This window comes from Aotus nancymaae, unplaced genomic scaffold, assembly GCF_030222135.1.
Source record: "Aotus nancymaae isolate 86718 unplaced genomic scaffold, 86718_ANA_hifiasm-v0.15.2.pri h1tg000006l, whole genome shotgun sequence".
NCBI lineage: Eukaryota > Metazoa > Chordata > Mammalia > Primates > Aotidae > Aotus > Aotus nancymaae.
In genome coordinates, this window is record NW_026988417.1 from 63,135,928 (window position 1) to 63,208,016 (window position 72,089).

A 72,089-nucleotide genomic window follows, 5' to 3' on the forward strand; every position below is an offset into this window, starting at 1 on the left:
ATTTGTTTGTGTCCTCTCTTGTTTCCTTCAGCAGTGGTTGTATACCTTCAATATACAAAAGAAAATTTATTTAAAGTAAAATATTTGATGAGCTCTCATGCTGAAAAATCTGCATAAGTGTGCTAAAAACTAGTCAGTACTGTCATGACATTCATGATTCCCTGATTCAAGTTTGTTCTCAATCTTCCTTATAATCTTTCTTTTACCATCATCAGCAATTTCTCTTATTTCACTTTCCAGCTATTTCAAAACGTTTGCACTATCCTAAAACTTCTGACAAATGTTTCCACTAAAACCACACACAAAAAAAAAAAAACAGATCGTGATGCTCACAATGGTTTATTGACAATTGTCTTTAAGCATTAAAATAACAGCTATATGTACTCACCGTTGTCTTCATGTTCAGAATCACTGCTGCTCCTTTGGCCTTCATGTGAAAACTTATCAATACATGCTATGTAGTTAAAAAATAGTTACAAAAAAAAAACCTGTACATTCATCAAGTCATTAATGATTGCCTTTAATGCATTGATCAAATCTGTATTTGACATTGTTTTTCAGTCTAGTCTAACAGCTTCTTCCTTAGCCCTAATGTGAGCAATGTTATCAAGTTGATATGCAAACAAAGGAAGCTCCCCACCATAGGGACTCCATGGTAGATCCACTCATAGGTGCTGTTGGCTACACTATGAATTATAAAAGCTTTGATTTTGGATGACCTAGGATTGGATAAATGTTTGAATAATTATTTATCATAAGTCTTAGAAATAAAATGAGCAATACACAATATGAGGCAATTAAGCAAGCACTGTTTTCTATATAACACATTACTATTACAGTAAAACTGCAATAAAATTGCTTTCAGATCTCAGAGGAAGAAGCACCAAGTCCTCTGGGGCAATAAGTGAAGGCTACACATTGAAGCAGTGGTATGTGGCTTGAGAGTTGAAGAATGAATACAAGGTTGTCAAGTGGACAAATAGAAAGAGCACAATATGGATAAAGAAAACTGCATATCCTTCACTCCAGCCCCCACAAAGCAGGATGCATGCTAGAACATATTCTATTAGATAAATGGTGAAGTCACTGAGTGTGATTGGGCATGGTGTCCAGGGAATCAGGGAGTGGGTTGGTGGTGGTGTTTGAATAGAGGAAGAACAGGCCATACCTCATAATGAAATGTATTACCATTTCATGATAAAGGCTGAGGTTTTATTCCTATAGAAAATGTAGTCACTGGTAATAAAATAAGAACCGTTAATTTTTAGTTGCATTTAAAATATTTATATATTAGGAGAAAGGGAAAGTGAACATTCTAATTAGGAGACAGACAACCCAGAAAATTATTGAAAAATTATATGTGCAATATAACTGCACTTGAAATAAAGATCGTTTGTTTCTGGCCATAAATAACATGACTCTGTATATAAAATGCCAACTGATATAGTTTATCATACTTTTCCCCAAGACTGGAACATAAATGTAAAGCTGTGAGATTTTGAGTTATTAAATAATAAATGGTGAATCAGTTTGTTTTCTGTTGAACCATTTTCATCCTGATTGGCTGATACTCATTTATACAGCTGAGTATTGATATTAATGTATCTGATTTCCTGTCATCAAATTTCAATAGAACCATACAGATAAGGGACCCTAACGATAATAACACATGGACACATAGAAGGCCACAACACACACTGGGGCCTTTCAGAGGGTGGAAGTTGGGAGGTGAAGAGGATCAGATAAAATAACTAATGGGTGCTAGGCTTAATACCTGGGTGATGAAATAATCTGTACAACAAACCCCCATGACACAAGTTTACCTGTGTAAACAAGCTATCACTTGTACTCCTGACTTAAAATGAAAGTTAGAAAAAGAAAGTACCTTGACATATGACCCAAATTCAAGTTATAACATATTTGTTAGAATTCTAAAAAGATAAAGAGAGCACCTACTTAAATGCCTTCCATATAACAGGTAAGGATAGGAGGACAAGACAGGTTAAGTAACAGAACTACTGAAGACTGAAGTAAATATAAATAAATAAGTTAAATAAATAAATAAATATACAGTTGGTGTAAAGAATTGCATTTTTTAAAGTAATGACATTACTTTTAATGTCAAAAATTGCAATTACTTTTGCACCAACCTATATATTTTTTGGATTTATTTTTACATTATATTAGGTTAAATACAATCATGATGTTTCATGCATAGTGACTTAGACAAATGAGATAATAAATGACAAATTCAAACCTTTAAGTAATTGTTAGGCAGTCATAATTCTAATGTAAAAAAGAATAATAATTTACAAAAGATCTACACCGTTTTTATTAATGTATTTACTATACTCAATTTCATCTACCAAATTTAATATTAAGCTTTTAATTTTTAAATAAATTAAATTGGAGTAAATTTACTTATATTCACTTGTTTTTTAAGTTAGAATCTGACATCTGATGATTTACAAAAAAGCAAATCTATGCAATCATTTATGTATGAGAACTTAATTAATTCTTCTAGAAATTACATATAACTTCTTTCTGATTAGAAATTATTATTTCTTCCATAAAAAATTCAATTGAGATTTTTACATATATCCAGAATGTTATCACATTTACTAGCATTGTAAATTCTGTAAACATGTAAAACATGTGAAACAGTGATTGACAGTTCATAAATAATGAGGCTGTTGACAAAGTTCCAAAATAGTGATGATGCTAAATTTTGTTCAACTTACTGTTAACTTTTTGGTGAAATACTACAAGTGTTGACAGCAGTGATAATTATGGTCATCTATAGCTAAGCCATTTGGTATATGCCTAATACCAAAATGGAGTACTAATTTTAGAATCACCAAACAATCTTCATAAACTAGAAATAATGAACACATATATTTGCTACATAAGCATTAAGGGTAACTTCACAGGAAGGCTAAATAGGATATAAAACTAAAGAATATCTCATAAATACTGAAATATCAAAGTAGTATTATATATATTAGAAAGTTAGTTATTAATATATTTTATAGGGTAGCTGGACTTCTTTCTCTACCTGCCTTTCTTCTGCTTGACTCTTCCTTTTCTTCTCCTTCTGTTTCTCCTCCTCCTTCTTCTTCTTCTTTTTCCTCCTCCTCCTTTGTCTTCTTTCTCCTTTTCCTTCTCCTCCTTCTCCTCCTTCTCGTCCTTCTCCTCCCCCTCCTCCACCTCCTTGTTCTCCTCCTTCTTTTCTTCTTCCTCTTCCTCCTCCTCCTCTTCCTTCTTCTTCCTCTTCTTCTTTCTCCTCTTCTTTCTCTTTTATTTTCTTAAGAGATAGGGTCTCACATTGTCGCTCAGGCTGAAGTACAATGGTGAAATCACAAAACTGGAAATAAAGTAATTATACAGCTGAATCACCATTTCTTAGATGTCATGGTTCAAGATACTTTTGTGTGTAAAAAATTTGTACACATATGAATCACATATTATATATTTATCAATTTAAAGTGTACAACTCAATGGTTAGGTGAAATGCTTATGTCTGGAGTCTCATTACTTTGTGAAAGCCAAGAAGTTGGGTCACTTAAGCCTAAGAGATTGATATCAACATGGATAACACAGAGAATCCTTGTCTCTAAAAAAAAAAACAAGAACAAAAAGAAAAATTAGCTGGCTGCGGTGGTTTGCACCTGCAGTCCCAGCTACTTGAAAGGCTGAGGTGGGAAGATGCCATGAGCCCAGGAGGTTGAGGCTGCATTGAGTAGAGATTGCAATACTGGACTCCAGCCTGGGTGACAAGTGAAACCCTGTCTTCAAAAAAATTTTTTTTTAATATACAATATGATAATTCATCATATATTTACAGAATTTTGCAACAACTAGAACAATATTGACCGTATTTTATCACCCACCAAAAAAAACACTATACCCTTAGCAATTCCTTATCCTTCATTTTAGGCAAACACTAACATACTTTCTATTTCTATCAATTTGCCTATTAAGGGCATCACATATTGATCTTTGTTGTTTGGCATCTATATTTAGTATAATGCTTTAAAAAGTTTAATTAATGGTATAGCATGTATCAGGACTTTTTTAGTTTTATTGCCAAATAATATTCTACAGTATTGATATATCATACATTATTTATTCATTCATCAGTGATGGACTGTAGTTTTTCTTCCAATTTTGGTTAAGATATTGTTTATCAACATTCATGTATTAATTTTGTATAGTCCTATTGCCATTTCTCTTGGGTATATTACTAGAGGTGGAGTTGCTGGATTATATTGTAATTCTATGTTAAACTTTTGATAAGCTGGCAAATTGTTTCAAAGGGCCTGAATAATTTTTTATTCACCCAAGCAAAGTATGAAGATTCCAATTTTTCTACATCCTCGCCAACACTTTTTATTATTTGTCTTTTTGATAATAGTCATGTTAGTGAGGGTGAAGTGGTATCTCACTGTGGTTTTTACTGACATTTTTATATAATAATGTTGAACCTAATGATGCAGAGCATTTTTTCATTTGTTTTTATTGGAAATTTGCATTTGTTCATTTGTCCTTATGAACATTTACATATTACTTAGAGAAATATCTGCTCAGATCTTTTGTACATTTTTGGATTGGGTTATTTGTTATCATCGAGCTGTAGGATTTCTTTTTATAAATTTCTTATACAAGTTACTTACCATGTATGTAATTTGCAACTATATAATCCAAAGTCTGGTTTCTCTTCTGACATTAGTGATTGTGTTCTTTGATGTGCAAAAATTTTAATTTCAATGAAGTTCAATTCATTAACTTTAATTTGGTTGCTTCCGTTTTTGGTGTCATATGTAAAAACCTTGCCAAATTCAGGATTAGAAATATATACACATATTTTTCCTGCTGAGTTTTAAAGTTCCTGCTCTTACATTTAGGTTTTTTATCTATTTTGAGACCATTTTTGTATATGACTTGAGGTGAGGGGTTTGATTTTATTCTTTTGAATATCGATAATGTTTGCCCACTGGCATTTGTTAAAGAGACTGTTTTTTCTCCATTGTATAGTTTTGTCATTCTTGTCAAGTATCAGTTGACTCTATTATGGCTATATTTCTAGAGTTTACAAACTATTCATATTGAGCATATGCCTAGCTATATGCCTGTACCTAATGCATGCTAGGCTTAATACCAAGGCGATGAGCTGATAAGTGCAGTAAACCACGATGGCATACATTTACCTATGCAACAAACATGCAAATGTATCCTGGAACTTAAAATAATGTAAAATTTAAAAAAGAAAGAATTAAAGAAAGAAGAATTTCAAAAATTTTACTAAGGCAACAAATGTAATTTCTTCTCAATTTCAAATATTGAAATTAACACTTTAGAAATGTCATTAAATTTATAAAGGGTAAAGAAAGCAAAATTTTTAATATATTTATTAAATTAACATAAAACTGAATCAAGTATAAGTATTTGCCTTCAACAAGTGGTTTGCATTGATAAATATTTATTATGCCATATCCTTGGTCAAGCTCTCACGTAACAATTAATTGATAAATTTAAATTTGTAGAAGATAAAGACAAGAATAATACAATTATCTCAAAATTCAAGTAAGCATGGTTTTTATTTTCTGGCATAAAATTAAACTTTGATTACAAATAGTGATTATATATTATGAACATTAGTAATTTTTAAGCATAATGAATTGATGTTTAATGTAATCATTTGTGCTGTTAACTAAAAATTTTATAAAATTACTGGTTATTTTCTATATTTCTCATTGTTGTATCCTCTAAATATGATCTGTTCACCTTTAACATATAACATAGAACTTTCTCCTTGAAATAAAAAATGTCGATTGGTTTATTTACTAAAGACAGTACCCAAATCTTCCACAGCAGGTTATATAAGAATATACGTTGAAGAAAGGCAGGCGAGTCATACGATGATTATATAGATATACTCAGTGAAAATTATGTAGACATTAATAGGATGCACATCACAGTTAAAGTCATTCTCTAACTCCTGCAACATTGGGCAAGCAGAAAAGTTTATTTTTTATTAAAAAAGGAAATCATTACCTTTCTCATAACACACTATTCTCCTACGGTGGCTCCCTGATTTGTTTGGTATATGGAAACTTGTGAATTTGACTCTTTCTTATACCTATCAAATTCCATCTACACTGTATGCATTACCCAGAATTCAGCATATTGTTAGTCATCAATTAAGGTTAACTATAAAATAATTTGATACTGTGAATATAACGTATTTAGAATTAGGTAGTATTCTTGTGTCAGAAAAGTGAAAGGAAAAGGGTACAGTCAGCTGGAAAAGACTAAGGAAAAATAGAAGACTATAACTCACAAGTTAATAATGATCATGTTGAAATCTAGGCTTTATCATATCAGTAGGCTTAAGGCAGGTAGAGGAATAGAAAATTTGGAAACATGATGGGAGATGTGTTTTTGTTAAGCTCCTTTTGGCTGGAATTAATAATATTGTACCATTCAGGATTTTGCCAAACTTAAAAACATATATTTCCTCTTCTTCTTGATCTATTCTCTTTTTTCCTTCTTTCCTATCTTACCAAATTTTTGAAAGAAAAAAAAACAACATTGTATGACCAAAAATATAGCCATTGTCACACAGACCAGCAAGAACCCAATAACATCAAAAGAGTGGTACTGGAACCAGGTGAGGTTGTGAGCAGCTGGCCGCAGGTGCTTGGCTCCTTTGTGACGCATGACAAACTCGATCCAGAAGACTGCGCGATCCAGGGGCTTTACAGGTTGATCATGGTGAATTTTTGATAACCTCATAGCATTCTCTTTATAGCTAGAAGACAAATAAATAGGCAGAAATTAGATAATTTTTGTTTTTATTTTCATTGAAGATAAATATGTGATACATATTTTCTATACAAGTTGAAGTCCATAGTTATCTTAAGAAATAATATAATTCTTGCATGAACTTTTCTAGTTGCACAAGATTTTAGGAGTTACAAAAGGGAGAATGTGGATGAAATATATTCTCAACACAAGATGGTCAAATGTAGACATGAAAAAAATAGAGCAAGTCAGTTGTAAATATATTTGTCTAGCATAATTTTTCTAAAAATAATTTTGATACTGTGTGAACTATACTGTCCAGTACAGTTTCAAGACTAAGATGGTATATAATCTAATGTTGTGGGATAAAAATCATTTTAGACATACATAAACATATCCTCTAATGTCTGGCTGGTTCATATGACAGACAAAGGAAATTGACATTAGCGAGTTATTTTACAGTTCTGAGATGTTGGCACTGTGATAATTACTCCTTGGCACACATTTGTATGTTTGTGATAAAAAGAACAGTGTCTCTCTGTAACATGAAGACTGAACAAAAACCTCTGGTGATTTAAGAAGTGGCATATGAACTTTGAGTTTTTGAGGTAAATTAAAACATTTCCCTAGAATTAGAGCTCTTAATCAACTTGCCATCACAATAGCAATAGGTAGGTAGGGCCAAGATAGTAATTCCACATGGATCATCCTACATTTGAGGCATGCCTACATTTGAGGCAAATAAATAAATTTGTACATGTGAATCAAAAAATATAATAAGAAAAAGGTATGTTTTCCTGTAAATGATGTAGGACAAGGACCATGCTCATAAATTCATTATTTAATGTTTTATTTTACACTAAGGTTTTATGACTGACATGATAAAATATTCTGAATAATTCAAATTTACTATGGTATATTCAAATATAATTCTTAATGTTTATTAATGCCTTTAATGAATAACAGAATGGAGTACAAATACATCCATATATGTGCGCTACACTATACTCTGTGTTCCCAGAGGCAGTATTGGGTTCAGGGTTAAAGTGAAGGTATTTTAAGTTAAATAAATTTTAGGCATTTATTTAGAAATTTCTAACACTATTTATAGTTCTGTTTTTTGCATCAATAGTATTGTCAATGAAATGAGTCAACATCTAAAATATTTGAAGATATTTATTTGGAGCAAAATATGAGTGAACATGGCCCATGACACAGCCCTCAGGAGGTCCTGAGTACATGTGCCCACAGTGGCTGGGGTGCAGCTTGGTTTTACACATTTTAGGAAGGCATAAGACATTAATTAAATACATTTAAGAAATACATTGGTTTGGTCCAGAAAGGTGGGACAACTTGAAGTGGGAGTACATTCAGGTTATATGTAAATTTAAAGATTTTCTGGTTGACAATGGGTTGAATTTGTCTAAAGACCTAGGATCAAATGGAAGGCATGCCTGGGATCAAGGACTGTAGAGATCTAAGTCCTTATTTGCAGAGGAAGTTCAGGTAGTAGGCTTCAGAGAGAACAGGCTGTGAAATGTTTCTTATCAGACTTAAAGTCTGTATTGATGCCAATGCTAGTGAGGTATAATGAGGCATGTTTGACCCTCACTTCTCATTATCGCCTGAAACAGTCTCTCAGATTAAATCTTCAAAGAACCCTGAGTTAGAAGGAATTCCATTCAGATGGTTGGATGGGGAGCTTAGAATTTTATTTTTGGTTTACAGTTTTCAAGTCAATAATAAAATTTAATGATCACTTTAATCGTTAGAGTTAAAGAGAATCACAGACCTTACCTACTCTGATAATTAACAAAATAAACCAAATTGTCAGCCACTAACAACTTTGCAATAGTCTAATTGACTAGACATCAAAGTCAAAGAAAACAGCATAATGAGCCTTGCTGAAGCTTCTAAGCCACCAATTAGCTCCTGAATTATGATTTCTAGAATTATGACTTATACAATATGTATGTATTAATAAAAGTCAATTAATTGGAATGTGGATAGGAAGCAAAAGTCAGTAACAAGGCCTCAGTTTTGGTATGAATCTAAACAAAGTGTCTCTCCTTTTTGAAATGATACACTGGCCTCTGTGTCTAAAACACCTGGCAAAGGGCACTGAATAGATGTTTTTAAGCAGGTTAGTTCCATTTAGAAAAAGCACTAAAGAAGCTCATTACATAATGGTAAAGGGATCAATGCAACAAGAAGAGCTAACTATCCTAAATATATATGCAACCAATACAGGAACTCCAAAATACGTAAAGCAAATGCTTAATGACCTACAAAGAGACTTAGACTCACACACAATAATAGTGGGAAACTTAAACACTCCACTATCAATATTAAACAGATCAACAAGACAGAAAATTAACAAGAATATCCAGGACTTGAACTCAGCTCTGGACCAAGTGGACCTAATAGACATCTACAGAACTCTCCACCACAAAGCCACAGAATATACATTCTTCTCAGCACCACATCACATTTACTCTAAAATTGACCACATCATTGGAAGTAAATCACTCCTCTGCAAATGCAAAAGAATGGAAATCATAACAACCAGTCTCTCAGACCACAGTGCAATCAAATTAGAACTTAGGAGTAAAAAACTCACTCAAGACCTCACAACTACATGGAAACTGAACAACCTGCTTCTGAATGACTACTGGATAAATAATGAAATGAAAGCAGAAATAAAGATGTTCTTCAAAACCAAAGAGAACGAAGACACAATGTACCAGAATCTGTGGGACACATTTAAAGCAGTGTCTAGAGGGAACTTTATAGCACTAAATGTCCACATGAGAAACTAGGAAAGATAAAAAATTGACAACCTAATGTTACAATTAAAAGAACTAGAAGAGCAAGTTCAAACAAATTTGAAAGCTAGCAGAAGACAAGAAATAATTAAGATCAGAACAGAACCGAAGGAGATAGAGACTTAAAAATCCCTTCAAAAAAATCAATAAATCTAGGAACTGTTTTTTTGAAAAGATCAACAAAATAGATAGACCACTAGCCAGACTAATAAAAAGGAAAAGAGAGAAGAATCAAATAGATGTAATAAAAAATGATAAAGGGGATATCACCACCGATTCCACAGAAATACAAACTACCATCAGAGATTACTACAAACAACTCTATGCACATAAACCAGTAAATCTAGAATAAATGAATAAATTCCTGGACACTTACACCCTCCCAAGACTAAACCAGGAAGAAACTGAATCCCTGAATACATCAATAACAAGATCTGAAGTTGAGGCAGCAATTTATAGCCTACCAACTAAAACAAAAGTCCATGACCAGTTGGGTTCACAGCCAATTCTACCAGATATACAAAGAGGAGCTGGTATCATTGCTTCTGAAACTATTTCAAACAATATAAAAAGAGAGAATCTCCCCTAACTCATTTTGTGAGACCAACATCATCCTGATACCAAAACCTGGCAGAGACACAACTGAAAAGGAAAATTTCAGACCAATATCGATGATGAACATTGATGCAAAAATCTTCAATAAAATACTGGCAAACCAATGGCAACAGACTATCAAAAAGCTTATCCATCATGATCAAGTTGGCTTCATCCCAGGGAAGCCAGGCTGGTTCAACACACACAAATCTATAAATGTAATCCATTACATAAACAGAACCAAAGACAAAAACCACACGATTATGTCAATAGATGCAGAGAAGGCCTTCAACAAAATTCAACAGTCTTTTATGCTAAAAAAAAACTCTCAATAAACTAGGTATTGATGGTACATATCTCAAATTAATGAAAGCTATTTATGACAAACCCACAGCCAATATCATACTGAATGGGCAAAAACTGGAAGCATTCCCTTTGAAAACTGGCATTAGACAAAGGTGCCCTCTTTCACCATTCCTATTCAACATAGTATTGGAAGTTCTAGCCAGAGCAATCAGGCAACAAAAAGAAATAAAAGATATTCAATAAAGAAAGGAGGAAGTCAAACTATCTCTATTTCCAGATGACATGATTGTATATTTAGAAGACCCCATTGTTTCAGCCCCAAATCTCCTTAAGCTGATAAGTAGCTTCAGCAAAGTCTCAGGATATAAAATCAATGTGCAAAAATCACAAGCATGACTATACAACAATAACAGACAAACAGAGAGCCAAATCATGAACAAACTCCCATTCAAAATTGCTACAAGGAGAATAAAATACCTAGGAATACAACCAACAAGGGATGTGAAGGACCTCTTCAAAGAGAACTACAAACCACTGCTCAAGGAAATAAGAAAGGACACAAACAGATGAAAAACCTTTCCAGGCTTGTGTTTAGGAAGATATAATACTGTGAAAATGGCCATACTGCCCAAAATAATTTATAGATTCTGTGCTATCCCCATCCAGCTACCATTGACCTTCTTCACAGAACTGGAAAAAACCACCTTAAACTTCATATAGAACCAAAAAAGAGCACATATAGCCAAACCAACCTAAGCAAATAAATAAATAAATGAATAAATAAAATAAAATAAAAAATAAAAAGCTGGAGGCACCATGCTACCTGACTTCAAACCATACTACAAAACTACAGTAATCAAAACAGCATAATACTGATACCAAAACAGAGATATAGACGATTGGAACAGGACAGAGGCACCAGAAGTAACACCACACATCTACAACCATCTGATCTTTGACAAACCAGACAAAAACAAGCAATGGGGAAAGGATTCCCTGTTTAATAAATGGTGTTGAGGTAACTGGCTAGCCATGTGCAGCAAGCTGAAACTGGACCCATTCCTTACACCTTATATAAAAATTAACTCCAGATGAATTAAAGATTTAAACATAAAATCTAACACCATAAAAACGCTAGAAGAAAACCTAGGCAATACCATACAGGACATAGCAATAGGCAAGGACATCATGACTAAAACACCAAAAGCAATGGCAACAAAGGCTAAAATTGACAAGTGGGATCTAATTAAACTAAAGAGCTTCTGCACAGCAAAAGAAACTATCATTAGAGTGAACTGGCAACCAACAGAATGGGAAAAAATTTTTGCAATCTACCCATCTGACAAAGGCCTAATCACCACAATCTACAAAGGAATTAAACAAATTTACAAGAAAAAAACAAACAATCCCATCAAAAAGTGGTTGAAGGATATGAACAGACATTTTTCAAAAGAAGATATTTATGCAGCCAACAAACACATGAAAAAAACCTCATCATCACTGATCATTGGAGAAATGCAATCAAAGCCACATTAAGATAACATCTCATGCCAGTTAGAATGGTGATCATTTAAAAACCTGGATACAACAGTTGCTGGAGAGGATGTGGAGAAATAGGAACACTTTTACACTGTTGATGGGAGTGTAAATTGGTACAACCATTGTGGAAGACAGTGTGGTGATTCCTCAAGGATCTAGAACTAGAAATACCATTTGGCCCATCAATCCCATTACTGGGTACATACCCAAAGGATTATAAATCATTCTATTATAAAGACACATGCACACATATGTTCATTGTGGCACTGTTTACAATAGCAAAGACTTGGAACCAGCCCAAATGCCCATCAATGCTAGACTGGATAAAGAAAATGTGGCACATATACACCATGGAATACTATGCAGCCATAAAAATGGATGAGTTCATGTCTTTTGCAGGGACGTGGATGAAGCTAGAAACCATTATTCTCAGCAGACTGACACAAGAACAGAAAACCAAACACTGCATGTTCTCACTCATAAGTGGGTGTTGAACAATAAGAACACATGGACGCAGGGAGGGGAACATCACACACCAGGGCCTGTTGCGGGGGTGGGAGAGCTAGAGGAGGTTTAGCAGGGGGTGTGAGCACTGGGGAGGGATAGCATTAGGATAAATACCTAATGCAAATGAAGGGGGATGAACGCAGCAAACCACCATGGCATGTGTATACCTAAGTAACAATCCTGCATGATCTGCACATGTATCCCAGAACTTAAAGTATTATTTTTTTAAAAAAAAGCACTAAATTCTATCTGAGTTAATTTTCTCCTCTACTTCCTGAATCTCAGCCTTCAGGAAAAGTGAATGGACTATCACATCTATCCTTCAAGCTTTGTGCATAAAAACAATTGAGTCCAATACAGCATAGAAACAAGTTTAAGGCACCTATAGAAATTCAGAGCAAACACCAAGACCAAGATACAAAAACAACCTGATAACCACTGACATATTGAAAAATAAATGAGAAACTAAGAATGCAACCAGGCATGATATATAGTCCAAAGAAGAGGAGATTCAAAGTATGGTAATAGTGGGAGAGTAATTAATATTATATCAAAATTGAATTATAAAGCAAGAGGCCATGATAAGGAAATAGGTGAGCTGATGAAATAAGTTGTTAAAAATGACAGCTCAAAGAATTAACAAAGAAATTAGAAACAGCAAGCAATGCCCGTGGTAAAAATAATACATTTGCTAATTTGTGAACTATTTGAGACAATCTCAATGAACTAAGAATAGTAAAAATTGATTCGAACAATTAGACAGAAAATAGTAGAGGAAAACATAACAGAATATTTTATCAGAGGGAAGACTAAACTGGTGCTCCTGAAGTAAAGATTAAAAATGGAAATAAAAGACATTCTAAGAAAAAATACACAGAAAATTAATTTATGAACAGAAAAACTGGATAATTTTTTCCCTAGATTAACAGCGTTGTAAGGACACAGTATAATTGAAGGAAAATAGGTAAAATAATTTGGAAGAATACACCATAATTGAGTTTCTGAATTTTAAAAAGTAAAAATTTCTTTTTCCAAGCTGAAAAGAAAACAGAAAGATAAAATGGTCAGACAGGATTCAGAAATCCTATAACATCATTTAAATTAGAAGGTCATGAATAACATTTCCACAGGTCTGAAGAAAAAAAAGAGAGAGCTAAGTATATTATATTCAGACAAAACTGATTCTTATAACAAAGCAATAAGCAAATATTGCTAAACATAATTTCAGAGAATTCAATATCCAAGTCTTTTTTTTTTAAACATAAAGATAAGTTTTTTATTTTATAAAAGTATATAGGAAAATCAAATTTAATTATTGTTTATAAGAAGTGCATTCCATTAATAGATCAGATATATTTGGAATTTTAATAAAAGTGAAAAATTATAATTCACAAATTATGTACTTAGAATATAAAGTTTTTCTTTTTTTATTGCATTTTAAGTTTTGGGGTACATTTGAAAAACATGCAAGGTTGTTGCATAGGTGCACACGTGGCAGTGTGATTTGCTGCCTTCCTCCCCTTCACCTATATCTGGCATTTCTCCCCATGCTATCCCTCCCCAACTCCCCACCCCCCGCTGTCCCCCCCACTCCCCCACAACAGACCCCAGTGTATAGTGCTCCCCTCCCTGTGTCCATGTGTTCCCATTGTTCAATACCCATCTATGAGTGAGAACATGCGATGTTTGATTTTTGTGTTCTTGGGTCAGTTTGCTGAGAATGATGGTTTCCAGGTTCATCCATATCCTTACAAAGGATGGGAACTCATCGTTTTTGATGGCTGCATAATATTCTATGGTGTATATGTGCCACATTTTTCCTGTCCAGTCTATCATCGATGGGCATTTGGGTTGGTTCCAGGTCTTTGCTATTGTAAACTGTGTTGCAATGAACATTCGTGTGCATGTGTCCTTAAAGTAGAACGATTTATAATCCTTTGGATATATACCCAGTAATGGGATTGCTGGGTCAAATGGGATTTCTATTTCTAGGTCCTTGAGGAATCGCCACACTGTCTTCCACAATGGTTGAACTAATTTACACTCCCAACAGTGTAAAAGTGTTCCTATTTCTCCACATCCTCTCCAGCATCTGTCTCCAGATTTTTTAATGATCGCCATTCTAACTGGTGTGAGATGGTATCTCAATGTAGTTTTGATTTGCATTTCTCTCATGACCAGTGATGATGAGCATTTTTCCATATGCTTGTTGACCTCATGTATGTCTTCTTTTGTAAAGTATCTGTTCATATCCTTTGCCCATTTTTGAATGGGCTTGTTTGTTTTTTTCTTGTAAATCTGTTTTAGTTTGTTGTAAATTCTGGATATCAGCCCTTTGTCAGATTGGTAAACTGCAAAAATTTTTTCCCATTCTGTTGGTTGCCAATTCACTCTATTGACTGTTTCTTTTGCCGTGCAGAAGCTGTGGAGTTTGATTAGGTCCCATTTGTCTATTTTGGCTTTTGTTGCCAATGCTTTCGGTGTTTTGGTCATAAAGTCCTTGCCTACGCCTATGTCCTGAATGGTTTTGCCTAGGTTTCCTTCTAGGGTTTTTATGGTGTTAGGTCTTATGTTTAAGTCTTTAATCCATCTGGAGTCAATTTTAGTGTAAGGTGTCAGGAAGGGGTCGAGTTTCTGCTTTCTGCATATGGGGCTAGCCAGTTTTCCCAACACCACTTATTGAACAGGGAATCCTTTCCCCATTGCTTGTTTTTATCAGGTTTGTCAACGATCGGATGGTTGTGCCAAGTCTTTATTGAAAGAAAATTCCATGTGAGATAATCAGTCAAGAAATAAATCCTAAATATTTGGAACAAATTATCTCTAATTCAATGGTGAACACTGAGTCCTTTAAAATGTAGGAAAAAACCTAAATAAATATGAGAAAAATAAATGACATAAATATTGGTAAAGTAAAATTAAAATATGTCATAAAAATTTGGAATAAGATAACTTTCAAAGCAGGAGTTCAACTATAAGTGGCTAAAATTAAAACACATAATCAAAAATAAAGAATGAAAATTACATATACATATATCATATTATTTCGTACCTTTGGTGAGGTCTTTCAGAGAAAAATATAAGACATAAGTGTGTGTGTGTGTGTGTGTGTGTACATAAGCTTGTGTGTATATATATGTACAAGAAAAATAAGATGCAAGTATATGTATATATATGTACACACATATATATATACACATATACATACACACATATACTAAGCTATACATATACATATATATAAATTATATACTGGTATAGAATGGTATATACTCAGTGTTATTAATAGTTATTTCTAAATGATTTTTACTGGGCATATTATCATTTCAATTTTGTACTTACTGATTAGTTTATAATATGTAAATGCTTATTAATTAGTTTATAAGATTAAGCAAATTATCCAGACCAAAAAAATGAGAATTTATATAATCATAGCATTCTTTGTTGTGAAAAAATATTAAAAGACTATTTGAAGTCTTAGGTTTTTCTTTTTTTTACGATTTCAGCAAATCACTTCAGCAGTTTGGCAAATGAAATGGATTTTCTATTGGTCAGGTTACAGTTGTTATTTAAAAATAATTACAAAAGTATGAAAGAATGAATATTTTCTGGTACTATATATAACATAATTAATGTGAGATAAATCTTTAAGAGCCTTAGTACTTACGAAGGTTCATTAATGACTGTTCTCAAAGCACTAAGCAAATCCACACTTGTCATTGTGTTTAGGTTCACTTCCACAGCTGCTCCTTTGGCCTTCATGTGAGCAATGTTATCAGGCTGATCAGCAAACATGGGAACTCCCACCATAGGGACTCCATGGTAAATAGCTTCATAGATCCCATTAGTTCCACCATGAGTGATAAAAGCTTTGGTTTTGGGATGACCTAATTTGACGGTGGAGTGAAAAGTGGGTGTGTAATTATAACACATTAGCAGAATTTTAGAGACAGAAGGGGTCAAAAAGCTCCAATATAACACATTAAAGAAGGATCTGTCTTCTACTAAAGCAGAGAAAATAGGGCATTGCTATCTCAGAAAATTGTGATCCCAGGAAAAGCAGTAATTAACAGTCCTTGTGCTTTCTGGAAATATATTACTAAGAAGATATCTGAACTGAAAATGAAACTTGAAGTGCGATGAATCTTAACTGAAAATGTCTTTTTGTGAACCAGAGGAAGCATGAATCTATAAAAATTAATAACCAATTATTTAATGATATCTGCTTTAAAATTGGGTGTAATACAATTTTAAATTATTAAAAACTTATTAAATTTATTTGCTACTAAAAAGTTACTTGTCTATTGTCCCACTGTACAGCTTTTCTATCCCCACAGTCTTACCAAGAAGATCATTCTGGGGTATCCAATCATAGAGTTGAGTATTGCTTCCTAATGTAGCTGGTTTCTTTCCTTTGTATCTCCATAAAACCTGTGGAAAATTGTGCTTTAATTTTGCAAGGAAAAACATAATGAGGACATTTTAAGCTGGTAGAATATTTAGAAATCATTTAGCTAGCTACTTGGAAGATTGGAATTACATAAGCAGTAGTTTACAAATGTTGAGATATATAGTAGGACTATTTATATCTACCTTTTTGTAAAGTCTTGTATTAATAGTCTATTAAGTATAGTATTATTGTTTTGATATTTATCACTTCAAAGCTTTTGGAAGTGATATTTTAAGTGAAGAAATAGGACATAAACAGGACCAGTTTAACCAATCACAACATAGAGATGAAAAATCATGAAGAATGTTATGTGCTTTAACCAATACATAAATATAAAGAGTCCTAGGATGTTTCATGAACAGGAGTATAAAAATAATACAAATGCAGAAATGTAGAGATAAAAATTAAGGTTAATCGAATCACATAAATCAGAAAATGTATGTTGTCGGACTATAATATTTGAATTTTAATTGTTTTTAGCTAGAGAATATTCAACCTAGAAAGACTAAGTGAATCTAGGCTTCTACTAAACCAACTGCACTTTGATAGCATTGTAATAAAACCTAGGCACTTAAATTATATTTTTAGCATAATTTCTCCCTGCTTTGTGTATACACTCTCTCTTTTCCTGGGCTATGGAGCTAACATATTTTAGAACTTTTGAAAATAGTCAGTGGAGAACAAAAAAAAGATTCAAATAGGAAAAGGTCAGTGGAGGCTTAAAGTTTTCATTTCTATTCCATTAAAACTAAATGACTTCATAAAAGTATCTGTTTCAAAAATAATGCTGAGGCTCAATAGGCAAATGATTGGTAATATACACAGTTTTAATGTTCTACACAATTTTATTCACAACTGTTACTAGTGATAGTGTATGAGTTTCAACTTTCATATGGAAAGAGCGTTACTAGCCACACTCTCTCCCATTAGTAAAAAACTGGGTACCAGGATCCGAGGCTGTACTGACCTTCTGTGGAATCTGGGCAAGGGCTGAGGCAATAAGATTGGCCTTTTCTTCTGTAAGGTTTTTGACCATTGATCCCAGAGAAAACACCACAACGCCATCTTTACCTGAACTCTGGATAAATTCTTCCATTTCCTGCATACATAACATATTTTCTATTACAAAGATGTGTCATCATAGGAAAAAATAAGTTTACTTACCCATTAAAGTAGGTAAAATTAGGAGAGGTGTTAGAGAAATTGTTAGACTGATCTGTCTTCTGACATGTAGAAAGATCTAGTATCTATTTTATTATTATTTTTTTCCGAACAGAGTCTCACTCTTGTCACCCAGGCTGGAGCGCAGTGGCATGTATCTCTGCTCACTGCAGCCTCGCTTCTCCAGTTCAAGTGATTCTCACACCTCAGTCTCCTCAGTAGCTGGGATTATAGGCGCATGCCACCATGCCCAGCTAAGTTTTGTATTTTTTGTAGAGATGGGGTTTCACCATGTTGGCCAGGCTGGTCTCATATTCTGGGCCTTCAGTGATCCACCTGCCTCGGTCTCCCAAAGTCCTGGAATCACAGGCATGAGCCACTGTGACCAGTCAGGTCTATTCTCCTTAAGAGAAAACATGTTTCTGAAATGTGTAACTTAAATGTATAATCAATGGTTACAAGTCCAATCATAGAACCAAAACCATTACAGAAATGAACACTAAATAAGGGACACCTCTTCTCATGGTAACTGAAATTGTTACTCCCAAGGCTTAATTTAACCAACCAATAGGGTTGTTTGCAAACTCATAGGAACAGTTTTTGGAAGGAAGCCCAATAAAGAATCCTGAGTTAGGCTTTAAAATTTATTAGCATGCCAGTTATATCTAACAGATTATTAATAAATTTACTGGTTCCTGTTAAGCATTCAAGATCATTTTCTAAAGTTTATGCCTTCCCTTATTTGAGAAGAAATTTGTTTAAAATGTCATTTAATAGTAATGTATTTTAGAATACAATAAAGTGTATCTCCAACTATAATCACAATGATGCCTATGAGACAGTGCATCTCTGTCTTTCTGATGTATAAACTGCCATAGATGTGATGTTAGCTATCTGCCCTTAATTTGAGCCTTAAAGAAAAAGCGAAATATGAATTTCTCTGCCAGTAAAATTTCCTAGCTCATTACTGGGTCATTACATTTGCTAGTTTATGACTAGCAAAATTATTAGGGGAGGGTGGTATCTTAAGTGAAAGTAGACTTCTACTTTTGGCTTAATGTCAGTAGTGTATTTCTGAGGTCCCAGGAATTGATGCTTTGCCATTTTGATTCATCTTCCAAACAGATATTGATTCATTAAAATAACACACAAACATACACACACACACACACAAACATACACACTTACCATACTAAAATGGATTTTTCATATGACAGTCTCTTGTTGCTTTTGTATTCTGTGTACCCAATGATTGGCATTTCATCAGCAATATAATCCAAGATTGGTATTTATATTTCCCAAAGTCTGTATCATTATTTAAGTTGATTGAATATGTAATGGAGAAATGTTTGCTATTGTAAAATATGGCTAATTTGTCTTTGTGAAATTGTGAGAGTGTGTGTGTGTGTTTGTGTAAAAAGTGGGTTTGGGAGGAAAAATATGATAATGTGGAATGGGTTGTTATCCAGTGATCTATGGGCATGCCATATATATTTCTTTCTTTATTTATATATTGATACATTATATCCTATAAGGAACATTCACTAGAGCTTGCCTGCAGCCTAACTTGACAGGTAAGAAAATCTTGAAATAAAATTTTCAGAATCCTGAAATAAAATTTTAAACTTAAATATGTATTTTACCATAAACAGAAATTTAGTACTGTTCTGGGAAACTGCAACTTTCTGAAAAGATTGTGTTTGTTTGTGTGTGTATCAAATAAATGATAACCTGTTTCCTCATTCCCTATTGATAGTTAAATACATTGTTCCTACCATGTTTACCTATATTCTATTTTGCTTCTCAACACTTTTTCTGTATAACATTTCTGATATTCTACATTTCCTCTCTGAACACTTCGTGTTATGGCATACAATATCTTTTTCATGTCATAAAAACCTGACACCGTATTTATAAAGAACAATACAATATTTGAGTGTCTCAGTTTTATAATATCTACTTTATGCTGATGAATCTGAATTTACTTTCAATGTGTTCTGCTGGGATTTACACTTTGTACTACCTAAATGATTTCTAGAAATTAATGAAAATCTTTTTGGTTCCTTAAAGTAAATAGGTCAAAAACTAAAATCACCATTGTCAATGCAAAAGAGTTTTTTCATCAATTGTTTCCTAACAGTAGAGGTCACAACTATCCATTAAATTCTCAAGATTAAAACCTAAGAGCTCTGTCTCATTTCATTGTCTTCCTTCAATAATGATCTCTTTTTGTTATTAAATAACTTAAATTTATTGTTATTTTTTATTTATTTTTTAAATTTTATTTATTATACTTTATGTTCTGGGGTACATGTGCGGATCGTGCAGACTTCTTACTCACCAAATTCTATGGAATTCACTCAAGAGTTTTCATGAAAACATCTTTATCTCTTAAGAAATCGGTAAATGTCCCTGTTCAAAATGCTATGTGGCTTGTTAAGAAGACTATGGCAGTCTCCCTAGTAATTTCTGTGATCTGGTTTTCTGTCCCTCCAGGTCCAGTATCAAGATATAGAGATACTGATATCTGTAAGACACAACTAGAATGATTTTACTCTTCAGTTCAAATTGTCGATATAAATTCCAAAACACCTAATACCACCTGTAGGAGAAATCTATCATGAGGAAAATAGACGTGGAGTAGCAAACTGAAATGTCCAGCAGCATTTCTTTGTTATTGAGGCTATAAACTTTAAAAGAAAATTAGGTATTTTATTATAAGGAGCATAAAATCCTCCACTGTTGTGAACCTACCTTAGGTAAAGGTTTGGCAGGTTTGCAGTGCAATCCTCCAACAAACTCAAAATTAGGTAAGTATGGACGAGGAAATTCAAAATCCCAATATGTTCGGATTAACCAAATTTCAGCTTTCCCCATAGTCTCACATAATGTCGTGGGTTTTCCTGGAGAAAATGAAAAAAATTGAATGGAGGAAATTAGCATATATGTTTGCTGAGGAAAAAAAGTATCAGTAATTTCCTGATAAGCTATTACGGAAAAAATCAATTAGGTCTTCTAGAATACATCATATCTATATATTAAGAGGAAGGAGAAATTAAACAGGAAGGATGGAAGGAGAGAAGGAAGGAAGGGAGGGAGGGAGGGAGGGAAGGAAGAGAGGAAAGCAAGGAAAAGGGAGAAAAAAGGAACAAAGAGAGAAGAAGAGAGAGAGGGTGAGAAGGAGAAAGGGAAGAAAAGAGGGAGTAGAATGGAACCTGGGAAAGAAATGAAGGAGAGAAGAATTTTAGTTAGTGAAAAAGAAGTAATGTGTAAGTGTCATTTCACAATAATAAATCAATCAAAATTAAACTACAGCTAACATTCATTTTCTTTGTGCAATTGAATGGCAGATAACTTCAAGACAGCCGATCTGGAAGCATTGTTAGCTTGCCTCTCCCACTTGAAAAGACAATATAGTGAGTAGAGATTCATACTGTGAATTTTTTTACAAGAAGCAACACAGGAACTTTACAGAAAGAACAAAAGCAACTATAAACCCTTCGAAAAAAGTGGTGGGGAGCAACCTATCCTGTGAACCAGGTGAAAAACTCTTGAGTTCCCAGAGTGTGGGTGGGGATAAACTGCCGCTGGGATATATACTCCTACTGGGAAACCTGGAAATCCAGACCATGGGGAAATGCCTTAACCCTACCCAGTGCTGGTGCTGCTTTAAACAGTGGGAAATAGATGAGAAAGAGCAGCATCTGGACGTGGTTTGTGTGCACTCCCAGACTCAGCAAGGACAGAGAAAAGTCACTCCTAATCCTATGCCACAAGGGTCCTTGCAGAAGTCTGCCAGCTAACTCAGGTGTGGTCACAGGTTGAGAGAAGTTCCCAATAAATAAACTGAGAATAAAAATAAAATCTTGAGTGGGGACAAACCCCCTTTGTCCAGAACTGAGGAATGAATATGAGGTGTGCTATAGCCACAGACACAGGAGATGAACGTCCCAGCTTCAGAGGAGCATGGCCTGAAAGCCACAGTTTCCATCTCAGTGGGTGTGTTAGGCCTTTCTCTCATTCCTATGAAGAAATACTTGAAACTGAGTAACTTATTTTAAATAAGAGGTTTAATTGGCTCATGGTCCCACAGGCTATACAGGAAGCATAGTGTCTTCTGCTTCTGAAGAGGCCTCAGAAAGCTTCTAATCACGGCAGAAGGCAAGGGGGCAGCAGATTGTTTTGCATGATGGGAGCTGCAGCAAGAGAGAGAGTGAGGGGAAAGATACTATATACTTAAAAGAAAATCAGATCTCAAGGCCAGGTGCAGTGGCTCACACCTGCCATCCCAGCACTTTGGGAGGCTGGGGCAGGTGGATCACAAGATCAGGAAATGGAGACCATCCTGGCCAACATGGTGAAACCGTGTCTCTACTAAAATACAAAAAAATTAGCTGGGTGTGGCGGCATGCACCTGTAGTCCCAGCTACTTCAGGAGGCTGAGTCAGGGGAATTGCTTGAACCCAGGAGGTGGAGGTTGCAGTGAGCCGAGATCATACCACTGCACTCCAGCCTGGCTACAGAGCAAGACTCTGTCTCACAAAACAAAACAAAACAAAACACCCAGATCTCATGATAACTCACTCACTATCACAAGAACAGTACCAAGGGAGGATGGTGCTAAATCATTCATAAATACTCTACCCCATGATCCAATCCTCTCCAACCAGGCCCCACTTCTAACATTGGGGATTACAATTTGACATAAGATTTGGGCAGGGACACAGATCCAAACCATATCAGTGGGGAAGGCTTCTGACCTGGGGCAGTTTTGAGTTTTAAGAGGAGTGTACCTGGAATCCAGTTACCTGCTGCTAGTGGAACAATGCAAATGTGAGACCTGCCTCGCCAAGTGTGTGGGAGGAGGTGAGGTTTATTTCCTGCTGCTACATATACTCCCCATGTAGATTCTTCTGTGCAGCAGAGGCAGCTGTACTTCTCCCTGGAACATTACTACAGCAGCCAGAGAGCTTCTCTCTGACACTCATTGTGACCACTGCTTGCATCTACATAGGGAGAGCTAGAACACAGACTTGGCTGACCCAGCCTCCACCTGTCCTTGCCCTTGCACTTGCCCTGGAAGCTTAACAGAAAGGACAGAGTACCTTCCCTGGGTAACATAAGGCAAGCACAAAACTCACTTCTACCACTACAGTTGGAGCTGTTTTGCAAGTGCCACCTCATGGTTAGAGGCCAACTGGCATAGTCCATAACAGCATCTGCAGGCAGAATAACACAACACCAAGAAGGAAAAAAACTTGTACATGACTTCAACTATCACTATGGCCTGCATCACTTTGGATAATGTGCCAGAACATTACTACTACAGCTGGCATTTGAGAAAGTCAATACGCTAAGGCTAATAACCAAGGAATCTCACAAAGTCTATGTAACTCCCCTGTCACCACTGTCATAGCTGGGGCTGGTATCCACTGCTGGAGACTAGAGGACAGGTCACATCACTTGATCCCTTGCAGGTATTCCCTTGCACCAGCCTGGAGTGTGACGGCTCCACTGGGTGGCTAGATTCAGAGGAGCAGCAGCATTCATAGTAGTCTGGTCCTCAGAGACTCCTCTCTTAGGCAAAGGAAGAGCACCCCACACCCATGCAACTTGAGAAGTTAAATGGCAGAGTAAAAGTAGGAAAACCTGAATAATTAATATAATCGAGAAAAAATATATTATTGGAATGGAAATCAAATTAGAAGTCTATCATACTTAAAAATAGATAAACTTAAAAATGATTATCTGACTAAATCTAGTAATATATTAACAAAAGATATGAGAAAGTTGGACTCATTATAATAATGAAATGATAGCTTTAAACTGAAAAATAAATAAATTTCCCTTATTAAAAGGTAAAAAGAGAAAAATCCTATCATTTCAAGCAATAAAAAACTCAACAATTGTTCAAAATCTTAAAATCCTATTAGTAAATTACAAGTAGGAAAGACTCAAAAGAAAAAACTTCCATAAAAGATAAAGTTTATGTTAAAATAGTAAGAGCATTCTTATCAAGATGAGAAAAAATCAATGGTATGTACTAATGACAACTTTAATTCAACACTTTACACTTTAATTCAATATTTTACATTACTGCAGTTAAACAAGAAAAACAATTTTTAGATTAAAAAAGATTAGGAGTTCTATCTATCTATCTATCCATCTATCTAACTATCTATCTGATATCATGTTATGTAGCAAATCAAAATTAATATGTAGATAAATCTTCAAAATGAACATGAAAAGTCGTAATTTTGCTGAATGCAAAACCATAACATAGCAAATGCAATTTCTGTGCACAAGTAGATAAAAATTTAATTTTAAATTTAAATTTCCACCGAAAAACTTGAAATAATTTTTTAAAAAGTTACATAATCTATTTAAGTTTAGAATTATAAAATTATATTAAAACCGATAATAGAAAAGTAAATAGAGCTAACATGTTCACAGATAAGAACACCAAAATTCATAAAGATGTCCATTCTCTATAATCAATCTCTAGATTAATTATAAATCTTACAAAAGTCATTATCTGTAGACTAATTATAAATGAAATCTATAGATTCAAAATCAATCTATAGATTAATTATAAATCTTTTTTTTTTTTTTTTTTTTTTGAGATAGAGTTTCGCTTGTTACCCTGGCTGGAGTCCAATGGCTTGATCTCGGCTTACCACAACCTCCACCTCCTGGTTTCAAGCAATTCTGCCTCAGCCTCCCGAGTAGCTGGGACTACAGGCGTGCACCACCATGCCCAGCTAATTTTTGTATTTTTAGTAGAGACGGGGTTTCACCATGTTGACCAGAATGGTCTCAATCTCTTGACCTCCTGATCCACCTGCCTTGGCCTCCCAAAGTGCTGGGATTCTAGGCGTGAGCCACTGCGCCCAGCCTTAATTATAAATCTTATTAAAGGTCAGGAGTTCAAGACCAGCCTGGCCAAGATGATGAAACCCCATCTCTACTAAAAATACAAAAAGTTTAGCCAGGCATGGTGGCGTGGTGGCAGGCCCGTACTCCTAGCTACTTGGGAGGCTGATGCAGAGAATCGCTTGAACCTGGAAGGAGAAGGTTGCAGTGAGCTGAGATCATGCTACTACACTCCAGCCTGGGCAACAAAGCACAACTTGGATCATGAGGTCAAGAGTTCAAGGCCAGTCTGGCCAATATGGTGAAACCCTGTCTCTACTAAAAATAAAAAATTAGGCAGGTGTGCTGGCACATGCCTGTAATCCCAGCTTTTGGGAGGCTGAGGCAGGAGAATCGCTTGAACCCGGGTGGGGGAGGTTACAGTAAGCCGAGATCATGCCATTGCACTCCAGTCTGGGCAGCAAGAGTAAAACTCCATCTCAAAAAAAAAAATTGTATATTAAAGCCTGACTGTATTTGAAGATAGGCCCTTTAGAGATAATTCAGCTTAAAATAGTTCAAGGGTGGGGCTCTAATCTATTGTGACTGGAGACCTTCTAAAAACAGGAAGTAACACCAGGAATGCCTGTATGCAGAGGAAAGGCTATTTGAGAACACATGATGGTGGCTGTCTGAAAGCCCAGAAGAAACAGTTTCTCAGACCATAGTGCAATCAAATTAGAACTCAGGATTACGAAACTAACACAGAATCATGCAACTTCATAGAAACTGAACAACTGGCTCTTGAATGTTGACTGGATAAAGAATGAAATGAAGGAAGAAATAAAGATGCTCTTCAAAACCAATGAGAACAAATACACAATGTACCAGAATCTCTGGGACACATTTAAACCAGTGTCTAGAGGGAAATTTATAGCAATAAATGCCCACATGAGAAGCAAGGAAAGATCTAAAATAGACACCCTATCATCAAAATTCAAAGAGTTAGAGGAGCAAGATCAAAAAAACTCAAAAGCTAGCAGAAGACAAGAAATAACTAAGATCAGAGCAGAACTGAAGGAGACAGAGACACACACAAAAAAAACCCTTCAAAAAATCAATAAATCCAGGAGCTGGTTTTTTGAAAAGATCAACAAAATAGACTTCTAGCCTGAGTAATAAAAGAGGGAAGAATCAAACAGATGCAATAAAAATGATAAAGGAAATATCACTACTGATTCCACAGAAATACAAACTACCATCAGAGATTATTACAAACAACTCTATGCACATAAACCAGTAAACCTGGAAGAAATGGATAAATTCCTGGACAGTTGCCTCCTCCCAAGCCTAAACCAGGAAGAAGTTGAAACCCTGAATAGACCAATAACAAGGGCTGAAGTTGAGGCAGCCAAACATAAAAAGCCCAGGTCCAGATGGGTTCACAGTCGCATTCTACCAGATATACAAAGAGGAGCTGGTACCATTGCTTCCGAAACTATTCCAAGCAATCTAAAAAGAGGGACTCCTCCCCAAATCATTTTATGAGACCGACATCATCCTGATACCAAAACCCAGCAGAGACTCAACAAAAAAAGAAAACTTCAGGCCAATATCCATGATGAACATAGATGCAAAAACCTTCAATAAAATACTGGCAAACCGATTGCAACAGCACATCAAAAAGCTTATCCATCACAATAAATTAGGCTTCATCCCTGGGATGCAAGGCTGCTTCAACATACACAAGTCTATAAATGTAATCCTTCACATGAACAGAACTAAAGACAAAAAGCACATGATTATCTGAATAGATACAGAGAAGGCCTTTGACAAAATTCCAAGCCCCTTATGCTAAAAACTCAATAAACTAGATATCGATGGAATGTATCTTGAAATAGTAAAAGCTATTTATGGCAAACCCATAAATGACTTTTATTATTCAGCCAATATCATACTGAATGGGCAAAAACTGGAAGCATTCCCTACGAAATCTGGCACTAGACAAGGATGCCCACTCTCACCACTCCTATTCAATATAGTATTGGAAGTTCTAGCCAGAGCAATCAGACAAGAAAAAGAAATAAAGTGTATTCGGTTAGGAAGGGAGGAAGTCAAATTGTCTCTATTTGCAGATGACATGATTGTATATTTAGAAGACCCCATCGTCTCAGCCCAAAATCTGAAACTGATAAGCAACTTCAGCAAAGTCTCAGGATACAAAAATCAATGTGCAGAAATCACAAGCATTCCTTAACACCAATAACAGACAAACAGAGAGCCAAATCAAGAGTGAACTCCCATTCACAATTGCTACAAAGAGAGTAAAATACCTAGGAATACAACTAACAAAGGATGTAAAGGATCTTTACACTTGAAATTGCCTTCTGTATATGTGGCATCTATAATCAATGACAATGGAGTAAATAAACATCTGCATGAGTTTCTTCCCATGCTTTTGTCATCACTGTTTTGTAGTTAAAATGCAGATGAATAAGAAATACGTAGCTGGTGGAAATGGGATATAATTCCAGTTTCCAACTGCCATGAAATGTTTAACGTCTCTAATCTTGATTTCTTCAGCTGTAAAAATAAAGTTTGAATCACAGAACTTTTGTGAGTATTCAACAATAAACTGTTTGTAAAAGCACTTTCAAAACTATAATATAAAAATCTGCATCCTTTGAAAGTTGCTGAATGTTAGGCTTTAGGTTAAAGCTAGAGCTCACGCAAGATTTCCTTTTTTTTTCTTCCCGAGAAGTTTACCAAGCTTTAGGATGTGCTGCCCTCGTGTGGATGATGGTTGATAGTGCTGAATAGGAATGAGGAGTCCAAATTATTAGTTTAATAATTTTGTTGATGGCGTAAAGTTCATTTAGATCTATGTTTATACAAATATATAATATATATGGATTTATAACATATAAGAATATATATTATAAAACAAATTATGTGTACATATATACTTAGACGTACAAAACCAGGATGAACACACACAACATATTTAATAGGAGATTTTGTAGCCGTTCTCGAAGCACTAGTTTCCTTGATATTCAGCAAGAAAGGCTGGTTCAAATTAGGGCTAGTGCTGTTTATAAATTAAAATAATGATATAAGTACATGAAAAGTTAAAGCATATTTCTTTAGCAACATACAGGATCCATTAATATGTTCTTTAAAATAATTTTAAACACTAAAATAATATGAATTATTATTCATTTGTGGGCATTAACATTTCTAAAAATATTTCCATTATAATCCAATTAATATCTAAGATTTTCTGTTAAAATTTTCAAGACAATTGAAATAAAATATAACTAGGTTTCAAAATAAAACAGGAAAATAATTGTTTTATCTAAAAATCTTCAGTATCTAGTTTTCTGAGAAAGTAACAAAACAACAGAGTAACAATAACAACAACAAAAATGGTAAACAAGACATTACAATCCTAACATTGTGTTTTAATATGTTTTTTGGAAATCACTTACATTTGGGATTTAATGAGAGAAAATTTTCCAGGCTTTAAAAGTTTGTTTGACACCATTTAATTAGGAGTCTAAACAGATTCGAATTGAAAAAAAACTTGATTACAAGTTTTTATATAGAGATTTAGTATCCATGTTATATAATCATCATAATTCTATGAGAAAATATTATTTCACAGAGAAATAGGCCTGTGAGTAAGCGTGTATGTGTGTTTGTGTGTGTGTGTTGAGGTGGGAAGAATGTATTAAATTTGGTAAGACTGGTTATACTTCTCTTAAAAATATTTGTGGGCATTAAATTAAATAGAACCAGTATCCTCAGGAACTCATAATTAATCAATCTAATTGGGAGATTCCACTAAAGGTTGGAAAAGGTTCTGTCACAAAAGAAGAGATTTAAAAAGCACAAAAATGTCTAGTTAATTATAACACATTACTAAGTTTATTGATTGAAAAGTCTTTGTCTATTTCTGCTGCCAAAAGTACATTAATTTTAACCCTGTGGTTATTAAATGAGAATTTAAATAGACCATATTAACAATATTTTGAAATAAGTTTCTATGTGCAAGTACATAAAGACTGTATATTGACCATTAATCTCTGGAATCCTTAATATACTAAAATCTTTATGCTTTTCAGATTCAACTTTGGTTAAAATTTATTTTAAGTGTAACTCTAAGTTCAATTCAACAGATGCAAAGAACTGAAGTAACAGTTTTAAGTAGCAAATGAGCAGCTAAGGTATAAAAAATTGTATTATAATGTTTAATTTCTTGAGATGGCTATGAAATAGATTAGGATTTATCTCATTTTATGTATAAAATTGTATATGACACATTATAAAAGTTATTCAAATAAAAATTTTGAGATAAAGGTAGAAAATTGAGCTTAGTGCTTTTAACAACAGGTTCATTAGAAAGTAAACTAAATAAAAATAAAGACTTGAGCAAAAGTTTTCAGAAAATACAAACAAGAAAGGAAAAGATTTTACAATATTAACCCTGGCCAAAATGCCCAGAACAAGCACTGTAAATAGGCATTTTATGTATTGTGAAGTAAAATAAAAGCATGTAATTTTCAAAAATTATTTTTCCATAAACAATATGAACTCTATTTTCTTATTTGCTTTCTGTGTGTCTGTTTTATCAATTACTGAGAGAGGGCTATCATAATCTCTAAGTATAAGTGGGAATCTGTCTATCTGTCCTTTAATTTTCAATTTGCTTTCTTTACTTTGATCCTCTTAGGTACATCATATTTATGGTGAATATGTCTTCTTCACGAATTGACATCTTTACTTCTAAAATGATCTTTTTCTCATAATAATCATTTCTCTGAAGATCCACTTATCTAATATTAATACAGCCACTCCAGCTTTACTCTACTGTTAGTATGATATGTATTCTCATTTTATTTTTAACCTTTTTCTTTATGAGTTTCTTAAGATAGCACCAGTTTGGTCTAGCTTTTTTAAAAAATCCAACTTAACAATATCCAACTATTAGTGAGGGTTCTGAGTTTACATTTAATGTGATTATCTATATGTTTGAGTTGGAATTTATCATTTTGCTATAGTTTTTTAAATTTATCTCATCTCTTTTTTTCTCTTTTTTCTTCTTTCCTACTTCATTTTGATTAATAGAACATATTTTATGATTCCATTTGATATTTTATTGGCTTATTAGATATTCTTTTTTTTTTTTTGCTCTACTTTTTTTGTGGTTGTATGTAAAATTTGCAGTTACTACCATTTTTATAATCCCACTTGTCTGTTTTCGCTTCTGACGTTATATCCAAGAAATTATTGCCAAGGCTAATGTCAAGAAGAATTGCTCTGTTTTCTTCCAGGATCTGTATGGCTTTAGGTCGTAGGTTGAATATTTAATTTGTCTCAGAGTATCAAAATATCCATATGAACCAAAACAATCCAGATTCAATGAATCCATTTTTTTTGATACGAAGTCTGACTCTTGTTGCCCAGGCTGGAGTGCAATGGCAAAATTTTGGCTCACCACAACCTCCACCTCCTGGGTTCAAGTGATTCTCCTGCCTCAGCCTCCCTAGTAGCTGGGATTACAGGTGCCCACCACCATGCCCGGCTAATTTTTTGTATTTTTAGTAGAGACGTGTTTCGTATGAAAAAACAAAACAAATATTTTAAAAGAATCACAAAATAAAAATAGTCAAAGCATCTTTGAGCAAGAAGAGTAAAGGTGGAGACATCACACTCCCTGGTATCAAATACATTCAAAGTGACAAGAATCCAGACAGTATTAAAACAGACATATAGACCAAGGGAAAAAAAATTTAAAGCTTAGAAAGAAACCCACCCATATATGGTCAGCTGATCTTTGACAAGATGTCAAGAATATACAAAGATGTCAAGAATGAACAAAGAGTAGTCTCTTCAATAAATAATGTCAGGAAAACTGAAAACCCACAAGCAAAAGAAGGAAATTGGAGCCTTATCTTAAACCATACCTCTTCAAATTTGATGACACAAATTCTTAAAACTTAGAAAAGATAAGTTTTTAAAATTAATACAAATGATTATATATTTAACATGTTTAAATGGGAGAAAAAAATAAAAGCATTTTCTTTAAAAGCAAATGTATGAATGATCTAGAATGCCCTCTTCTATTTAATACTAAATGTAAAGTTTCAGCTTATAAAATAAAATATATATGAAATGCCTAAAAACTGAATAAAAGAAAAAAAGACTGTCGTAACTTTTACATGCTATTCTGGTCCATATTGAAATTCAAAGGAATCTATAGCCACTGTGAAGTTATAGTCTATACTGAGAGAGACAATCTTTCAATTTCCCTCAGCTATTAGTGTCAAAGGGGATTAATTGGCTGAACTCAAATTGATACAAAAGAGAAAGAGAGCCAGGTGATACAGTCAATTAAAGTAGCCTCCTAGAACTCTGAATATCGTTGATTCAGAAGGTATACTGCAAAGTGTTTACTTTGCAGGTCTGAATTTCTCAAATTGTACATACCCAAAAATGCTTGTGTTCTTATATTCAAGACGGTAGCTGGCTCTTAAGAGCTGAGTTCCAATCTTTTGGAATACAGTCTCTAATAGGAGTGTTTTTATATAGTTGAGGTCTTGGTCCACAGTTGTTTGACTGGACAGTTTATGTTATCAATGTGATTTACCATGATCACTGGTTTTTGCTCTGGGTAGCTGAGGTTAGTCACTCAAGCCCTAGACGTCTGTGTGATTGAGCCCTCAAGACATCAAAGTTCAAGTGAGCTGGTTGATAAAACTGCATCCTGTCCCCACATATCATTGCTAGGAAAATTAAGTAAATCCTGTGCAACTCCACTGGTAGAGGACCCCTGCAAGCTTGCATCTGATCTTTTCTGGGCTACCCCTCATGGGTCTTTTCTCTCTCCTTATTTTAATCTATTATTTTGTTGCAATAAACCATAACCACGAGTCTAACAGCTTCTGAGTCCTGTGAGTCCTTCTAGTGAATCATCAGATCTCAGAGTAGATCCATAAGAATAATCAGTAAGGCATTTTGAATAATTTGATAAAACAAAATATATATTATCATTGCAATAGAAATTTCTTTGTAAAATATTTTTTCTTAATCTTGAATGTACAAGTAGAGTTAAAATTCCAAAATAACACAAGAAAAATAATTTACTAGAATTTATTTCTAAGATTTAAATGTGACTTTATACGATTACAGATATTGAAGATGATATTAAAATATTTAACTAAAATCCAGACATATGAATCAGAGCTCTAGGTTTCTAGTCTTGTAGACATTTGTCTTTCTCTTTGTTTTAATGGGGATATACCAATGGTAATAGCTCCATCTGTAATTGGCCACTATATATTTTTTTCTCCTGCAATTTTTGAGATAGTTGAAGTGAGGCCACATGTAACAGGGTCTTTAAGCAATTTCCTTCTTCCCAGATGTGCCATGAAGTATCTTCACTCTTTATAACTCCCCATTCCCACCTCTTCCCAATTACACTCTTATCCCGACTATCTTAAAGCTACCTTTGTCATTTCCTCAGCACCACAAGCCACAGTTTTTATCAACCATAAGTATTGCCTCTCCTTCTTTTAATCACCATTTGAATTTTGCAGATTCAATGATATTTACACATTCTGCTCTGAGCTACTATAAATCAATGTGAATATTAATACTCCTCCAAGTAGAAAAGAGTTATAAACAGGGAATTATAAAATAGGCAGCTAAGAAAATCCTAGAGGACTGCAGGTTAAAATGAGACACATAACTTCAACAGTCAAATTGGTCATGAAATAAAAACCATTTGTTACAGCCAAGTTGCCAAGGATGTATGAAAATTATACATGTTTTATTATGTTAGTGAAATGGTGAAAGATGAAACTGTGAATACAATTCTACTGCTGGAGGAATTCCTGATTTACCAAGTCTGTAGCATGTCCACATACACACAACACACAGTTACACTATATGTCAATTATACATATATATACATACATGTAAGACTTATTACACTGTGGTGTGTGCTAAAGAACACGTGACTAAGAGGCAGAGTTAACAATACCACTTAAATGTTATTAATAACTTGAATCTGCTCTCTGTGATAGAATGCCCTAGCTCTCTAGATATGGAACCATTAATATAATCTTTCTACTGGTCTCTTTTTTAAACTATAGCACTATTTTCTCATATGAAAAGAGAATCAGTGATAGCTTTCTCAATATCAAATGATTTATTTTTGACTTTCTATTGACGTCTTTTCTTTGGAAAAGCAGAGAGCTAGAGCTTGAGAAAATCCTAGAATCACAAAGGCCCTATACTATTTTAGTGAAATTAGTTAAGTGGGCTTTGAAGGTAAATGGATCTATCTTCCCTTAGTTTTCAAAATGATGTTTCTCAATGAGAGAGTTACTTAATTTTTCTCAGTTTTTATTTTATCACAAAATTAAAATGATAATATTTTGTAAATACATTGTGAAAATTAGTAATCATAATCCAAATGTTTAAAAAAATGCTTCAGTGGAGAGTTTAAGTCACCATAAATTTTAATACTAAAACGGAGATTATAGCACAAGAAAGTAGACTGTACACAGATTGACTGCCTAACCATCAATATTGAGAAATAGTTTAGTTATCTTTCCAGGATATATAACAGAATATAACAAAATAAAACAGAAAGAGGAATATTATTTGAGATGAGGGGCCATAACTTCAATATAGTCAGATGTTTGTGTATCTCAATGTGCCAAGCAAGGAGAGGGGTGTATATATGGGCATTGCTGGGTGTGTCCACTAATTATCCCAGCTGAAAGCCTGAAAATGAGGACAACTGTGACCACTACATCGGGATATTTGGGGGAATGTGAAGACTATTGGCATACTACTAGGCTCCACTTATGTTGGGGTATCAATTTTAATGAAATCACAATTGAGCTAAAAACAAAGATTGGTTGAATTCAATTTCTAATCTAATACAAGGCTACCACCTCACACTATTTTTAATTGGCATTTTTGTCAAGAAAAGACAGAAAATATCCGGAAGCATGGATTCCAAAATAATATCATAAATATCACAATATAAGCACCACAATTTGTATGAATCCAATAAATACCACATTATACTTATTAGTTTTTCTTTATTCCTAAAATTGTTCACTTATATGATGAATATTTTTATCTTTATTTTAAAAACAGATTAACAAAAATGAAATATATATTCCTATGTGTTAATTTGCAATAATGGTCTATGAATTCAAAGATAATTACATTCAGAGCCAATTTTAAAAGGTTCAAGGTATTTTAATATAAATATAAAAGAAATTACAAAAATAATTTGATTTGCTACCATGAAGGAAGAGGGAAGGCATACCATGTAATGTTACAAAGTTCAAAGAACTAAGTTTTTGGCCAGCCGTGGTGGCTCATGCCTGTAATCCCAGCACTTTGGGAGGCCAAGGCAGGCAGATCACTGAGGTCAGGAGTTTAGGACAAGCCTGATCAACATGGTGAAACCCTGTCTCTACTAAAAATACCAAAAATCAGCCAGGCATAATGGCAGACACATGTAATCCCAGCTACTCAGGAGACTGAGACAGGAGAGCCGCTTGAACACAGGAAGGTGGAAGTTGCAGTGAGAAGAGATGGCACCATTGCACTCCAGCCTAAATGACAATGCAAGACTTTGTCTCAAAAAAACAAAAAACAAAAAACAAAACAAAACCTAGGTTTTTGGGATTAATAAGGGGCTTGCATTCCACAACTAGGGAAATTCTTTTTTAGTTTATACACAGCATCTTTCAGAATAGAAGTTGAGTTTCTGATGATGCCAGTATACCCACATTATGGGGGTATACTTTGAAACATCCAATGGCATCATTTAGTCTAAAAGAGCACAATCTCACTGAGTACAATTTCTATTCATGACAAACTGAAAACAAGCAGGTGGCACACTTCTTAAGCATGACAATAGCAAATACGGAAATCATCCTTAGTGACTATCTTTTTAAGAAAAGAAGTAACTATATTTAAGACAACTTTTATTTTTAATCAAGGAATACATTATGCACTAGAGATTCTTGATAGTTTATAAATTGGACATACAGCCATATACTAAGGTACCAGTTGTTCCTTAAGCCAAATTCTACAGTGAGAACTATCTATGTGCTGTACAGCAGTTCTCTCAGAAGCTGAGGAAGAAATAAGGTTCAGAGGCCAGGCACAGTGGCTCACACCTGTAATCCCAACACTTTGGGAGGCCGAGGCAGGAGGATCACTTGAGGTCAGGAATTCAAGACCAGCCCACCCAACATGGTGACACCCTGTTCCTACTAAAAATACAAAAATTAGCCTGGTGTGGTGACGGGCCTGTAATCCCAACTACTTTGGAAGCTGAGGCAGGAGAATAACTTTGAACCTGGGAGGGGGAGGTTGCAGTGAGCCGAGATCTGCCACTGCACTCTAGCCTGGGCAATAGAGTGAGAGTCCTTCTCCCAAAAAAAAAGAGAGAGAGAGAGAGGAGAAATAAGGTTCAAATAAGGTTCAGTTAAATTTGATGGTGCCATGCAGAACCCTTGGCCTGCACAAAATTTATTAAGAGATTCACTTCTGGATATGAGTAGCAATAATTTTCATAATTCCCGATATCCTTGTTCCATTAGCTATTAAAGATATTTGTTCCATTAGCTATTAAAGTAAATTATTTTACTCATTTCATCCGGAAGATTTAAGACTTCCTCACTGACATAAAAAGCAAGTTTTTTAACTGGTTCAATCGAATATGTCCTTGTACTTATTCCTATGTCCTTCAAGACATTTGGAGTTTTTCTTTACCACAATTTAACATATTATTTCTCTAGTCTATTTTCCCTACACAAAACTGAAGAACAACTATTGTAATGGAAACTCTACAGAAATATGACATGTTGTTAGCTCTCCTGTGGTCAAACATAATAATGTAAAATTGTGCAACTGCCCTCTTTCACTATCAGTTTACAGTTACCAGGTGTTCTGAATCCTTTGAGAAATGTGATAACAAAACTCAAAACAGGGTTTTGCCAGTTCTTCACAGTATACCTCTATTTGAAATAAAATATTCAAGGTAGTTATTTGTTGTTCAAATATTTTTAGTAACATGAGAAGCATAAAGAATTTAAGTAAATAGGATATTTAATTTCTTAAATAATAGAATTTCTGAACCTAGATTATCATTCTGTAAAGGTGAGAAGTTGGGAACTTGCTGTTTTACAAAGGCATTTTCACGCTTATCTAATTTGTTATGGCTTCCTTCGAGAAGGAAGGTTTAGTACATACCAGAAACCATTTATTTTTTGCAGTTTTTTTTTTTTTTTTTTTTGCTACTTTCCATTTACAGAGCCCCATGGTAATGTAACTAGGGTTTTATCATTGCAGGCTTCTTAAGTAGTTTGGTGTAAATAATATTTAATAAAAGTATAATTATTTATAATTGACATGACATATCACACGCGATGTCATATCATCCTCCTAAAGAGTACAGTGAAATTTTTAACCCTATTTTAAAGAAGAGAAAACACTATGACTCAAAAGTTTCAGTCGCTTGTCTGAGATCACAGTTAGCAAGTGGAATCAGAACCTGAAGCCGCATGCATTTTTTAAGACCCTTCACCATCTTACTTTTTGTGTGTCTCTTATTTAAGGTGTATAGATTATTAACTCATCCAGTAGCTAAAATGATCAGTATTTAATACATACCTGGGTAGTGATAATTATTATAGAACACATTTCAAATGTCTTGAGACATACTCGTGAATAATATCTAAATTAAAATAAAAATGTGGTTTGAAGGCATATAAAATTTGAAAGCCAGGAAAAAAAAAACAGTTAAATTATGCCTTAAGGGAATTTTTAAAACACAGAACTATACTTATAAAATTCTCGTAACCATATCTTCAAAAATAAACTTAAATTTTATTTACCTTGCATATGTTTTATATGTGATATATTTAATCTTTCCTTCAGAAAAAGTCCATGAAAAAGTTGAAAAGTTTTTGATGAAAAATTATTGCAAGAGTTTTACAATATCAAAAAAATAAAAAAGATATACACAATTACCACTTGTGAAAGATAAGAGTAAGATAAATTGTTTAAGAGTATTCTTGCCTATATGACTTGCCACAGGTCTTTTGTATTTGTTCTTACCTACCCCTAAAAGACTTTTTTTCCAGGGATCTTATGGATTCTCTTTCCCTTTTTTCAGGTCTTTGGTCTGATGTCATTCTTTCATATGATACTTTCTCTGCCTGCTCTATTTAAATACACAACCTCACTCTAAGAACTATCTGTTCTTCTTACTTAATTACACAGCATATTTCACAGGCTAACATCCATATATTTTATATATTTATTTTATTTATTCTCTGTCTCCTCTTATTAGAATGTAAGTTCCATGAGGTAGAGTAGAGATTTTGATCTGTTTTGCTTATTGCTGCATTCCTGCCACTTAGACAAGTTGTAGTAACTAAGTTGGCGTTCAACAAATAGTTATTTTACACAAAGAGAACAAGAGAGAAGGCAGGAAGAAAAGAAAAAGAAGGAAGAAAGGAGAGAAGGAAGGAAGGGAGGGAGGGAGGAAGGAAAGGGTGCCTAGGGGAAAGAGGGAGAAAGGAAGGCAAGTCAAAATGTATGTAAAAAGAGGAAGGCAGCAAATCACACTGTCACGTGTGTACCTATGCAACAATCTTGCATGTTCTTCACATGTACCCCAAAACCTAAAATACAATTAAAAAAAGAGGAAAAAAAAAGATCTTGTATATTACCTCTGTAAGAAAGTATCGGTGGTAGCATCATCTGTTAATTCCTGCTATTAATTAATGTCTTGAGTACTATTAAGAGATCTGGAGGCAAAACCATTTAAGAGAGAAGGAAATAAAAATATAAAGGAAGGCTCACAAAAGCCAGGAAAAATAAGTAATATTAACAATCTATCAGGACTGGCCTTGATTGTTAACATTATTTTGTTTGATTCTCATAAGGAATCTCTCATGCAAGGAAATGTGAGGCTGGCCAAATGATAGAATTTAAATTGAGAAATGGTGTCAAGTACCCAGAAAAGTGTAAAGATAGAGAGACAGTGAGAGCCAGGGTAGAGTGTAAACTCTGGTTTTCTATTGCCTGAGTCTATGCTTTTCAAAGCTTTCTGCAGACAAAGAAAAGAATGAAGGACAAAGGAGGACAGTAAATCATGTACCACCTCAAAAGTATTTGCCAGGTTATTTTTCAGTAGTGCTATAATGTATACTAACAAAGGCACTTTCATTTATATTTTGAAATTGATTTATACATTGAAAAGCTATGACCTAAATATGTACAAAGTTGTTTGCATTGAGACAATAGCATACATATTAATACCACCATTTCATTTTTAAGGATTTATTTAAAGAGAATAATCAGGGAGTTGTATATACAGAAACATAAAAGTCCATTATCTTCAGCTTAGCATATGCAATGGAATGGAAATCTTTTGCCATAAGACAGTAAGAATAAATAAGGAATGTGGAGTCATTAAAAAAAGAAAATTGTAGACTTACCTAGAATTTTGCTATAGTATGAATTCCATTCTCCCCAGTAGGACTGAAATATATAGTCTTGCAGAGAATAAGATGCGATATTTTTAATCCTTTCACCAAAGGTCATCTGGTCAGTGAGCTCTGACAAGGCTGCGGGTACATAGGAGACTGGTGCTGGGATTTTCCCACAGTGTCTCTCCACTGTTGATGCTGGAGAGAACCTCAATGTGTATATAAATGGAATTCCTAATTTCAGAGCAATGAGATCACCACAGACTGTTGCTGGGTCTGCTACCAACACATCAAAACCACCTTTCTGAAGTCTTGCCATTAACTTGGGGTTGTTTAGTACACCGTCACAGATTTGTATATTAATTTGAAAGAAAGTGTCTAGAAATTTTCCTAGTTCTTTGTAGAAAGCCCATATTGTGAGAGGTGTTGGTCTATGGTCAGTCCACAGCATTATCATACGCTCAATTAAGGAATCTATATTGCTCTTGTTGTAGGAAACAGGTATCACTTCAAAATTCACAGGAGGATCAGGATTGGAGTTGATGAATAGAGTTGCTGATGAAGCTAGTGCAGTCACACTGTGATTTCTTTGAATCAACTCTTCTAGAATAATCTTAATATTTAACCAATGGCTACCATCTGTAGGCCAAATTAACACATTTCCACCTAGAACAATTTCGGTCAGAGTCAAATTAAAAACCAGCATCTGGACAAACTTCTTAGGCATGGTGAAACCCATTATGGAAACCATCCTACTGTAGATCCTTCAAGATGAAAAAAAACCTTCAATGTATGTTTAGGTCAATTTTTAAATAAAATAATAATTTATGTGATGGTTATACTCAGTCATAGATCAATTGATCTTTAGATTAAAAATAAACAATATAATTCAAATTCCTATATGCATTCACACCATTATTCACTAACAGAAATAAAGTCTGGTTCTATTGTAAAGAAAAGGAAGCAGGGAGATTATAAACCTACAATGTATATATTCTGTGATAATAAATATGATTCATAAAATACATCTTTAATATAATACATTTTTCATAAAATTCAATAAACAACCTTCACTCAGGGGAAGTTCGCGCAAACATTTCAAGATGTTTTAGATTATTTGGATTATAGAGTAAACTACTAGGCAATTGATATAGAATAGTTCTCTTCTCCATAAAGCAAATTGATCATTGTCTCCTACTCCTTTGTTACAGGAAATTTTTCAGATTTTTTTCCATATGACACAAATCAAGAAGACAGGGCCTGGAACTCCAAGGAAGCACAGACTTTGTTTTTCAGAGAAGTTAGGTAGACACTGGAGTTCAATAGCCCAGATTCTAATACTGTCCTTTTCCAAGATTTCTGACCCTGGTGAATTATCCAGACCCTCCCATTCTCAGTTTTCTCAAAGAAAAATGAGAGATAATGCCATTAATTTATTATATTACTTTATAGATTAACAATAGTATCTGCAAAGCTATTTTTCAAACGGCTTGGTACAAGGAAGGGTGTAGTAATTTTAGCAGTTTAATAAATTTGCCTGAAGATTGATCAGGAAATCAGCAGGTCAGCTACAAAATGACTGGTTAGACTTGGATATAGTAGTGTTAGGTACGGATATAGTGTGGCAATTCTTGGTGAATCCCAAACTGAACAATAGCAATTATACAACAATGCTGTTTTGAAATCATTAGAGGCCACCATTAAAAAGAAAAATAAGAACAAATACAGTGATTAAAAGGATAAAAATCAAAAATTAAGGCTAGAAAATAAGTGATGGGTTTTAAATTTATACTCAGTTGCCCTTAAATTATGTCACTTCAGGCCTCTAAGTAACGAACCAAGAGGACAGAAAACAGGAAAGATGAGAGAGAAGTGATGGTGTTAGAATTCTTGCATTTGTGTCCTCTCAAGAGTAAGCCTCAATTTAAATGTAGTAGCAATACCTTTAAAATTAATTAGATTTTGAAACCAGGCAACCACAGAAGAGTATAAATAATCTTAATGGTCTTCAAAATAAGCCCAGTAAAGAGGGTTTAAAAATCTTCAAAAAGAAATCTGTTGCTTTCATAAACTTTATATAAAAAGCAAAGAAAGCACCACATTATAGAAAATGTGAACAAAAGTCTATCTATGAAATACTTATATTTGTTCAAATATTGAGTTACATGTAAGGAAAATATGATAAATAATTAGGGATTACTCACAAATGTAGCTATGATAGCACATAAAACTTTATCAAAATATGTAACAATATCTCAAGTGCATATAGATATCCCTAAATTACGTGGAGTAAGAGGAAAAAATTATTTTGGTCAATTTCCACTTTTAAGTGATGTCTGCAGGGCAATAAAATATTTATCTAATTTAGTGAAGAACAATAAAATGTATATAATGCTGTTAATTTGAATTGATAATCCTTAAAACAATGTTTTTGTCTAGTAAAACGTATATAATGCTATTAGTGTGAATTGACAATCCTCAAAACAACATTTTTGTATGAAAGTTTTTTTTTTTCCCCCTAAAGACATGCCCTTGCCTGAAATCTTCTCTTCCTAAGGGCTCCCTGAACATTGAAACTGATGCCTAGGATTCAACTCTGCTGGCTCTTTTTTCATTGTCTCCCCAAGGCCAAAAAAGACTGGAAATCAGCTTTCATACTGTTTTGGGAACATGAGTTATTCAGTTTTATTTGTGTTTCTTGATTTGTATTTGCTTAATTCTCTAAAAGCTTAAATTTAGATGTACTTTTCTCTTTGTTTTGATATACAGAAACTGAGTATCTTCTAACACTTTATTTTTTAGCTCACAGTGGAGTCTGATATCAAATGATTCACCGCTTTCTGAATTGTAACTAGGCATGTTACTCAGCCTCCTCAGTTACCAAATGATCAGAACAATGATACCTATTTCCTATAGTTTTGTGGATGGTGTGAAATGATGCAGGTAAATTATTAGAACACTCCCTAGGCTCAATAAGTGATACCTATCTATGATATTTTAGGGAATTTTATTTTTTAAATGACCAAATTAATCAGATCTCATTACCTTGACCCTTCTCTACTCTTTCCCTCCTCCTACAGTGACAGACTAGGACACTTAAGCTTTGGTGAAGAATTTCTCAAACACTGAGAGTTTCCCCACAAGCAGTCATGCTCAGTCTTTAGGCAGACCACAAATGATAGGTTATTAACAATGCACAGAGTACCAAAGTTTATAAATTATTTATTTTAAGAAAAATACACATAGAAAACTCAAGATTATATCCACACAAATTGTAACTTCCATTTCCTTTTGTTCTGATACCCTTTCATGAGTGGGATCAAAAAAACATAGAGTGATCACTATCTCCAAGAATTTTCAATGTCCAATGTCAATTATACCTCCAATGTAATGCCTGTGGTTGTGATTCAGCTTATGGATCATTGCAGAAAAGGGAATGATACCAGAAGGTTTTTGAAAGATTCTAACCAATCAAGACTAATGTAAATTAAAACAGAAGAAGAATAAAGGAAGGAGAGAAGAAAGCAAAGAAATGATTAGTAAGAAAGAGAAAAATAAAAAAAGGAAGACCTAAGTAGAAATGTATTATTCTACAGGAAAATACTCCAGTACAGTTTTTCTTCTTTAAAATTGCTGCTGAAAACCAAGAATCATGGAAGTATATGTACTTAAATGTGTTTCATTTCTAGCACTTTATTTTACACTAATTACTCATGCTCAATGACAAAGATCTAGGTATTATGATAATTGTTTTTGAAAAATCTAGATTTCTTATTTAATAGACTTGCAAAAATATCTGTTATTATAGACGGCATTAACCTTAGAGATTATTCACCTAATTATTCATATATACTGTTATGTATTTTTACATATTATATACATCAAATATCTAGAGATTATTCACAGAAAAACCTTTCTGTTTTTACAGAGGTCAAAGGGTAAAGCACTGTTGTTAACAATATGTAATACTTATGGATTATAAGTATTTTTAGTGATAAAAAATGTTACATTATTCTCTTCTTATATGTGCCCCAGTTTTGGTTGTTGTTTTTTTCTTTTCTTAATAAAAGTAAAAATAAAATTTACCTGGTTCAATTTTTAAAATATATATATGCTTGAAATCTGCAGAACCCTTTACTTCCTTTCAGTTAGAGATGGCTTATAAAGCTCGCTTAATGCCAAAAATACATCCCTAGACAACCCTTCCCAGACAACAGAATCACCTGAATGAAGACCTACCCCATAATGAATAGCAAGTTACCTAGTGATGCAATGGCCCAATTATATTCATTTGACAAATCAAAAACAGGCAAGAAATAGAATAGCAGATTTTAAAAGCTAAATACATTGAAAAGAAGAAAAGTATCCAAAAAAAATTTAACCTAAAATATTCTGAACAGTTAATAGATTTGTACCTGAAATTTAAAAAGAAGAGAAAAAAAATCTAGGACTAGGAAATATGACATCAAAGCTTTGGTGTGAGAAAGATTTTAATTTGGATACTGTTTTCTCAAAATTTTAACATGCTTAATATTTCCAACCCTCAATATTCTCATCTGTGTTAACAACTTTTTTTCTTGCGATGAACTACAATGGTTCATTTCAAGAACTGAGAGAAAATATATGTAAATCACTTATCACAGTGGCTAGTGCATAGGAAGATATTAATATAAACTGCTATCACTATTATGATATCCATGAGTTTGAGCTAGATACCCATGATCTAAAATTTAAAAAAAGCAATTTCACATTATAAATATCTAATTTCTACCAATTAGCAGGGATTAAAGACTCAATCTGAGGTTCTTATTGCATTGCACTGCAGAGAAGTAATCTTAGGGAGCCATTCTTTTTATTTACTCAGGTGAGACTGTTTCAGGTCTGAGTGGCTATAACTTTGTTGCAATGATGCAATTAAAGAATTTTAAGCAAATGTAGAAGATCAATTCAAACTACAAATTGGAAAGAAGTTATTTTTACAAGTCAGTTCCATTTATCATTCTCATTTATCATTCTATATCCACAAAGTCTTGCACAAAAACAAGTAACTGTATAATGTCAATACTTTACTTCTTACCTGTTCTTTTAAACATGACTGTTCATATCTCTGGTATCAATAAGAATATTGTGTTTTAGTAAAGACAAACTTATATAGTCATTCTAAATCAGAAGAGGGTAATTTGATCAGAAACATGATATAACAAAATCAGAGAATAAGAACATCTTTAGAAATCTTCATTATGTTTCTCTGAACAAATTGTTAAGAAAGATTAGCCTCATATCTTAAGACTGAAAGAATAGTGTGCTTTTATTACCAGCATTAATTTCAGGCAAAATAAAATGGAACATGTGATTCTGAGAATGCCAGCCTAGGTAAAGTAAATTGGCAGATAACTTCACAAATAAAGAGCACAGTAATCATGAGAATTAGAATTCCAAAGTTGATGATGAGCAGTTGACAAAAACTGAAGTGGAATTACATTTTTAGGATTAAAAATGTAAACGCAAGAAACTGCCTGTGTACATTCCACTCTTACATGAACGGAGATAGTGCACATATTCAGACGTCCCTTTTAGTTTACCACATACTTGAGGATATGAAGGAGTTTTTGCCATCTTGACGGTTTCATTGTTTCATAAAACTTCATTTTTTTTCTCCTCTCTGTTTTTATTAAGATCTAGTTTTAGCCCTAAGGTGTTGCCCATTCAATTTTATCTTTATAGGACACTTGAAGGTTTATCTATAATCATCATAGCAAGGTTTGTTTTCTCTGAATGATGGAATAACTAGCTCTTCTTTTACATCCCAAGAGATTAGATCTGTTTTTGAATTTTGGGCCAATTACTTAACATACCCAGAGGAGATGATGACTTTTGCTATCGGTGTTAATTATAATTGGCTTACCAGCTTTTGATAATACTCATTCACATGTCTGTAGTATCTCACATCCTCATTCACATACTAACCCATGCATATTTATTCTGATTGATATGGATAAACTTTACAGTTATTTTAGAACAGAGGTCTGTAGAAAAGAAGCTAATGTGTCAGTAGGTATCACTACGTAGGAACCTCACTTTCTTCTTTTGCCAACATTCATGCAACCCACTGTTTTACACAGTGCACTTTGTCATTTTTAAATTATTTTAAATAGTATTTAGGATGTTCATTCATTAGCTAGTAAACATCTCTAGGCCTTACAAGCTCTGCTTAGCAAACATTACAGCCTCTGCAGTCTCTACATGACAATGTTCAATTCTTTAGTCTTTGAATTTTGCCATTATTACTTTGTTATCAATAAGTGAATGCACAAAAATTAATGTGTTAATGTTACTAATGAGAAGCTACAGTCTCAAAACTTAACAGCTGAAAAGAATAAGGAAAGGGAGGACGAAGAGAATTTGATTAATGGGTACAAATGTACAGTTCAATAGAAGAAATAAAACCCAGCCTTTGATAGACCAGTAGGGTGACTATAGTTAGCAATCTGTTGTACGTTTCAAAATTGCTAGAATAATTTAAATGTTCCTGTCATCAAGAAAAGATAGATATTTAAGGTGATAGATATCCCAATTATCCTCATTTGATCTTTATACATTTTATGTTTCAAAAAATCACATGTTCCCCCAAAATATGTACATCTATTCTGTATCAATAAGATAAAAATACTTAGAAATACAACTTATCAAAATTGGAAAACATTTCTCCTCTATCTGATTATCATTGGGTTTATGTTTGCATTTCTGAGGTTTAGCAAAAGAGTAAAGTAAACATTAAATATATAATATATAAGACTATGTACAAAATATAATCTGTAACTGTGTATTGTGAAATAATTTTTGCTGCCTGGGAAGATAATCATGTTTAGAACATGTAAATGCATTGCTGGACTTTAAATCTTTTGAATGTTGACAATCTCAGAAATATGTTATGTATGAAAGCATAAAAATTGTAGGTGACCTGCATGTAGTAAGAAATCAGAAAACATGAAAGTTAGGTTATCATAAGCGAGAGAAAATTATATATGTATCATCTTTATTTAGATGACACTTAAATCTCTAACCCATAGGATTATCTCTGAGAACTCATCTCATATATCCAGCCGTTACTGGATTTCGCTAAATATTCCCAAAAGTATCACATACACGACATGTTCACAATTAAATGCAGTATTCCCACTCCCATATTTTTACTTTCCTATATTCACTATCTTGGTCGATTGTGCCACACTATTCTAAAGTCCTTTCAGATGTAAACTAATTTAGTCCTTTTAATTGCCCTGTCAGAAATGAGATAAGTGAAGTGCAGGTGCAAGGAGACTGAATTACTTTTCCAGGCCACAGACTGCTATGTGAATATTGTCTATAAACACCTGCTCTCCTAATTGTGTTGCTATGTGGTCTCTTAGTGCATTATTTTCCTCCATTTATCAGTCACACCTGTAGAGCAGGCTCTTACCACATCTTTCCTAGAGTGATACCTTAGTCTAGTCTCACATCTCTCAACTCTACTGCCATATCTGTCCAAGTGATTTACATAAAATGAAAATCAGGTCATATTTCTCTTTAGATGGTTCTCAGTTGCTTATTAGATTAAAAATGTTTTTAGAATGATGTACAGGAGACTGAAAATATTCATTGAGTTCATTCACTCATTCTTGTGGTTCCGACGTCACTAGCGTCTTTTCCCATGCCTCTCTACCTTACACTTGGACCTTCAGAAATACTAAGTTATCAGAAATATTCATTGCACCTGTGCTGTTATGTCTTCGACTTTGAGCACACTTTTTCCTTCTCAATTCTTACCTTGCAGGAAAACTGACATTCAGTATTTTAAAATATCCTTATGCATCACCTGAACTCTGAAGTTTTTCAGAAAACCACACTCTGCCTGTCACGTAATACCTAACTCCTCTACATTTTGTGTTTTGTACATATTTCCGAATTCACATAATTTGCATAATAAATATTCCTTTTAACGTCTGATTTATCTGCTTCATTGTGAAATCCGTGAACCCAGGGACTTTATTTTAGTCTTCCTAAGAGAGTACTTAGTAAAGAGTGAGAAATCTATAAAAAATGAAGAATGAGTGATAAAATTCAAAAGCATAAGAAATGGACGAAGCCTATTTGATTTATAGACAAATATGTGCATAAACATATCAACACTATCAATATAGGCTTTTTGATGCGAATAATCATTGATTATATTTTTATTCATCATGCAAACACCATATCACACTTAAGCAAATTAAATAAGCTTAGCATAGATAAATCATCCTGATCAATGGTGGTGATATTTTTTAATTCACACTTTACAATTCAAGATGATAAAGTCTTAATCTATTTTGTTTCTTTATTACCCTTAATATTTATTAAGCAATGATCAAAGATTATCCACATATATGTATGTTCTTAAACATGCATACTAGTGTCTGTATTAATAATAGGTTTGTGGAAAGTTTAATCTTTTCCGGCTTTCTCCACACAGCACTGCAGTTTATAGGCAATTCCTATTTTAAGCATAGTATCTACATGAGATATAGTCCTACTTTTAAACTGAAGCATTTGTCACTATATTTTATCCATAAAAGAACTGAATTTAAGTCCATGAAATTAGAAAACAACACACCGTATTTCTGAAGTACAACATCTTTTATCTTCTTTTCTGCTATCAAGTTATAGTAATACATAGTGTATCAGTATGTAGAATTAAAAAAGAATAGCCGTAGGGAACTAAAGAAGAGGCTACACAAACTTCTGTTTGTTCAAATTCAAGTAATAAAACCAAAATTTGTTACATACCTAAGGCTTTACTATAGTATGAATCCCACGATTTCCAAAGAGTTTCAAACATGTAGTCCTGTAGATGGTAGGAGATAAAATTTCTTATTCTGTCAGTGAAAGACATTTGGTCGGTGAGCTCTGATAAAACCGCAGGAACATAGGAAGGAGGGTATGGTACCTTGCCACAGTGCTTTTCCACTGTTGAGGCTGGAGAAAACCTCAAGGAGTACATAAATGGAATTCCAAGTTTTAAAGCTACTATATCACCACAAGGAAAAACTGGATCTGACACCAGGACTTCAAACTTGCTTTTCTTTAGCTTTTCCATCAGCTGTTGGTTTTTAAGAACGCCATCACAGATCTCCTGAGATACCATGTGGAAGTCCTTGATTACTTTGGCCATCTCCTGATAGAATCTCCAGATGGTTGAAGGAGATGGTCTATTTTCCAGCCATGTCAAAACAAAGTCCTTGATTACTCTTTCTATTCTTTCTTTGCCAAAGGGCACCTTATATATTTCAAACGTCAGAGATGAGTTAGAGGTTGGTGTGATGAAAAGTGCACCAGAGGCAACTAGGACAGTCACATTATGCTCTTTTTTAATGAGCTCATCTATAATTATCTTAATATTTAGCCAATGACTACCTTCCATTGGCCAAATCAAAACATTCCCACCAAGAGTGGTTCCTATGAGACTTATCTGAAGGGAGAACAGCAGAATGTTGTTTAACATGATGTGGCTTGATGTGGAAGATTTGATGAGATGTGAAGCAAATGTTTTTCTCTGCTTTTAAAGAAAAGAAAAAGGAAAGACAAAAGTATTTCTCAGTTTTGAGGCAAACCATTAATACCCTTAAAAGCTTTCTCCCTACAAAGTGATATTAGACATAGTAGCTCTATATTTTAGGGTAATTACAGATTTATGGGTAATGCGTCTTACTTCCCAATCTATCGCTATAGTTTTAGTGCTTTAGTCATGATTCCTGCTGACTAATCCTCCTTTTACACTTAATCCTCCAACCATTCTATGTGTGTTTCATAATTGCTAAATTTTTAGCATTAAATTGAATAAAGCTACTGTATATCTCAACTCTACATTCAGGCCTAGGTATTGAAACCTCAGATAGGACCAAAACTCATTCAGAAATTTAAAGATGTTAATACTGTAAGTTTTTAAATTTTTAATGCATTAATATAATTCCATTTGTCAAAATTAAACATTATAATAGTTAAAATATATGATTATTTTAAATAATATTTATAAATATATATTACTATAAATAATACATTAAATTCAAATAATATTTATAAATATTTATAAATATGTGTAGCACATATATTTATTACTACTTTAATAATATGTTTACAAAAATGCTTTATGTTAATCACCAAGAAAATATTATAAATGAATAAAATAAAATATGTGCAAGAGATTATAGGTAATGTTACTAATGAATAGGAGCTATTTAAAGAGAATTACTAATTTAAGCATACTGCTACCAAAAGTGCTGCTCAAAAGCTATCTAGCTTGCATGAAAAACAGCTACTTCACATCTAGACTTAGCGTTCAATGATTGCTAGCATTTATTAAGTCCTTGTTATATGTCAGACATTATGCAAAGTCCAAAGTCTTTAACACGTTAATCTCATTTCTTGCTCGTTTTAGAAAAGATCCAATTAGGTAGGTACTATAATCACTCCCACATCAAAGAAAAAGAAACCACTGCCCAAAGAGATTGAATAACTTGTCAAGTTCCTATAACAAAATAAGAAAACATTACTTATTGGATACAATGAACATACAATATACACTACTTGGGTGGTGGGTAAAAAGCTCAGATTTCACCACTATGCAATGTATCTAAGCAACACAAATGCACTTGAACCCTTAAATCTATAAAAATAAGAATAAATGCCAGCACTTTGGGAGGCCGAGGCAGGTGGATCACGAGGTCAAGAGATCGAGACCATCCTGGCCAATATAGTGAAACCCTGTCTCTAGTAAAAAAAAATACAAAAATTAGCTGGGTGTGGTGGTGCACACCTGTAGTCCCAGCTACTCGAGAGGCTGAGGCAGGAGAATTGCTTGAACCCAGGAGGCAGAGATTGCAGTGAGCCGAGATTGTGCCACTGCACTCCAGCCTGGCTCCTGGCAACAGAACAAGACTCTGTCAAAAAAAAAAAAAAAAAAGAAAGAAAGAAAAGAAAAGATAGGAACTGGTGGTAGCAGTCTTAAGGATCTCTGACTCCCAGAGCCTATTGTATTAACTGCTGGGATAGATTGCCCCATCAGAATGTATCATGTCCCTTTACCAGCTAAGAAATCTATATGAATAGCAGACTGCCAAAAACATGCTAACACAATACAAAATTGTGTAACACACATTGGATAACATTGGATCAAATAATTCAAGTAAAGTGATCTTTATGAAAATTATATGTTTGTAAGCATGTGTCTGTGAATAAGCTAAGTGATTCTTTTTGTGTTAATGAAACTTCTGAAATTATAAATCTATGTTTTTAGTCATATGATAAAATTTTCTCTTCTAAGCTCTCCCATCACCAAAGATAATCTCTATGGAAACATCAATACTTTTATAAAGTACTCTTCAAAGTTTAACAGAGTGATCATAAAATTCCTTGAATGGATTTCTATTTGAGGCTCTCTGCAGAAGATGTCATAGTGTGCACAAAATTTTTGGTTTGCTGGTGTCAGCCTGGTTCATAGTGACTTGGCAGGAAACTTTAAAATAATTCATAATAGTCACCAGGATGGAAAATTGGTCATGTTTCACTGTTGTTATTTTCTTCATTTTATTTATTGTCAAGGAATCAGATCCAGTTTTAGACACCTAAAATATAGTATTTTATTCAGGTACTATTGAGAGAGGGGAAAGCAAGAAAATAGTTAGGCTGATAGTCAGAACTTGGCAAAATTGTTTCTAACAAAAGGGCAGCCTGAAAACTCAAGCTGCATGAGCTTCAAGCATAGATAAGGAGGTCGGATCCACCATAAAACACGCTGGTCTTTTGTAACCAGCAAGTTTCATATACACATGGTGGGCTTCAGTTAGCTTGTTCCTTTCACTTTCTGGACATACTCAGATGAGATAACTTACATAGGGGGGCTTACATAAGTCATGCCTGCACCTGCACAGATGAGTTACACAGAACCAGACATGTCTGCAACGGAAAATTCCATCTCCTGCCATATGTGCAGTAAGGGAAATAGGGTAATATGGAGTAACTCAGGTTAAAGGCCTGCATGCGCACTAGAGGGAGTGGGTGGAGTTGTCAAAAATTCTTATCTTTTGCAAATAAGAAACTGGATTTTTGTGCCAAATGCAAATGAAACACCCCACCCCACTGGCTTCTTTATAAAAGCCTTTTATTCAACTGAGAAATGGCAATCCTCACAGCCCCCTTTCTGCTGTGTAGAGCTTTTCTCTTTCACTTGTTAAACTTTCACTCCAATCTCACCCTTGATGTCCACACTCCTTAATTTTATTGTTTCTAAGACGAAGAACTTTAGGTAATACCTCAGACAAGGAGACTGCTCCAGTGACCCTGGGCTGCTCCACTATGTGTTTTTTGGGTACCTACTAGTCACATACAGCAGTACCTACTAGGTAGAAGAGGAATCCAAAAGATCTTTCTCATGTTAATCTCATAGTCTGTCAGTGGAATATAAGAAAACTACATACATATCCATGACAAAAATCAGTGTAGCACATTACAGTCAGCATGATATTTTATAAAAATAATTTATATTTTAAAATAAATTAGGCCAAAAGATCCTAGGTTAACATTATGCTGCTTAACATTTATTAGAGTTGATTTTCACACATATAAAATGAAAATTAAAATAACTTGATCTTGGGAATATAAAATAATAAAATAAAATAAACAACATATCTGTTAATATAGTAAAAATGAATATACAATAAAACCTTATATTATTATATAATAATACATACAACATATAAAAAACTATATATTTAAAAAATTACAATTGTAGTTATTAAGTGACAAATATATTACCTGGAGTAAAAGTGATGTTTAAAATGAATTATCTTTTTTATGTAATCCCTTCTCTTTCTCTTCCCTAGAAAAAGTAACAGGGGCCTTCAGATGAAATGACATAGGTGGAGTGTTTTTAGAGATCCATAGAAATTACTTCCAGCTTTTGGGGGGATTAAGTGGATTAAGCATAGGGTGGAGGATAGAAAAGTCTTCATGAAAGGTATGATACTTGATACTCATGTTGAAGTATAGGGTACCTGGATGTGCGTGACAAGCAGTGTGCACGAAGACCATTGGTGTTATGCCACAAATGAACTTTAGTGTTTTTATATGTTTCATTTTTAAATTTTTACAGAGTACATAATAGATACATAAATTGGTGTGATAGATGTGCTGTGCTGATATAGCATACGTACTTCAGGAATATGATCTGTATTAAAAAGTTTCTCAAACTAGTGAGGTTAAATTTTAGATTGATTTGTGTTTTTAAATTTAATAGAAAACTAAATGAAGGTATACTAACAATAAAAGGCTTAAAGAGGTTGTTAAATAAAAAGGTTTTGCTTAAAACGAGGGTCTGAATTTGTGTTTGTAATTATTCTGATCTTAAAATCTCTTTAAAGCTAATCTGTCCTTGGCAGAAAATTTTTGAAAGAAACGCATTGTATGCCTGTATCAAAACACAACGAATATATCATAATATATATACATACATCTACTATGTGACCATAAAAATTAAAAATTAAAAATAAACTATGTGTAATATGATTACTATGTTTGTGAAGGCTCATGAGTTCATAGAATAAAACTAACATATTTCAGAAGCTAGTATACTCAAATATTTTCATCTTAGACAATGATAATAAAAGGTATACTTTGCTTAACTGTGTTAGGCAATTAGATAGGGATTAGGAATGTGGGGTGACAGTTCGACAATTATCACACTGCCTCTCTAAAAATAATAATATTGCAGCCAGTGCCAGGGAAAGATAATCTCTTTATGATCCACAGCTGTTAACATTAAAGTGTCAATTGAATGCAGATGCCAGAGACCAGCAACTTCCTGGGTATTTGCATTTATTTGCATTTAGAGACAAAATGTTGCAGTATGACCATCCAGGGACATTTTACCATAAAAGGGAAGGAAGCCTCAGATGAGCATGTATAGCACTTCCTAAACGATTGTGAGTGCTCACTTCCCAAGGGAAAGAAGGGCACTGCACATGTGGGCAGCCAACCCTAAAGGAAGAACCATGGAAAAGAGGCGAGCCTACAAAGTCCTAGGATCAAGGTTAAACAAGGCACTTCAGGTGCCCATTTGAGTCTCTTCCAAGTGAGTTTTCCTTTCTTTCCTGTTTTAAAGCCTTTAAAATAAACTTCCACCCTTGCTCTGAAACTCAAGTCAGTCATGCCCCTCAGTCAAATTCTTTCTTCTAAAGAAGTGAGAATTGAAGTTGCTGCAGATCCGAAAGGATTTGCCACTGCTAACTCAGAGATCTTCTATCGGTTAACAATTGCACATAAAGGCGTAAACATGGCATTTACATTAACACAATTAATTGTGCTTTCGCAACACTATTTTCCTTAGAAAAACTTTGTCTTTTTTCTTTTCTTAATAAATAAAATGATTTTGCATAAAACTTACTTGACTTACAGCATTAAACTTATTTTACTTACACTTAAAGTAAATAGATTTTAAAATACATAAGTATTTAAAAATCAATTAGACAATATTAAGAAAATAAAATACCCACTAAGGATGACATCTTACATACTCCTATTCATGTATTGTCTTAAAGACCACAGTGGTTACTTGTGCACCTTATCCTTGTCTTCCCCATGTCAGTATAAAGTTTCTTGTTTGTTACTTTATGTGTCATCTAATGAAGGAACAAACAACTCTCCACTCATAGGCACAAGAGGCATGAGAAGAACCCCTAAAGAGCCTATGAGTTCACACTTAGACAAAACTCTCAACTTACTGCCCTGTCACACAGTTCCCTCAATATCTGTAAAACTATTTTGAAGTATAAAATCTGGAAGAAAAATGCCTCAAATTATAAAATAAAATGAATAACGTGCCCATAGGTAAGCAATGAAACAAACCAAAATGTAAAGCAACATTTTAATGATTGATATTTCTTTAAGAAGAAAATAGAAAATAAATTTAAATATACATTTTATATTAATTATCATGAAGTTTTCTAGTTTCTTACCTGAAGTTTCCTGAAGGAACTTTAGCAGCAATCATTTGACATTAGGAAGAGGCTGAATGTAAATAAATCCTAGCGGGGAAAGTATAATATTATGAGTAATATGATCTAAATGGAAAAAAGATTATGTAAAGTCGTTTACATTTAACATTTTCCACCCATTACATTGTAAAGAAGATTAGCTTTTGTTAAAGGTGTAACCTTCTACTGGTTCCCTAGCAAGTATTTGCTCTGAATTTGGCATTTACTATCATGGTCTCTGTCCCTACACCGACCAACCAAGTATGTCAGGATGCATTTAAAATAAGATTGACAATAGTAATCTTGAGGTTGTTATTAAGAGGTATGAGCAATTAAGATCCATCAAACTCATGAAACAAACAATTATTATTTTTATTATAAAAAGAAATTTAAAAAATTAAAATGTCTTCATTTTATTTATTTATTTATATATTTATTTTCATGACTCAAGACGATGAAAGTGGTGATTTGATTGATCCTTGTCATTAATAAAGAAGATAGTAATTTACATCATGAAATAAGGTTTTTAGAGTTACACACCTTCATTATGCAGCATCCTTGGGGAAGGAAATTACTGCTATTTCTTTGTGCAAACATTTTGCAGTAGCGAAATATAAGATACCATTTATTTATTTATTTATTTATTTTGTCATAGTGTTCCAAATATGTCACATTTAGCAATAACTAAGCACTGGGATAGAACATCACCATCTGTTATTTTTACTGATAAACAAATGTGGAAATAAATTTTATACAGCTAATAAGTACAGCATAGTCCCGCAAAGACATACTTTGTATGATAACATTGAAGAGGAAATAAAAGAGAACAGTGCAGGCCCCACACAAGTCTTTAAGTTCAAGTCAGCTTGGGTTGCATATGCCTGACAACAAATATTCAATTCATGTAGTGCAAATTCAGTCTTGATAAAAGAGAAGTAATATGTGTGTTTCATAGAATGATTTCTCCATTTTGAAGAGCCAATATAATTAACTTCTCAGCTAAATAGGATGAGTCTTTATGCAAGTATTTCAACATAAGCCCTCAAATAAAAATTTTTCTGAGTTTTTACACTTATAATAATATATCTTTTGCCTTGACACTTGGAACACAGCATGGTGTTAATTAATTTTTTGGATCCCTGTAGTTTTCAATAAAATCTATTTGATCATACTCTAGTGTCTTTTTATAATTCTAATCACAAATATACAGACACACATACACATACACATACACATTCCTTTTAAGCCAAATAATTTCTTTGATAACTAATTTTTTTAAGTTTTTTTTTCTGTTTGGTTCTCTGTACTGTAAAATTCGTATCAAATATACAAATATATTAACTATAATATATAAGATTTTTTTCTTGTCCAAGATTTTTACTTGCTACAAGTGGTTAAATTTCTATCTATGGCAGAATGAGCTAAGCCAGTAACTTTGAAAATATTGAGCAGAGTGATTCCCAACTTGACCAAAGAGAGACTCAAAATATGAAAAATTTAGAATGAACATTGGGCACAGGAGGCTGGAAGACTTCCTATGATCCCAATACATTTCTAGGTGTAAAAGGGCACTGTCATTCTATTCATTCTCCCAGGAAGAATAACAGGCAAACACCTGATTAACTCAACAAGAAAATAGTTTAAGTTGATGAAGCTTTTTTCACCACTTATAATTAATTTTCACCACTTATAATTAATTTTAAACACCGGATGAAGTATCATCAACTTCAAGGTTAACAAACAAGCTTCTTTGTAAAACAACATTTCATGCTATGTGTGATATTATTTTTTATCAATGTTTAATATGCATTTTGAAAAATTCATGGCAAATATTTTCTTTTTATTTTAATTTCTGAGTTATTTTTTCTATGTGTATCAGTTGCTTATTGCTGTGGAAAAAGTCACTTCGAATTTAGTAGCTTCAACCAACAATCATTTTATTAGCTACCAATTTTTTGGGTAAGCAGTGCGTACTGGGCTCAGTTAGGCAGTTCTGTTGATTTTTCTGTATATACCTCATTAAGCAAAAGTCATCCTGGTGGCTCTATGTGATGGTTAATTTTTGTGTCAACGTGGCTTGATGGTAATTTTGTGTCAACTATGGTACCCAGATATTTGGTCAAACATCATTCTAAATATTTCTGTCTAGGTGTTTTGGGAATAATATTTCACTGGATTGCTCTTCACAATGTGGGTAGGTCTCATCCAGTTGGCTGAAGGCTTTTAAAGAACAAAAAATTGACATCACACTAAATAAGAAGGAATTCTGCCAGCAGAATGCTTTTGGACTCAAATTGCAGCTCTTCTCTGAGTCTCAAGACTGCTGGCCTATCTTGCAGATTTTGGACTTACTAAGCTTCCAGAATTGTATGAAGTACTTACTTAAAACAAATGTCTATCTTTCTCTCTCTTTCTACACACACACACACACACACACACACACACACACACATCCTGTTGGTTCTCATTCTCTGGAGAACCCTAACACACTCAACATAGACAAACTGTCTAAGATGGCTTCGTGTAAGTGGATGTCAACTACTGCCCTCATTCTCTTGAAACAATGTTCTTAGACTCTCATGTAAAGAAATTCCATCTACCTTCACCCTGGTATTGTCCCAAAAAAGTGAGGATAATATCTGCAACTTTTCTTAAGGATTATGCTTTGAAGTCATATTTTACTTCTGTAGAGTTCTAGTAGATCAAACAAGTAATCTGGCCAAGCCTAGAGTCATAGTGGGAGAATTTTGAGGGCCATATGGCAAACAGCCTACTACACAATACATTCTCAAATAGCTTCTCAAATTTAACATTCTTGTGAACGATTCTCTCTTCCTGTGATTAATTTTACACACATTACTTACTTCAATATAAATTTTTATCTCATTGCATTTTTGGCTTTTTTATAATTTAACATTTATGGTGCACTTACAATGTGCCATGTGCTATTCTAAATATTTTATGTACATTAATTTAATTCTTACAAAAATACAACCCCTAGACAATATTATTTTTGCCATTTTCAGATGAAAATGCCAAGGCATAGAAAGCTTATGTAATTTGCTCAGTAGCACTCAGAAACTTAATGTCACAACCAGTACTTAAGTGTACACTATCTGACTGCAGAATATGCATGGATAGTCATGTTATTAAAAGATCATTTGTGATGACAGGGATCATGGCAGGACTAGACTGCGGTCTGGACAGAGCAAGATACGGAGGCTTGCACTGTGAATTTAAGCTCCAGATCAACTGCAAGAACAAACTGGCAATCCTAAGAGAACCCACAGATCCTCTGAAGGAGCAAACTGTTCCTGCAGGACCCGGGAGACACCCCAAGTACTGTGAGTACCTCAACTGCAGAAGTTGGAAAGGGAGACCCTCCTCTCCCAAACACACACCCCCACTGGAGAAGCTTCCAACTTTACCTGGAGCTAAGTCAAGTTAGAGAGCTAAGCCAAGCAAAATACAGGGGTAGAGGAAGCAGCAGAAAGGCCCTGGGAGCTCCCTGGGTCCCCAGACAACCCATTCCTGCCTGACACCACAGGGATCCAATGAGAGGGTGGCCAGAGGAGTAGGGGGTAAATCCACTGGGAAAAGGAATTCTCTAGCTCAACTTTGTAACAATTTGAATGGGGCAAGAAGCCACCTGGCCAGTACTTGGGGGTGGCTGTGAAGCAGACTTGGCAGGAAGGGGGAGAAACTAAAGCTCTTTCCTTTTGCAGCTAGGAGGTAGAAAGCCTCAGGCAAGTTTTCAAGCCTGTCTCGCCCTCTGCCTAGAAACAGACTCAAGGTTGTTGTGGGGGGACACAGTGGGAATGAGACTGGCCCTTCAGTTTCTTGGGACCTCTGTGAGGCCTGTGACTGCTGTCTTTCCCCCACTTGCCTGACAACCTTCATGACTCAGCAGAGACAGCCATAATCCTGCTAGGTACACAACTCTAGTGACCTGGGAGTCTCACGCCCATCTCCCACAGCAGCTTCAGCAAGACCTGCCCAAAGAGAGTCGGAGCTCAGGCATGCCTATCTCCACACCCAACTGATGGACCTTTCCTATCCACCTTGGTAGCGGAAGACAAAGGTCATTTAATCTTGGGAGTTCCAGGGTCCCACCCACTACAGGTACCTCTCCACACTACTGCCGCTGACGCTTTCTGGAAACTGCCACCTCCTGGCAGGAGGCCAAGCAGCACAAAAATATATTATTAAACCACCAAAGCTAAGGACTCTCACAGAGTTCTTTGCACCTTCTGCCACCTCCAATGGAACAGGTGTTGGTATCCACAGTTGAGAGACTTATGGATGTTTCACATCACAGGACTCTGTGCAGACAACCTCCAGTACCAGCCCAGAACTGGGTAGACTCACTGGGTGGCTAGACTCAGAAGAGAGACAATAATCATTGCAGTTGGGCTCACAGGAAGCCACATCCACAGGAAAAGGGGGAGTACTACATTATGGGAACACCCCATAGGACAAAAAAAAAAAAAAATCTGAACAATAATCTTCAGCCCTAGACCTTCCCGCTGATAGAGCCTACACAAATGAGATGGAACTGGAAAACTAACCCTGGTAATATGATAAAACAAGGCTCTTCAACACCCCCCAAAAATCACACTAGCTCACCAGCAATGGATCCAAACCAAGAAGAAATCCCTGATTTACCTGAAAAAGAATTCAGAAGGGTAGATATTAAGCTAATCAGGGAGGTACCAGAGAAAGGTGAGGCACAATACAAGGAAATAAAAGAGAGAGAGAGAGAGAGAGATACAAGAAGTGAAGGGAGAAATATTTAAGAAAATAAATAACTTAAAGGAAAAGCCATCAATAATTCAGGAAACTTTGGGCATGCTTTAGAAATGTGAAATGCTCTGGAAATTCTCAGCAATAGAACTGAACAAGTAGAAGAAAGAAATTCAGAGCTCAAAGATAAGGTCTTTGAATTAACTCGATCCAACAAAGACAAGGAAAAACAAATAAGAAAATATGAACAAAGCTTTCAAGAAGTCTGGGATTAGGTTAAACAACTGAACTTAAGACTGTTGATGTTCCTGGGGAAGAAGACAATTCTAAAAGCTTGGAAAAGATATTTTGGGGAATAATTGAGGAAAACTTTGCTGACCTTGCTAGAGACCTAGATATGCAAATACAAAGCAGCACAAAGGACATTTGGGAAATTCATCACAAAAAATTCTTCACCTACATATGTTGTCATCAGGTTATCCAAATTTAAGACGAAGGAAAGAATCTTAAGAGCTGTGAGACAGAACCACCAGGTAACCTATAAAAGAAAACTTACCCAGTTAACAGCAGATTTCTCAGCAGAAACCCAGAAGCTAGAAAGGATGGGGCCCTATCTTCAGCCTCCTCAAACAAAACAATTATCTGCTAATAATTTTGTATCCAGCAAAACTAAGCATCATATATGAAAGATTCAGTTGTTTTCAGACAAACAAATCATGAGAGAATTTGCCATTACCGGGCCACTACAAGAACAGCTAAAAGGAGCTCTAAATCTTGAAACAAATCCTAAAATCACATCAAAACAGAACCTCTTTAAAGCATAAATCACACAGGACCTATAAAACAAAAATACAAGTTTAAAAGCAAAAATAAAATCAAGAATAACCAAAGTATACAGACAACAAAGAGCATGGTGAATGCAATGGTACCTCACATTTCAAAACTAACATTGACTATAAATGGCCCAAATACTCCAATTAAAAGATACAGAACCTCAGAATGGATAAGAACTCACCAACCATCTTCTGCCTTCAGGAGACTCACCTAACTCATAAGGACTCACATAAACTTAAAGTAAAGGAGTTAAAAAAGACATTTATGCAAATAGACACCAAAAGTGAGCAGGAATAGCTATTCTTATATCAGGAAAAAAACAAACAAACAAACTTTAAATCAACAGAAGTTAAAAGAGACAAAGAGGGTCATTATATAATGATAAACTGCCTTGTCCAACAGGAAAATATTATAATCCTAAACATATATCACTTAACACTGGAGCTCCCAAATTTATAAAACAGTTACTAATAGACCTAAGAAATATGATAGAGAGCAACACAATCATAGTGAGGGACTTCAATACTCCAGTGACAGCACTAGACAGGTCATCAAGACAGAAAGTCACCAAAGAAACAATGGATTTAAACTATACCTTGGAACAAATGGACTCAACAGATATATACAAAACATTTCATCTAACAACTGGAAAATGCACATTTTATTCAACAGAGCATGGAACTTTCTCCAAGATAGACTATATGGTAGGCCATAAAACTAGCCTCAATAAATTTAAGAAAATTAAAATTATATCATGCACTCTCTGAGACCACAATGGAATAATACTGGAAATCAACTCCAAAAGGAACCTTCAAAACAATGCAAACACAATGAAATTAAATAACCTCCTCCTGAATGAGCATAGGGTGAAAAACAAAATCAAAATGGAAATTAAATATTATTCAAACTGAATGACAATAATGACACAACCTATCAAAATCTCTGGGGTACAGCTAAGGCACTGCTAAGCGGAAAGTTCATAGCCCTAAAAGTCTACATCAAAAAGTATAAAATAGTATAAACAGACAATCTAAGGTCACACCTCAAGCAACTAGAAAAACAAGAACAAAGCAAACTCAAACCCAGCAGAAGAAAGGAAATAACCAAGATCAGAGCAGAGCTAAATGAAACTGAAACAAACAAACAAACAAAAATACAAAAGATAAATGAAACAAAAAGCTGGCTCTTTGTTGACCATTAGCAAGATTAATAGACAAAAGATGGGAGAAAATCCAAAAAACCTCACTAAGAAATGAAACAGGAGAGGTTACAACTGACACCATTGAAATACAAAAGATTCAAGGCTACTATGAACATCTTCAAACACATAAACTAGAAAACCTAGAAAAGATGGATACATTCCCAGAAAATACAACCCTCACAGCTTAAATCAGGAAGAATTAGAGCAATGAAAATGAAATGGCAATTAAAAATTGCCAACAAAAAAATGTTCAGGACCATACAGATTCACAGCAGAATTCTATGAGATAGTCAAAGAAAAATTGGTATCAATCCACTTGACACTATTGCACAAGTTAGAAAAAGAAGGAACCCTCCTTACTTCATTATAAGAAGCCAGCGTCACCATAATACCCAAAGTAGGAAAGGATACAACCAAAAAAGAAAAGTACAAACCAATATTCTTGATGAACATAGATGCTAAAATCCTCTGCAAAATACTAGTTACCTGAATCCAACAATACATCAAAAAGATAATGCACCATGATCAAGTGGGTGTCATATAGGGATGCAGGGATGGCTTAATATAAACAAATCAATAAATGATCCACCACATAAACAGAATTAAAAACAAAATTCACGTGATCATCTCACTAGATGCAAAAAAAGCATTCAACGATATCCAGCATTGCTTTATGATTAAAACTCAGAGCAAAATTGGCATACAAGGGACATACCTTAATGTAATAAAAGCCATCCATAGCAAACCCACAGCCAACATAATATTGAATGGGGAAAAGTTAAAAACGTTCCCTCTGAGAATAGGAACAAGACAAGGATGCCCATTCTCACCACTCCCCTTCAACATAGTACTTGAAGTCCTAGCCACAGCAATCAGATGAGAGAAAGAAATAAAGGACATCCAAATTGGTAAAGAGGAAGTCAAACTCTTTCTATTTGCTGAGGATATGATTGTTTGCTTTGAAAATCCTAAGGACCCCTCCAGAAAGCTCCTAGAAGTAATACACAATTTACCAAAGTTTCTGGATACAAGGTTAAAATACACAAATCAGTAGCTCCTCTATACACCAACAATGACTAAGTAAAAAATCAAATCAAGAACTCAACTTCTTTTACAATAACTGCAACAAATAAAATAAAATACTTAGGAATATACCTAACAAAGGAATCAAAACACTTCTACAAAGAAAACTACAAAACACTGCTGAAAGAAATCATAGATGACACAAATAAATGGAAACACATCCCATGCTCATGGATGAGTAGAATCAATACTACAAAAATGACCATCCTTCCAAAAGCAATCTACAAATTCAATGAAAGCCCCATCAAAATACCACCATCATTCTTCACAGAGTTAGAAATAACCGATTCTAAAATCCATATGCCTCCAAAAAAGAGCCCACATAGTCAAAGCAAGACTAAGCACAAAGAACAAATCTAGAGGCATTACACTACCTGATTTTACTATAAGGCCATAGTCACGAAAACAGCATGGTACCATTATAAAAATAGGCACATAGACCAATGGAACAGAATAGCAAATCCAGAAATAAACTTAAATACAGCCAACTAATCTTTGACAAAGCAAACAAAAACATAAAGTGGGGAAAGTACACCCTTTTCAACAAATAGTGCTGGGATAATTGGCTAGCCACATGTAGGAGAATGAAACTGGATTCTCATCTCTCACCTTATACAAAAATCAACTCATGATGGATTAAGGACTTAAACCAAATTCTAGAAGAAAACATTTGAAAAAACTCTCCCAGTTATTGGCTTAGGCAAGGATTTCATGACTAAAATCTCAAAAGCAAGTGCAACAAAAACAAAGATAAATAGCTGGGACCTATTAAACTAAAGAACTTTTGATTGGCAAAAGGTACAGTCAGCAGAGTAAACGGACAAGCCACAGAGTGGGAGAAAATCTTCACAATGTGCACATCTGACAAAGGACAAACATGCAGAATCTCATGTTTGAAATGAACTCAAATCAGTAAGAAGAAAACAACCTCATCAAAAAGACAATTCTCAAAAGAATATATACGAAAGACCAAAAAGCATATGAAAAAAATGCTAACATCACTAGTGATCAGGGAAATGCAAATCAAAACCACAATGTGATACCACCTCACTCACATAAGAATGACCATAATAAAAAAATCAAAAAACAGTAGAGGTTGGTGTGGCTGCAGTGAACAGGAAACACTTCTACACTGCTGGTAGGAATGTAACCTGGTACAATCACTATGGAAAACAGTGTGAAGATTCCTTAAAAAACTAAAAGTAGAACTACTATTTGACCCAGAAATCCCACTATGGGGTACCTACTCCGAGGAAAATAAGTCATTATTAGAAAAAGATACTTACACATGCATGCTTATAGCAGCACAATTTACAATTGCAAAATCGTGGAACCAACCCAAATGCCCATGAATCAATGGAGGGATAAAGAAACCTTAATACACACACATGTATATATGTGTGTGTGTGTGTGTGTGTATGTATGTGTATATATATACATATATATGTATGCATATATACATGTATGTACATGTATATATGTATATATAAATATGTACATGTATATATACAGGCATATATACATATATACACACATACATACATATATGTGTGTATACATATGTATATATATATGTGTGCATGTGTGCGTGTGGAATATTATGCATCTGTATGATGGAATGCTATGCAGCCATAAAAAGGAATGAACTAACAGCATTTGCAGTGACCTGGATGAGACTGGAGACTATTATTCTAAGTGAAGTAACTCAAAAATGGAAAATCAAACATTATGTGTTCTCACTGATATGTGGGAGCTAAGCTATGAAGATACAAAGGCATAAGAATGATACAATAGACTCTGGGAACTTGGTTGGAAGAGTGGGAAGAGTGGGAAGGGGGCGAGTGATAAAAGACTACAAATATGGTTCCGTGTATACTGCTTGGGTGATGGGTGCACCAAAATCTCACAAATCACCACTAAAGAACTTACTCATGTAACCAAATACCACCTGTATCCCAATAACTAATGGAAAAACAAAATTAAATTTATGAAAAGGAGTTTGAGCCCAGCCTGTCCAAAATGGTGAAACCCTGTCTCTAACAAAAATACAGAAATTAGCTGGATGTGGTGGCCTGTGCCTATAATCCCAGCCACTCAGGAGGCTGAGGTGAGGAAGATCTTTTGAACCGGGGAGGCAGAGGTTGTGGCGAGCCGAGATTGTGCCACTGCACTCCAGCCTGAGTGACAGAAAAAGACTGTGTCTCAAAAAATAAAAATTAAAAAGTTAATAAGTAAATAAAGGCTGGGTAGAAAAGCAAGGCATTTCATAGAAAGCATTTTATTATCATAATAGTATGGTTTCCTATGTTTAAGATCTACTTATTATACTATTTGTACAAGTAGCAAAGTCCCTCTGTTTTTTTTTTTCTCCAGGTGAATGTACATGAATATACAAAGTGACTGATGGCCACACTGCTTGCCCTACCCCACGTCAGGGTTAGCAGGAAGTTGTGGCTGATGAGCAGCTCCAGAAGCAGTGATGGTTCCTCTTCTCCAGCTCCAGCACTCTCATCAATCATCTGCTTGCTGATTTCTTTTCTGTCAAAGTAAACCAAGAGGACATTAAAATAGCACATTCTCCTTGGGACACCTACTCAGTCAAGATCACGTCTTCTGTCAGCAAGTGTTAGTTTCTAGAGATCGTGACAAAGGATGTGATTAGAAATTGTCATGGAAAACCATGCTTTAACTAATTCATTAAACTAGTGTATCACTTTGAAAAACAAAACATCATTTCTAAAAACTTCATCTTGTTTACACCCTGTGAATTTTAAATGCAATCATAGATATTGTTCTCATCGCCAGAATGAAATAAGATTTATCTAGTCTCCATGGCTGATAAATAGCAGAAGTGTGAATTGTCTTTGCATACGCTTTTCCCACATGGTGTTAGTACATTTATCTCACCCATCTTTTCTATTAAAAAATTATTAAATAAAATACAATATATTTCAAAAAGAATATAAAACATAAATTATAATAAAGTGAGATGTAGTGCTGGAATGATTTATTGATACAAAATCTACTAATAAAATTTAAATGTTAATAGAATGAGGGATAAATTTATGTAATTACTTCTTTATGGAAAAAGGTAGTTGACAATATTTGACACAATTCTGGTTGATATATAATATATGAAGTAAAAAAATATTTTCTCAACGTGGCAAATAAACCAGCCACTTAATTTATGAGAAAATTTTAGAGTCATTTCTACTAAATTTAAATTAAGACATGAAGGCCGTTATCTTTACTACAATTAAACATGTGTTTAGAGGCATAGACAAAAAAAGTTAGACAAAAGAAGACAATCAATTATGTTAAAAATAGAGAGGGAAAGGTAATCTGTCTTTTGTTACAGTTCATATGGAGGAATATTTTGGAAACTGTTATAAAGTTCAAGAGAGTATATAGAAGAAAATAATGACATAAAGTTTAAATTGAGACATGTGTAGAATTTTATACAATAAGAAGAATAAACTGTTCATAATACCAAAGAGAAAGATAAAGTAACTAAGCATAAATTTAACAAAACATATTTAAAACCTACATGAATAGCAATTTTAAACATTTTAGAAATATATAAAAGTAGTCACTTTTTATTAAATCAGTGATTTTCTTCCAATCTTCTTTAAATTCTAATTTTCTCTTCTTTTCCATTTTCAGTCTCTGTATTTTGAGCACTCAAAGAATATTGCTTATAACGTAATTTATCAGTATTACCTGATATTTGAAGATATGCAACCATGCAATATGGTAAAGAAAAAATAAAAACTAAGAGTGACATTTATATCTGTACTTATTTCAGCATAGCTGGAAAAAAATCAGGTGACATTTTTATATTCTACTTATCCAATATATGAGATCTTAGAACTTTGTCAATTTCTATAAAATATCAAATAAGGGGAAAGCTACAGCTCAGAACAATAATCTTTTGTCAGTTAATCTGCCTTCTCATATGAAAAAATAACAAGGAAATGTTTTTCTTTTTTTCTTAGGAAATTCTAGCTGATTTTATATCTAGTAAATTAAGCTTTGTTATTTGTTATCCTTATCTCCTTTAGAAACCACCATGCAAATATCAAACCATGCAATAACCAAAAAAAAACAATGGTATTGGGTTCCCGTTTTTTCTAAGACATTAAATGATGTATTCATTTAAGTATATTTTGCAAGAAATGGAGCAAGATGGTGGAATAGAAAGCTTGATCTCTCTCTCTCTCCACCTCTCACAAAGACACCAAGTTAACAAATACCTACACAGAAAAAAAAAAAAAAACTTCATAAAAAACAAAAATCAGGTGATCATTCATAATATCTGCTTTTAACTTTATATCACTGAAAGAAGCACTGAAGAAATTTAAAAAAATAAAATAAAACAGTTCTGAATCACAGATGCTACCCCTCCTCACTCCTCCACAGCAGCAGTGTGGTTTGGAGACCATTTCTGGGCGTTGGAGGAGGAGAACATAGCACGAGTGAAGCATTGAATTCAAAGTAGAAAGCAAGTGCAGACCAAACAGCTAATACGCACCCACAGAGGGAGCATTTTAACCAGTCCTAGTCAGAGGGGAACCACCCATTCCAGTGATCGGAACTTGAGTGCCTATGAACCTCACCACAGAGGACTACAGTGCTCTGTGTCTCCAAGTAAACTTGAAAGGCATTCTAGGCCATAAGGATTGCAACACTTATGTGAGTCCTAGTGTAGAACCATGCCCAGAGACAGTAGACTGGAGATTATGTGACATACTGAGACACAAGATAGGACATCCAAGGTAGTGCTGGCCTCACTACTTCCTAACCTCATGCTGTACAGCTTATGGTTCCAAAAGAGATCCCTTCGGCACTTGAGAGTAGAGAGAAGAGGGGGGACCATTTTGTCTTGAATCTAGGATACCATCTCAGGATAGGGCACAGTCAAAATCTTGAAGACCCTGATCCAGGATCTAACTATCAGATGACATTTCTAGACACACCCTGGACCAGGAAGGAAACTTTTGCCTTGATGGGAAGGACCCAGTCCTGGCAACATTCATCACCTGCTAACTGAAGAGCCCTTGGGCCCTGAATAACAAACAGTGATACTCAGGTACTACATGCAGAGCCATGGATGAGACATGGTAGCTTCAGGCGAGACTCAACACATTATCAGCTTCGTTGGATATGGTTCAGAGCTTCTTCTGTTTGAGAAAAGCAGAGGGAAGTTTGAAGGGGACTTTGTCTTGCCCATTAGGTACCAGCATGACCACAAGGGTGTAGAGCACCATTGGGCTCTTGGGGTCCCTGTTTCCAGGACTTGACTCTTGGATGGCATTTCTGGACCTACCCTAGGTTCGAGGGAAACCAATTTCCCTAAGGGTTGAGTTCCAGGCAAGGTAGCATTCACCACAAGCTGACTTATAAGACCTTGGGTTGGCTGGGAACCACAGCTCAGTGTTCCAAACAAGCCTGGGCAACATGGAGAAAACCCCAACTTTACTAAACATACAAAAAAATTAGTCTGGTGTGGTGACATGTGCTTTGAGATGGGAAAATTGCTTGAGCCTGGGACGCAGAGATGTGCCACTGCACTCTAGCCTGGATGACTGAGTGAGACTTTGTCTCAAAAGAAAGAAAGAAGAAAGAAAGAGAGAGAGAGAGAGAGAGAGAGAAAGAAAAAGAAAGAAAGAAAGAAAGAAGAAAGAGAAAGAAAGAAAAGGAAGAGAAAGAAAGAAAAAGAAAGGAAAGAAAGAAAGGAAAAGAAAAGAAAGAAACAAACAAAAGAAGAAAGAAAGAGAGACAGAAAGAGACAGAGAGAACTTGGGCCTTAAGAGAACATCAGTGGTAGTGTGGCAGTACTTCATGTGGCCTGAGGTGGAGGTGGCTATGGGGTGAGGCTCCTCTGCCCTTGAAAGGTGAAGGAAGAGTGAAAGGAACTGAGTCTTGTGTTCTGAGTGCCAGCTTGGTCACAATATGCAATATACAATATAATACCATAGAGACGTCTAAGATTTTTTTGCTCTAATCTCTGATTCCTGGACGGCACTTCTGGACCAACCTTGAAGGGAAAAACACAGGCCTGGATGGCTTTTTCACCTGCTGATTGAGCTCTCAGGGCCTTAAGCAAATATATAGGTGCCAGGGAGTTGTTTCAGCAGGACTTAGATGAGACCCAGAGCTGTCTTGGCTTCATGTGTGACTCAGCACAGTCACAGTATTGGTGTCCACATAGTTCTTATGTCATTCTTCTCCCAGCTTTAGATGGCTCAGACCAGAGACAGAGAGAGACTTTGCATGTTTGGGAGAAAGAAAGGGAAGGAAATAAGAGTCTCTGCTTGGTAAATCAGAGAATTCATTCAAATCTTGTTCAAGACAATTAAGGCAATACCTCTGTGAGTCTGCAAGAACCACTTGGCTTACAGTGCTCCCTGAAGAAGATACAGCTGAAATAGCAAAAGATTTTTTAAATCAGTACACTTAGAAATGTATTAGAATTCACCTAGATATTTTGGTGCTTTTTAAATCTGTTCTCATGTGACAATATCTTTTGTCAAACTTTAGTAGAATTTTCCAACTATATTAAATATTTCAGTTCCTGGAATTTCTGACTCTATTTAATTTGATGTCTCAAAAATATTTTCAAGTGAAATACAACCAGTTCTGTCAACCTAGATATACAACACACACATACACAAACACACACATTTTCCAACAGACCTATTTCTCTGTGTAATGATAATTTCTCATAGAATTATTAAGATTATACAACATGAATACAAACTATCTATATAAAAATCTGCAATCAAGTTATTCTGCAATTTGAATCTATTTAGATCCCTAATTGAATGACTGAAAAAATGAATTCTTAAGGCTTGGAAAATTTTCTCTCATTTAATCTCAAATGTAAATAATTTCCAAACAGTGTATTAAAACACAGTAACACTAGGATTACAATATCTAGTTATAATTTGGTTGTTATTGTTACTGTGTTAGCTTTATTACTTCCTCAGGAAACTAGGTATTGAACATTTTTAGATGAGACAATATTATTTTAAAACTTAGTTATATTTTAATTCAATGATCATGAAAATTGTATCAGACAACATTGGATATTATTTAGATTTTAATGGAAATAGTTTTAGAAATTATAATATCCAGTACTGAATAAAAATGATGTTATTTTACTAAGATTATTTTAAACCTGTTAATGAAGACTATATGTTGCTAACAAAATCTACGTAAACTTTTAATGTATTTACATCTTTATTTTAAGTTATAAATAGCACTAGCTCTCACCTGAAAAAATCTTTCTTGATAAATATCAAAAAAAAAAAAAAAAACCCTAGTGCTTGGAGAATAACCACAGACTTTTCTAATAAACATATTGTGTGTGTTCATCTTGGTTTTGGATATATATATTTAGATGAACTTTATTATTTTGGCATCAACAAAATTATTAAATTTCTAATCATTTGGATCCATCACGCTTATTCTGCGCTGCCAACCATCATCCACATGAGGGCAGCACATCCTAAAGCTCGGTAACCTACTTGAAGACAAAAGAAGTCCTGAGTGAGCTCTAGCTTTAACCTAAGGCCTAACATTGAGCAACTGTCAAAGGATGCACATTTTTATATTATAGTTTTGAAAGTGCTTTTACACATAGTTTCATGTTGAGCCCTAGCAAAAGTTCTCTGATCTTTATTTTACAGATGAAGAAATCAAAAGCAGTAAAGTTGAGAATTTCCTGGCAATTGGAAACTAGAATTATATTCAATTTTCACCAATTACATATTTCTTATTCACTTCCCTATTAACCACAAAATAGTAGTTAAAAAAAAAAGCATGGACAGAAACTTAAGCAAGTTGACTCCACTGTCATTAATTAGAGATGCTACATACACAGAAAGTAATTTCAAGTGGGAAAATGAAACCTAAAGACTATTCCAAAAAAATAAAAATCTTCAGGAAAGAAATTTCAGTGTCAGTTTTAGATTTGTGTAAAATCCTAGCTAACTAGAGGCTTTACAGATTGCACTTTTCCATTTAGTTCCCTTAAAGAACAGACAAGAAATATTCTTGTCTAGAAAGAAAGACAAGAATTCTAGTATTCTAGTTAGAAAGAAATATTAGTTTTAATTATTATAGATACGTAATAGTTGCACATATTTATAGGGGACATGTTATTTTGGATGCAAGTATAAAGTGTATAATAATCAAATAAGGATAATTGAGTCATCCATCACCTCTAGCATTTATGTTTTCTTGTGTTGGCAAAATTTCAGTTCCACTCTTTTAATTCTTTTAGAATATACAATAACTTACTGTTTACTATGGTCATCTTATTGATCTACCAAATACTGGATATCATTCATTCTAACTTTATTTTTGTAGCCATTAACGACGCCCTTTTATATCCCCCATTCTCACTACCCTTTCCACCCTCTGGTGACCGACCTTCTACTCTACATCTCCATGAGTTAATTTTTGTTTTTAGCTCCAACATGGGAGGGAAAACATGCAGTAGTTTTCCTTCTGTGCTTGGCTTATTTAATTTAACCTAATTGGAGGACATTCCAGATCTATCCGTGTTGTTGCAAATGACAGGATTTCATTATTTTTATGGCTGAATAATAAGTCGTTGTGTATTATGTACCAGAATGTTCTTATCCATTTGAGCTCCTTATAGATTCTGCTTAGCAATGCCTTGTCAGATGGGCACTTGGCAGATATTTTCTCCGATGTTATAGGCTGTTTCTTCACTTTGTTGATTGTTTTCTTCTCTGTACAGAAGCTTTTCAGGTTGATGTAATTTCTTTGTCCATTTTTGCTTTGGTTGCCTGCTTTGTTTGAGGTCTTACTCAAGAAATCTTTGACCAGAAGACTATCCTAGAGTGTTTCCTCAATGTTTTTTTTTCTACAGTAGTTTCATAGCTTGAGGCATTACATTTAAATACTTAATCCATCTTTATTTAATTTTTGTATATGGTGAGAGATAGGAGTCCAGTTTCATTTTTCTGCAATATAGATACCCAGTTTTTCAAGCACCATTCATTGAAAAGGCTGTCAATTCTACAATGTACATACTTGGCATACATTGTCTGTGTAATCTCTTGATAGTTCCTCTTACTGTGCAGAAGTCCTTTAATTTAATTATGTCCCACATGTCAATTTTTTGTTTTTGTTGCAATTGCTTTTGGAGACCCAGCCAAAAATATTTTAGCTAGCCCTTGACAAGGAATTATATTCTAGGTTTTTTCAAATATTTTTATAGTTTCAGATCTTCCATTTAAATCTTTAATCCATCTTGAGTTAATTTTGAAATATGAAGGGTGAAATATAAGGGTCCAATTTCATTCTTCTGCATGTGGCTAATCAGCTATACCAGCACTATTTAAAGAATAGGGAGTTATTTACCTATGTGCCTGTTTTTGTCTGCCTTTGTCTAAAATCAGATGGTTGCAGGCTTGTGGCTTTATTAGTGAGTTTTCTTTTCTACTCCACTGGTCTATGTGTCTGTTTTTATAAATATACCATGCCATTCTGATTACTGTTGCCTTGTAATATAGTTTGAAGTTGGATAGTATGGTGCCTCTGGCTTAGTTCTTTGGTTTAGAATTACCTTGGTTATTCCCACTCTTTTTTTTTTTTTTTTTGGTTTCATATGAATTTTACAATAATTTTTTCTAATTATGTGAAGAATGATTTTGATAGTTTTATAAAAATATCATTGAAAATTGTAAATTGTATCACTGTAAATTGCATTGAGTGGTGTGGCCATTTTGATATTTATTCTTTCAACTCATGAGCATGGAATGTTTTACATTTATCTCTGTCATCTCTAATATCTTTCATCAGTGTTTTGTAATTTTTCTTGTAGACCATTTTCCTTTGGCTATTGTAAATGGTATTGTGTTGTTGATTTTGTTCTTAACCTGGAGGTTATTGGTATCTAGAAATTACTTATTTTTGTACATTGATTTCATATCTTGAATCTTTACTAAAGTCATTTATCAATTTTGAGCATTTTATGGAGATTTTAGAGTTTTCTAGGTATGGAAAAATATCGAAGCAAAGAGTAATAGTTTGAATTATTCTTTTCCTGTTTTGATGTCTTTAATTATTTTATCTTGCTTGATTGTTCTGGCTAGGACTTTCAGCACTATGTTGAATAGGAATGGTGAGAGTGATCATTCTTGTCTTATTCCAGTCCTCAAGGGGAATGATTACAGCTTTAACCATTCAGTTGTGGTGGGCTGTGGGTTTGTTATAAATGGATCTTATTATTTTGATACATGTTCCTTCAATGCCTATTAGCTGAGGTTTTTACAATGAAGGAATGTTGGGTTTTATCAAAGGTTTTTCCTGTGTCTATTGATATGATCATATGGATTTTGCCTTTAATTCTTTTTATGGAGTGAATCATATTTATTGATTTGCATATGGTGAACCAACCTTGCACCCCAAGAATAAAACCTACTTGATCAATGTAAATTAACTTTTTTATGTGCTGCTGAATTCAGTTTGCTAGTATTTTGTTGAGGATTGTTGCTTCCGTGTTCATCAGGGATATTGGCATGAAGTTTTCTTTTTTCATTGTCTTTATGAGAAATTTTGGTATCATAGTGACAC

At 34.2% G+C, this 72,089-nt stretch overlaps 1 protein-coding gene across 4 annotated transcripts; it reads right to left on the reverse strand.

Moving 5' to 3' along the window:
- Positions 1 to 5,572: 5,572 nt before the first annotated feature.
- LOC105731570 (UDP-glucuronosyltransferase 2A1) lies at positions 5,573 to 53,659 on the reverse strand. 4 transcript variants are annotated; one of them, XM_012473407.2, is made up of 8 exons: positions 53,600 to 53,659; positions 47,379 to 48,147; positions 38,583 to 39,212; positions 20,941 to 21,089; positions 17,993 to 18,124; positions 16,919 to 17,006; positions 16,243 to 16,462; positions 5,573 to 6,811 (listed from the first exon to the last, which is right to left on the reverse strand). In XM_012473407.2, the coding sequence occupies exons 2-8, from the start codon at positions 48,091 to 48,093 to the stop codon at positions 6,532 to 6,534; spliced, it is 2,214 nt and encodes a 737-aa protein (XP_012328830.2). In that variant the 5' UTR covers positions 48,094 to 48,147; positions 53,600 to 53,659; the 3' UTR covers positions 5,573 to 6,531. The 4 variants fall into 4 exon arrangements, with proteins under 4 accessions (XP_012328830.2, XP_064220410.1, XP_012328831.2 ...); XM_064364340.1 differs by lacking the exon at positions 38,583 to 39,212; XM_012473408.2 differs by lacking the exon at positions 17,993 to 18,124.
- Positions 53,660 to 72,089: the final 18,430 nt, after the last annotated feature.

Coding starts and splice junctions, on each gene's coding strand:
- LOC105731570 (XM_012473407.2), bottom strand. CDS start 48,093: ATGTTAAACAACATTCTGCTGTTCTCCCTTCAGATAAGTCTCATAGGA. Junction 16,463..16,918: donor ACCCCAGAATGATCTTCTTG/GTAAGACTGTGG, acceptor CCGTCAAATTAG/GTCATCCCAAAACCAAAGCT. Junction 6,812..16,242: donor ACAGTCATTAATGAACCTTC/GTAAGTACTAAG, acceptor TTTGTCTTCTAG/CTATAAAGAGAATGCTATGA.